At 37.2% G+C, this 72,089-nt stretch overlaps 4 protein-coding genes across 4 annotated transcripts; 1 reads left to right on the forward strand and 3 right to left on the reverse strand.

Annotated features, from left to right (window-relative positions):
- The first annotated feature begins 21,412 nt into the window (after nt 1-21,412).
- Nucleotides 21,413-25,922, forward strand: LOC113296534 (COP9 signalosome complex subunit 4-like). The gene is made up of 14 exons (XM_026544841.1): nt 21,413-21,643; nt 21,749-21,900; nt 22,053-22,156; nt 22,247-22,307; nt 22,704-22,796; nt 22,927-23,027; nt 23,500-23,608; nt 23,700-23,744; nt 23,872-23,940; nt 24,216-24,307; nt 24,429-24,471; nt 24,809-24,868; nt 25,234-25,293; nt 25,496-25,922. Exons 1-14 carry the CDS (start codon nt 21,514-21,516, stop codon nt 25,568-25,570), a joined length of 1,194 nt encoding a protein of 397 aa, XP_026400626.1. The 5' UTR covers nt 21,413-21,513; the 3' UTR covers nt 25,571-25,922.
- Nucleotides 25,923-25,958: 36 nt separating this feature from the next.
- On the reverse strand, nt 25,959-28,393 carry LOC113296549 (pentatricopeptide repeat-containing protein At2g13600-like). Its single transcript, XM_026544854.1, has 2 exons — nt 26,250-28,393; nt 25,959-26,145 (listed from the first exon to the last, which is right to left on the reverse strand). Exons 1-2 carry the CDS (start codon nt 28,364-28,366, stop codon nt 26,019-26,021), a joined length of 2,244 nt encoding a protein of 747 aa, XP_026400639.1. The 5' UTR covers nt 28,367-28,393; the 3' UTR covers nt 25,959-26,018.
- An 80-nt stretch (nt 28,394-28,473) lies between these two features.
- LOC113296542 (eisosome protein SEG2-like) lies at nt 28,474-33,463 on the reverse strand. The gene is made up of 12 exons (XM_026544848.1): nt 32,637-33,463; nt 32,492-32,546; nt 32,201-32,300; nt 31,997-32,117; nt 31,766-31,888; nt 31,278-31,361; nt 31,043-31,182; nt 30,047-30,632; nt 29,771-29,885; nt 29,635-29,684; nt 29,407-29,550; nt 28,474-29,012 (listed from the first exon to the last, which is right to left on the reverse strand). Exons 1-12 carry the CDS (start codon nt 33,363-33,365, stop codon nt 28,740-28,742), a joined length of 2,520 nt encoding a protein of 839 aa, XP_026400633.1. The 5' UTR covers nt 33,366-33,463; the 3' UTR covers nt 28,474-28,739.
- Nucleotides 33,464-50,916: 17,453 nt separating this feature from the next.
- Nucleotides 50,917-52,496, reverse strand: LOC113331943. The gene is made up of 3 exons (XM_026578580.1): nt 52,094-52,496; nt 51,571-51,714; nt 50,917-51,475 (listed from the first exon to the last, which is right to left on the reverse strand). The coding sequence occupies exons 1-3, from the start codon at nt 52,349-52,351 to the stop codon at nt 51,086-51,088; spliced, it is 792 nt and encodes a 263-aa protein (XP_026434365.1). The 5' UTR covers nt 52,352-52,496; the 3' UTR covers nt 50,917-51,085.
- Between the last annotated feature and the right edge of the window lie 19,593 nt (nt 52,497-72,089).

A 72,089-nucleotide genomic window follows, 5' to 3' on the forward strand; every position in this document is an offset into this window, starting at 1 on the left:
CTGGTTGCAAAATCAAAAGGGTTCGTTCGGAAGAAAAACGAGACGAGGTGCTTTTATGGCTGGTGGTTATCCCAGTGGTTTCCCGACGAGTTGGAGCCGAATCAGAAGAACAACACGCTTCATGTCGCGGCATTCTTGGCCATTTGGTTATCCAGAGATGTTTTCGATGACGGCTCGGGTAAGAAGGAGAGAAGACTGGAACTTATCAAGTTTGCTATAAAATTGGCAAAAGGCGTCGTTCTCCCCATCGGCGGCTTGTTTCTTGGTTCTCTGTACACACACTTGGATCAGCTGGTCACGGATATGTGCGCTTCTAATGGCTACATGAAAGTGGATTCGTATATTCACGCTGCCTTCCTTCAAGCGTGGTTGTGGGAGAACTTCGAAAGGTATGCTCCAAAATCGTTGGCTGTACTTCCCGAGTCTTGGGGTGGTTGTAGGATACTGCATTAGTCGAATAGGCGCCCAAGGGTTGTCTCGAACCTGGTCAGATTCCTTGACAACTCATGCATGATCAATTTTCGTCCATGGGTTCCGGTGCACGCGTCCATAACTCAGATCAGTGCTTTTTCTCCTGCTCCGAGCATGTCTTTGTCTTCTGGTAAAGAGGATATGAGTGTTGGGGAGATGGTGTTCATGCGAAGCTGCACGCCCGGTCATGTGTCGTCTTTCTTTTGAGGATCTTGCAAAGCAGTCTCTTACAATATCGATAGGGCGGCCCGGCATATGGGTTTTGACCAAGGGGTCCCAATTGTTCGTCAGCTGGTTGTTCCAGAAGTCTCGCTGCCAACCATTCTCGATGCTACTGTTCTTGTGTCGGATAAAAGTCTCCCTTTCCTGCTTGCGGAACGGAATCCATCAACAACCTCCAAGTATAACATATTTTGGCAGGATGAGTTTCTCGTTATCCATGGATTTGTGAATGATGTGGTAGAAAACCGTCACGGTAAACCTTCTCTTGCGGTTTTAGCGGAGCACCCACTGCTGAGGGATCCTTTTTCGCCCAAGCGAAAATCCGTTAGCCCAAATGCAGATAGTCCCCAAGTGAAGGACCGAAGATCTAAAAGCCGTGCAGATGGTTCCCACCCAGATTCGACAGCCTACCGACTTTCAGTTCATACAATATGCGGGTATGTATGATTTTCCTTTTGACTTTAGGTGGGCCATGTATATCCTTGTTTCTTTTTTTGAGCATCTGTCTTTGTATCTTTCCCAGGGTCTCAGCAGCATGAACGCCTTTGCCAAGCTTGCAAGTGGTCAGAAAACGTCATTTCTCGAGACGGAGGGTAGTGATGCTGAGCCTATCCATGGTGATGGGGAACACAAGAAGGACGATAGTTCAGAATCCATTGATGGCGAGAGTAGTCCTTCCGACAATGATGAATCTTCGTCTAGTCGGTCTGAAAGCGAATCAGTAAGTCTCCTGCATATTGTTTCTTCTTTCTTTTCTTCCTTTTTTCTTTGAAAAATATCTAACCCGTGATATCATAGGGGGAAAATGTTTATGAAGATGACCCTGAGATGGAGATTGGTGAAGATACAGCTTCGTCTCCAACTGTGGCAGCCGCACCGGGCGATCTTGAAATTGATGTTGATGAAAGCTTCATTGCGATTCAGACAGGGGAAGGTACTCCAGTGGCCGCAGGTGCAATTGTCATTAGGAATCCCTTGTCGGTCGCTGATGCAGTCGCGGGCGCCATTTTCGATCCTCCATACCTGGTTCCTCATGGGGATCATGTGCTGATTAGAGGATTTAGCGTTCCAGCCAAAAATGCGGCGTTATACACTAAGATATGGGAAAACTATGGTCACATCGCCACGACCATGCAAATTACTAGTCGGTACGCGTTGGTTAAATGTGTGGAAGAAATTCTGTCTTCGATTGACGACATGTGCAACGTGACTGGTCATACTTTTTCTGGGGATGTAATCACAAGCTGGAGGTTCCATCGTGACATGTGCATGAAGTTCGAGTTCAATGCTCCTTGGTTCGTTGAAGGTTTCTCTGAGGTTGAAAAGTTGTTGGCCGAGACAGTCGAAGGTCCTTCTGCGGATATGGTGAAAAGCAGGAAGTGGAAGTCGAGAAGCTGTCCAGGAAGTTAAAGTTGAAGAGGGCGTCTCTTCAAAGCGCAATTGCGGCTCTCTCCAAGAAGAGCAATCCATTGTTGGAAAACTTTCCTTGAACACATTTCTGTCTTTCGAACTCCTTATTTTAGGTTTTTTTTTTTGAAAGGCGAATGAAACGCTTAATTTATGGTTTTCATTTTTCTGGATTTTGGGTTGATAGACAAATGATACCTTGATGGTTTTTGGATTATTCTTTTGGAATGAATTATTTTGGTTACGATTTCAAGCGACGCAAACATTCCAAGAAAATCATGGAACCATGTGTTGGTAGATGACATGGGATGAAACATAACATGACTATCGGTTTTATTACTCCCGTGAAAACATGAAATAGCAAACCATGTATTTTGTCTAGGTAATACTTACTCGGTTTTCAAGATATTCCCGATGAAAAGGGATCTTTCGGGTGTAAGACCGAGTTTTCGTGGGAAACGTCGCCATGACTGTGGAAAGTCCCCAGTCATTCCTTGTCGTTCCGCCGATCCCTGGGCGGATCGTTCGCTTCTAACCCCTCGAAGTCCCAGTCGTTCTTTGTCGTCTAACGACTGGTATTCGAGCTGCCTGGTAGCTGAGTCGTCGTTTCCTGAGCGGATCGTTTGATTCTACTGTCTTGGCGTCTAGGTCGAGGTATGAAATCGAGGATCGAGAATTGACATCGTGACCGAAAGATCAATCTCTCACTGTGGTCGACAATTGTTTGAGAGGGAAAACGATTTCTGCTGATTTCGGTAATTTCGGGTGTGTGGGTGAGAAACGAGTTTAAACCCTAAACAATGTACTGCAAGGGAGTACTTTAGATTCGAGAGATCAATCTGTACAAATCCGGCCTAAACCAAGAAATGGTTGTTCCAGACTTGCTTCGGTCACAAATGGAAGGAGAATGGGTTGATTTTTGGGGAGGGAAGCGAAGAAAGTGTTGAGACCAGGTTGATTCTGGAATAGAGCTGGCAAACGGGCGGGCCGGGGCTTGCCCGTTGCGGGTTCCACGGGTTCGGGTTAATACGGGTTGAAACCCGCGGGTTGAAATTCTTCACGGGTTGTCATTTCTTCAACCCGTGCCCGTAACGGGTTTAACCCGCGGTTTCACGGGTTTGAGGGGTTACAGGGTTTACAAGATATGGAGGAATAAAAAAGTAATAATATAATCACGCCTTTCGTTCTTTATGTCTCTCTCGGCTCTTCCCTTTCGTCTACTTCTTCCCTGTTTCTTCTATTCCAATGTTTTTTCTCTTCTGCGGGTGATTGAAAGATCAAGTGGAGGTTTTGCGACTGGCAGGAGGTAGAGGGGATCATGGATTAGTCGATGGTGGCTGGTGGTGGTGTTCGATGTTTATTGGTCTGGAGGAAGGAAGAAGAGATGATTTTTGAAGGAATCGGAAGTTAGGGTTTTGAGATTAATTCGAGATAAGAGGTAAATTAATGGGTTAATGAGGTTGTTGATAGATGAGGATTAAGAGGGTCGATGTTAATTAAATCTATGGAGTTGTTCTGATGATTAAATTTAAGAACTAGGGTTCTGCCATGATTGAATTAGTTGTAGTTCTAAAAGAGGGGTTTTGATTTGAAAGATACAGATTGAGTTAGAGGTGGGTTTTGTGTCAATTTATCAGTTGTAGTATTGTTGATGAAGAATTGGTGAATTAGGGTTCCTCTATGGTGAAAATAATGTTGGTGATGCTTCAGAGTTGAATCAAACTCAGAGATTTGTAAATGAGGTAATTATGCTTCTAAATTAATTGGTGAAGTTATTCAGTTTTGTTGAATGGATATATGTGCTTGATAATTGAATTTAGAATTGAGATATATGTAAATGAGGTAATTATGCTTCTAAATTAATTGGTGAAGTTATTCAGTTTTGTTGAATGGATATATGTGCTTGATAATTGAATTTAGAATTGAGATATATGTACGATAGAACTAGTGTTTCAAGTATTTGAATGGACACTAGAATGTGTTTGTGATGGACTGAGTTTAGAAAAATGGAATTAGATGAGTGAATGTGAGGAAGTTGTCGAATTTTTGGTGATGTTATGGATTGCAGGGAAGGTTAGAGCTCATTCTTGAGTTGAGAAATTACAGGAAGGATGACTGTCAATTGAGTTAATGAAAGTTACTTATGAACATCTTGAAGTGATAATGATGTTGTTCTTCACGGGTTTACGGGTTATACCCGCGGATTCACGGGCCGGGACGGGTTAACCCGTTTACTCACAAGTCGACATTTCTCCAACCCGAACCCGGCTTGTTTTGAAACAAGCCGAGCCGGGTTCGGGTTTTCACGGGCCGGGCACGGGTTAATCCGCGGGTTTTGGCTTGTTTGCCAGCTCTATTCTGGAAGAGTAGTTGTTTCACGACTTGTATCAGAAAATGGGAAGCTCACAGATGGAAAGCTAGCGAATGTTTCTAAGTGTTGTATTGCCCTGACTGAACTTGTTGTTCGGTGGAAATAGGTAAGACCTATTTATACAAGTCGAAGTGAAACGTACTCTGGTCTCATTAAGGAATGGAAAAAATGGGTGAGTAAACGGGATGAGGTGGTAACCGTTAGCGCATGTCATTGATGTTCCATAAAAGAGAACGTTTCACCATTACACCCTGTATTTACTAACCGCCTCATCCTTATGACACTTCCTTATGACGGGCGTAGTGTACGCCGCACGCTGTAAACCGCCAAACCAATACCCAAAGAGGATCCCACAGTTTGTGATATGTGTTGACGTCTCGAATGTTTTCGTGGAAAACATGTAGCATATTGTTGTCGCCTGGAAATTCGTTCTTGGGAGACTTGCTGGCTTGGTGACCTTTGACGGTCGAGATTTTGCATCTTAAGAGGAAAGGTAGTCGTTGATTATCGCACGCTTTCGTTTTTGGTAGTCGCATAGGGAAGGCCAGCATGGTGGCGCGGCGAGGTTGGCATGCATGGCATGCCTTGGAGCGGTTTGGCGTGGCCAAACTAGGGTTTTGGGTCAAAGGTTACCATGGTTGTGTAGTAACCTTGGGCGGCTATGATTTTCTCCTGGGATTGAAGGGCGACCGTTGATTGTCGCACGCCTTCATTTTGGTAGACGCGTAGGGAAGGCCAGCATGGTGGCACGGCAAGGTTGGCATGCCATTAGCATGGCATGCCTTGGCGCGGTTTGGCGTGGCCAAACTAGGGTTTTGGGTCAAAGGTTACCATGCGTTGTCTGGTAACCTTGGACGGCTAGGATTTGCTCCTGGAATTGAAGGGCGACCGTTGATTGTCGCACGCCTTCGTTTTGGTAGTCGCATAGGGAAGGCCAGCATGGTGGCGCGGCAAGGTTGGCATGTCATTGGCGTGGCATGCCTTGGCGTGGCCAAACTAGGTTTTTGTGTTACCATGCGTTGTCTGGTAACCTTTGACGGCTAGGATTTTCTCCTGGGATTGAAGGGCGACCGTTGATTGTCGCACGCCTCCGTTTTGGTAGCCACATAGGGAAGGCCAGCATGGTATAGTGGGGTCGCAGATTTGGAATGGCATGAGCGCATGGTGTGGATAGCATGGATAGGGCCAAGGCAAGGTGCGTTTGGCTTGGCATGGTGGGGCCAAGGGCTTGGCATGCCGTTGGCACATGGTGCGGCTAGCATGGCTAGGGCCACGGCAAGGTGCGGTTGGCTTGGCATGGTGGGGCCAAGGGCTTGGCATGTCGTTGGCATATGGTGCGACTAGCATGGCTAGGGCCACGGCAAGGTGCAGTTGGCTTGGCATGGTGGGTCCAAGGGCTTGGCATGCCGCTGGCACATGGTGCGGCTGGCATGGTTGGCATGCCTTGGCGCGGAGATGTGGCTGGCATGGTTTGCCATTGGCACAGTGGTACGGCTGGCATGGTTGGCATGCCTTGGCGCGGAGATGTGGCTGGTATGGTTTTCCATTGGCACAGTGGTACGGCTGGCATGGTTGGCATGCCTTGGCGCGGAGATGTGGCTGGCATGGTTTGCCATTGGCACAGTGGTGCGGCTGGCATGGTTGGCATGCCTTGACGCGGTAGATGTGGCTGGAACGATTTGCCATTGGCACAGTGGTGCGGCTGGCATGCCTTGGCGCGGTAGATGTGGCTGGCACGGTTTGCCATTGGAACAGTGGAGCGGCTGGCATGGTTGGCATGCCTTGGCGCGGTAGATGTGGCTGGCACGGTTTGTCATTGGCACAGTGGTGCGGCTGGCATGGTTGGCATGCCTTGGCGCAGTAGATGTGGGTGGCACGGTTTTCCATTGGCATAGTGGTGCGGCTGGCATGGTCGGCATGCCTTGGCGCGGTAGCATGAGAATTAGGGTTTCGGCATATGCGAAGTCAATGCAAAGGGTGCTGCCGTGGAACATGACCCGTGGAGAAAAAAGGTACCCCAGTAATTCTTACGTAAGCATGCCGATTGATTCAATAAATGTGCTAATGGTCAATAAATGCGCCAGAGGTCATGGTGACGTCATGCCAGATGCACAGTTTTACGATTTTAACCCCAAGTTAAAAACCACCATCAACACTTACCAACACATATTTCGAGAAATAGATAGGCGAGTTAAACTCGGCTCGAAATAGAAAATGTGTATAATGAAAGTCTATACATTAGCACGACTTTTGTCTCAAGAGTAGGAGATAGAATAGATAGACTTTTGGGTGACAGATAAGTTCAAGTCTCCACATACCTTTTAGTCGATGAAGATCCACCAGTTCCTTGAGTAGTCCTTCGTCTTGTATGATGATTGTCATGGAGTCTTGAGCTCAACTACACTTTCTATCCTAGTCCGAGACCTTTAGCTATGTAGGCTAGAAATCAAGACTTATAGTTTTGATCACTAACATTGACAAACATGCTTGAGATAGCAACGCATGCGAGTTCGACCGAGCAATGCTCTAACACCAATACTGAAAAATAACATTGACGAAAATTGATGTGTTAGCACATTCACCACTAGCTAGTTTGACAACTCGGTAATAAATCTAATAAATAGTTCTTACCTCCATTGCGACCCAAAATCCATTTAAGTTATTTGTCTTCTTACTTGAGCAATCACTGAGACACATGTATAGCTCAGCTAAACTTGCAGAACCCCAATCATAATTTGGTGCTTTAGTCAAATCTTCTAATGATTCCAGAAAATCGATTAATGACACAGAGCTATCATTGGGGAAAAAAACTTGACCTAACATCCATAATAGAAAAATACGTTCAAGCTCAGGATAATCTTCATCTCTGTTTATCCCCCTGGCATGGTAGCGGGTCAAAAAAGCCTTCAACCCAGACATTCTTAATCCAAATGAGTGTAACTATCTGGATTCTGGCTTTCCTTCAGTATCATTTGCGTACAAGGGGAGTAATTGTTTCCATCTTCTTTGTGATATCCACTTTAATTGGTTGAATTGTACTGTGCCCCCACTTTTATTCCAGTCAACATATACAAATCTAACGGTGTGAACCCTAAAAACAACATGGTCATAAAATTAAAGTTTGTATGTGGTACTTAAATTTGTATAAAACTAAAAAATTGAATCTCTAAAAATTAAAATTTGACTCTGAACTAAAAATTAAACTATTGAATGGAAAAATAAAACTTACCACACTCGAAATCCTTGAGAAAAAATGTATTTGAAGTGTTCCACCAACGTTCACAAAGAACAATTTTAGTCCGGTGGTTTTTGCCTTTCATGAAATATAAACGCTACCAAGTTTTTTTTATAAGGATTCTTGAACAGGTTGGGGGAGTAACTCAAAAACTTCGGTTAGCTCAGACCACCCACCTCTTACTTTGGGTAAAAGAACTCGCTCGGGATGGTTACATAAATGCGTAGATGTTACACCAGCTCCAACCAGTTGCCTAACATTAGCGAACTCTTGCTCTTTATCCTGAACCCATACAATATCACTATCTGCAACACCTTTTCCTTTTTCTTTCCTGTTTCTTTTTCTTTGTATATTTGTTTTGGTACTACTCATTTTTAAGAAATCGCTATGGTCTGCTCTCTAGGGGAGAAAGAAGAAAAAAAATTGTGAATGGAAAACTGAATGGAACGGTGGTATTTATAGCCGGTGGATCACCGACCGTGAACGGTGGAGACTACACCGCTAACGGTGTAAACAACACCGAGCGGTGGAGACTCGATCACTTAACTTATTTCCCATAGTGGCTCGGCCAGTTTGCCAGGCCAGATGGTATGGAAAATTGAGGGTTTAGCCACCCCCCACAGGAACCGGCCTAATAATGTGGTTTTCATCCATTAGGAAAAAAGGAAAAAGATCTAATCTCCACCTATATGAAGATTTGAGAACCCCCACCCCTCGTGGTAGAATACATTTGGATTTCCGAAACCGTGGTACTAAAAATGCTAAACATGGAGGGGGGATCGTTACAGGAAGTGAACCAATAGAATTTTTGTAATGTAATCCAAGATATGAATCAAGAGGTGATGGAGGAGAATATAATTGATAATGTTATTGAAGAATAGAATGATGATGAAGAAGAGCAAGGAAATGAAGACTAAGGAAATGAAGAGTTTGAAGAACAAAGAGAACATGTTGAAGATGTAGAGGAAGAAGACCAAGTACATGGAAAATAAGGAGAAGGACAAGAGGAAGACGAAGAGGAGGATGAGGAAGAAGAGGAAGAAGAGGAGGAAGAGGAGGAAGAGGAAGAAGAGCAAGAAATTGTTCATGTTAAAGAGAAAATGAAGTCGAAGCCGCCTTGTGCTATATACTCACACATTATCCCTGATAATTTGTGTTTGCCACCAGTGAACCCAACTTATGGTACTCCAAATGATGGAGGGGCAACATTGTTTGCCTACGAACACTCATGAGCTGCGAAGATCTATGCGACAAAGGTATTCTTAACTAACAAAATGAGTTCTTTTTTTTTTGGATATATTTTGTCAAGTATTAATAGTGTGATGTTCTTTTCATAGGATTATAATGATGCAATTTGTCTTATTCGTCGTCAAAAGGCGGCCAGATGGGATCTTTCGAAGGAGTGTGTCGAGTTTCAGGCGAAGGTTAAAGAATGTGTGTTGTGGAGAGCTATTGAGCTCCAACATGTGGATTTTGACGATGTTGCCATAAACGCATTTCTCGAGAGACATTATCCCGAGACATATACAATGCATTTTCCATTTGGCGAGATGGGAATTACTCCCGATGATTGCATGAACATCCCCGGCCTACCCGTGGAAGGTAAATGCCTTCGAGAAGGCTACGACCCCTCGATGCGTTATGAAGCTCTTGAAGCATTGGCTCTAAAATGTCAAGGATGGAATGCAAAAAAGGCCCAATGTGAGTTTAGACATGCTGTGAAGTCTCTTAGACGTGGCGATGAGTATAATCCCAAAGAAGCAAATGGATCCTTGAAGAAGATGGTCAAGAAATTTAAGTTGGTAAAGTTGAAGAAGGAATTTGAAGGGACAACTCAGAAGGTGAAGAAGGGAAAGCTGGTGATGGACAAGGAGACGCTTAGGCACCATGTCACCGCTTATTGGTTATATCAGCTAGGAACTGTCAGTTTCCCCGACACTTCTGGAAATAAGGTAAATGCACATTATCTACAGCTTTTGGAGAATCTCGATGAGATGAACAACTACTCTTGGGCTACTGGGGTGCTTGCATTTGTTTTAGGAGAGATAAGCCAAGGCTCGAGGATTAAAACAACTCAAATTGGAGGTTACCTAACTCTTATTCAGGTGAGCTTCTACATTGTTAATTAGCAAAGTATTCACTAAAATTTTCTGCTTCCAATTCAATTTTCATATATGTGGTAAATATTTTTGTTTTTTCGCATAGGTTTGGATCTACGACCACTTCCCTAAATTGGGATTGGCTATGGAAAATCCAAATTATCCCTATAACGAACCTATAGCCGGAAAATGAGTGTTTTTGGACGCACAAAAGAAGTCTAAAGAAGAGCAGTTGGCTTAGTTGATGGAGAAATTGGATGATCTAACGGTGAACAATGTAATATTTAACTCATACTCCGTACCCGATGATGTCCCTGTAGATGAAGATGATTTGAATGGTTACTCTACCGTCTCGGCTTACTATGGACCAATTTGGCATCCTCACGGCTACGCAATTTATAATCCAAGGAGAATACTAAGACAACTTTCTTGTGTCCAAATGGATCCTGACGTGGAGAATGAAAATTTCACTTTAATGGTTCAAGGAACAAAGAACACCGAGAATTCCTTTGTGCCAAAACATGAACCAACTCCTACGGTAAGACATTGGAATGAAAAAATCAAGTACAACTTACCTTTAGGTGATTTAGTACCTTGTGGAGAAGATATAAATACATATGAAGAAGATTATATGGAGTTTTATCAAGAAATTAGTCATCATATTGTGATAAATAGACAACAACAAGCTATTGCTGATAAGGTGAAGGCAAAGGAGAGGGAGGCTAAGAAAGCTCAAAAGGAGATGCCAATTTGTGGTGAGAAGCCATTAAGTTATGGGATAATTTGGTAAATACATGTCTTCTCTTTATCTTTAAATTTGTTACAAATTATTGAAAATATATTTACTTGTGGTAAAAATTGGAATCAGGTGAAGAAGGGTACGAAATTGTTGAAGAAATGGATGACTAGAATCCATAGTGGAGAGTCGATATCGCTTAAGGAACAAACCTTGTACCACAGCCAGTGGGAGCAGCTTATATCTCAAAGAATGGTGGAGGCAAGTCGGTCGAAGAAAATGAAGAGGGGTCGATAACAAGGAGAAGGTTCAAGTCGCGAAGCTATTACCACGGTGGAAGAAATCGGTGGAGGAGATGAAACCCCAACTGATGAGGAAGTTCCACCTAAGCCTCGTGGTGAAAACGGAAATAAAAGGCCTCGTCGTAGTGGTCGTAAGTGATTTCGTATGGTAGTAGTTTCAAAAAACATCTTAGTTATGGATTTCGTATGGTTTAATTTCGTATGTTTGTATGTTTTAAACAATTAGTTGAGGGATTTCGTAGTTTGGTATGTGTAATACGTTTATATTTGTTTTAATTGGGTTTGTCTTTTTATTTTATATTTGTTTTACAAGTAGAGTGCAACAACTCTCCGATGTTCAGGGAGAAGTTCGGTTAGTCAGAAATTTTATGCAGAAAATCGAACACCTAGTTTGACAACCTGTGAAAGTTTAGTAGGTAACCGATCATAAAGTTCGGTTCCCACATAAATTAACAAGACAACCGAACTCTAAAGTTCGGTTTGCTCGCAACTTTTTAGTCATTGCCGAACTATTATATGTAGACTCAAATTTTGAGTGGTCCACAAGTTTCAAACCTCATTTTCTTGATGCAGAAATCACAAATTTGCACACTGAAGTTTGTTTTAGAGTGGTTTGAGTACCTTTTACATGTTCAGATTGTGTTTGAGCCTTCAAATAAAAGTTCGGTTCCCACACAAATTAACAAGACAACCGAGCTCTAAAGTTCGGTTTGCTCGCAACTTTTTAGTCATTGACGAACTATTATTTGTAGACTCAAATTTTGAGTTGTCCACAAGTTGCAAACGTCATTTTCTTGATGCAGAAATCACAAATTTACACACTGAAGTTTGTTTTAGAGTGGATTGTGTACCATTTATATGTCAGATTGTGTTTGAGCCTTCAAATAAAAGTTCAGTTTCATCTTTATTTTACCTGATAATCGAACTTTGTAGTTCGGTTAGAAAAGTATAATATGTTAGGTTGCCGAACTCTTCTCTGGAGACTCAAAATTTTGCTTTTGCACAAGTTAGAAAAGTCATTCTCTTGATGCGGAAATCACATAACTCCATTCTTATGTTTGTTTTAGAGTGGTTTGTGTATCAAATATATGTTCAGTTTGTGTCTGAGACTTCAAATAAAAGTTCGGTTACCTCATTTTTTACCCAGTAACCGAACTTTGCAGTTCGGTTTGGTCGCAAATTTTTAGCTGCTAACCGAACTGTTAATTTTGAAATTAGAATGTACTTATCTGACACGAATATCAAGTAACGGCTATTTTTATAGCTGTTATACACCTCAAATCTCCATAAATGGCAGCTACTAGTCCTAAATTTACTCTAGATGAAGATCTTTCTCTTTGCAGAAACTACATACTATACTATCCAAATAGGGGTGAAGAACGAAGAATGAATGGTATTATGAGTCAAAGTTATTGGGGGAAAATTCATGAGAAATTCTGCTCTGACATAACAAACCCTCATAACCGTGATCATATAGCTTTTGTTCATTCGATTTGGAAAGATTAGAGAAAGAGTTGTGGAATTTATGGCTTTATTTCGTATTGTAAGGCGGTATCGACTTAGAGGTGAAACCGGTGACGAAATCATTTTAACATCAAAAAATGAATGGCGAAGATGGAAGAGAAAGAATTTCAAATATGAAGATCATTTTCGCATCCTTAAAGACTTTTTCATAACGCGTTTCGGATATTAAATGTTATGTAATTTTATTTCGGAAAGTCCTATAATAGTTCAACAATGTCTTGTAATTTCATTTCCTAACCGAACTTCTATCCAAGAATTTCATTTAAATCCAAAAGAAACAGAGTGTTCGGTTACCTCATAAATTTTTTTAGGTTGCCGAACTGTACTGCCAAAGCAGAAGTTGCCAGAAAATATGTAGTTCGGCAACCTGAAATATTTGCAGGTAGCCGAACTATTATCTGTCAACTCATTAAAATACTAACATTAACTCAATAATTGATAACACACTTCAAAAAACATAGTATTTGATTGATAAGCATACTTAGTTCCATTGCATGTGTCACTTAATCATCCTCAAGTGAAAATTGACCTTCATGTACAATTTCGTCCGAATTCTTCAAAGCTTTCCACATCTCCATGTTATGCTCATACATAATACACCAACCCAACATTATATCGGGGTTAAATGCAGGCCAATAAGAGTTTCCGGAGATCGGAGGCAATGGACAATCGGGTTCTAATCGGAGGCCTATAAAGTGGTTGTTGTCAATCAATGCAACCACACATCTCCTTCGTTCGAGTTGCTCGACACATACCGTTGTTTTTGGGGTGAATGTGAAACTAGAATATTTTGAGAAATAACGAACCACACAATTGAATGCCTCGGCGATTAAGTGTCCACATATCGACATGCTCATCCAATAATCCCTTGTGATCGGATGGCCCCCATGAAGACGACTTTGATACCTAACAAATTACTCGTTGATACTACCTTCCCCGCACAACATTGTCTTGTAAAAGGTCGGATTCTCCTTTAGTTTCCACAACAACCTTTGCCTTACATGAGTGATTTCGCACCCATTAAATCGTTTGGCACCTTCGATGAAAGGCCCTAGTTATTGTACGACAACATGAAAACCACAATTACCATCCGGAGGAACGTCGTCGGTGGATATAACGAACTTTCTAATGTATAGAGGTAGCTCTTCCAAGTAGTATTTATTAATAGGTGGCGATGGACACATCAAGCCTTTTTTCTTCAAATCTCGCTCACTTGTTTCGCCTTTCTCCGCAACACGCCTACCTGACCGGTTGTCGGCCGTGCAAATATAATTCACTTTCTCACTCAACTAGACATAAATATAGTACGTGATAAGAAAGAGTTCGTTCCCACGGAGAGGCTTTTGTTGTTATCAATTTTCAGTTTCTTAGTAACCAAGGGGGGATTTTTGTTTTATCTAAATAAACAAAACAATAAAATTAATCAAAAGCAATAAAATAATTTGAATAATCAATAAGGAGAAGATATTGGTCATGGGATAGTATCATTCACAAACATGTATTTTCATCAAGGACTAGAATTGGAATTTTAATCTCTCATCTATTAGAAGTCCTAGGATATCTTGATCGCAAGAGTATCCCGTTTATTTCCCGATTTTATCACAAACAACATTAAAAGATGTTATTCTGAAATCTACCTAGAAAGCAACCTAAAGTGTAAAAGCACAATTAAGTTTAACTCCCTAAGAGCAATAAGTTCTATGAAATAAGACTAATCAATGCAAACAAACGTGTAAAAGCACTAATTCGTTTTGACAAAGGTTATGATTCATATGCTATTATAAAGATGTATCACTACAAGTAATAATGGCACTATGCTACTTAGAATCAGGGATAAACAACTATTTCGTATTGAAAACCCTAATCTAGCAATAGAGATGAAGACTAATCTAATTGATTCCGGACTCAACCAAACTAGCATTCAAATCATAAAACAATATCAACCATGAATCATAAACAATAAAGTTTTGAGACAAAAGTAATTCATTGATTTAAATAACATGCTTGAGAAATCAACTTTTATCCCATAACCAATAATTGAGTTTAGTTACTCATAATAATGGAGTTCATCATAATCATAATCATAAAATAATTGAAGAAGATGAAAAATAAAACGAAAGCAAACCCTAGTTGTAGCTATCTCCAAAGCTCCAAGAATAATACGTGATCCCTAAAAGTTTTAGAAAACTTTTCTTTTTGTAGCTTTTCTCTCTTCCAAAATTAGGTCAAGTCTTCAAAAGCCCAAAGTCCAATAGCAAGATGTCCACCAAGCCCATATGTGAGAAAAACCCATGTAGAAAATATGTCCAAAATCGTCGTCGGAAATTGGCCGGAAAGTCACCGGAAAACAGTTCAGTGACCGGCAAAGTCAGTGCGGTCAACGGGTCAAATCGGTCGGGTCAACTGAGTCGGACTGGGGTCAACTCGGTCAAAGTCAGACCGAGTCAGCATCTTACTCAGCTGGATGGGCTGAGTGGCTTTGTCTAGGCCATTGCACTGGCCTGAACTGCTGATGCACAATGATTGTGCATCACTGCCAGCTTCAGTTTTCTTCTCAGTTCAACCACCACTTCTTTGCTGCTCAAACACCCATTGTAGTCCTTTCATTATCAGCACCACCTGAAACACCATGTTTTCTACCAACTTCAAATACAACTTCAGCTAAGCAGCATATACATTCTTACACAACCCATCCATCCTAAATTCCATGTTCATCCTTGCAATCTTCCTTGGATTCCCTGTAATAATAACACAACTACCACCTGCAGTCTTGCATACATAACCAGCATCACCCCAAAGCCATTTCAGCTGCTCATCTGCCCAGCTCATACCCATTCTGCACTTACCAGAACAGCAATGCTCAGCTGCAACCTGAACTGACTGCCACAGCTGCAACCACCACCAGTTCATACCCACTTGCAACTGCATCACCTGCAATGCTGCTTCTTTGTTGTTAACATCACCACTGCAGCTGCAACTCCACCAGAGCACACCCACCTTAGCTTCAGATTCATCAACAACACCAACTCCTCCCTGTAATTCAACCAACAAATACCCATTTCAGTTCATGCCTGCAATTCAGTATCAACTCAATCTTCTAGCCATTACAACTTGAACTGCAGCTGCAATTGTTTCATATTCGTCACTCAACATCAGTACCACCAGTAGCATATAGCCATGACAAGCATCACCTGCAATTCATCACCAACTACAATAACAGCTACCACTACATAGCACCACAATCCACGTCCTGCGGCAACTCCAGTTCAGCCACCCCACTGAGACAGTAGCAAACTGAACTCCACCTGCACTTTCTCCAATCCAAGACAACCTGCAATGCCTCAACTAAAGAATGAGCTATAACCCCTCTAAATAGCATCACTGCCTTCTTCTGAATTTCGTCTCTTCCTCCCTGTAATCTCTGGCAGAACCATGACCTGCAATGTCTCAACTGCAACAACTCCATAGTTAAAACTGCAACTGCATCCAACCAATTAATGGCTTGAATTCTTGTTTCAACTCAAAACCCTGTAATCCTTCAATAACTGTACCTCCTAGCTGCTTCAGAATCAAATTCCACCTCATTCCCATCTGCAGAAACATTAATCAAATCGTCTCATCTTCTCATGAGCTCAAACACTAACTCGAATCTCCATTCCTGAATCCATCAAAATGCTTGAACATCAACAGACTCAAAACCCTAGTTCATCTCTTCTGTGCTCAACAACAACACACAAGTCCTCCTTCAATCGTCATCAATTTCCCATCAGAATCAAACCCCCACAGTTCAGAACCCTAACTCCATTTATTCCTTACTGAATCTGTTCCTTCAACCATTAACTCAACCCATATCTTGTCTGTTCTTGTAGATTTCAGAAACCCACATATGGATTCAACCTAAACCCAAATCATTTCAATTCCTGCCATCTTGAATGAGCAAACCCATCTCCAATTCGAGCATCAATTTCTTCCTCAATCGGATCTGGTTTCTTCAACAGCAACATCACCTCAATTGTTTACCCATATCAGCATCTGAATCTCTACCTTTACCAACAGACCCAAAAGCATCAACAACTTCTTCTTCTTGTTAATGAATCAATTTCATCAGTAACACAATCGAATAAAATCTCCCATCAATCTCTTAGTTCATCACTCAATTTGAGACGGGAATCAGTTTAAGCTCTCAGACACCAGCGCCTCTATTTCACATTTCTATGAATTCGAGAAAATGATTGAGAAATCTGAGATTTAGGGCTAGGTAGTAACCACAATTGATATAGGCGCCCAGCGACTTAGATAAGGCTATCCAATCACTATTTGGCATGTCACTTTCAGAAAACTGACAGTTCATTCCTCACTCCTTCTTGCGACCTTAGCCGGTTCAAATATAGCTCGCCTGTGAATTGACCTCTTTGCCTTTTACGCTCCAAATTGACATTTTTCTCCTTCTTTTGCTCCCAAGGACTCCATTGCACCTAATAACTCAAAACTAAACATAAGAGATGCAATTCACAAGGATAATCGCAAAGAAAGCATAAATACTAGATATAAAATTAGGTGTTTTATAACACCTATCACTACCCCGTTTCTTAGAGTTCTCCAAGTACTTTGCATTGGTCCACTCATGTGCACAAGGATCTCTAGTATTTGTATTTTGCTCACTCTTCTTCTTAGCCAACACATTCACATATTCTCTAAGTTGCTTTTTTGTTTCTTTGGAGCGTGGCCTACCTTTCCCTTTGCCTTTTTGCGGTTCATGAACATTCTCCTAAGTTTGTGGATATATGATTGTCCTCATGTCATCCCAAAACATTTATTTTTTGGAGCTTTTTCATTCCTCGATACATCTCTATAACGGTTCTTCCCATTTCGTTGTCACCAAACTCTTCTCCGACTTCTTCTCCCTTTGGAGGGGGAATAAAACTTAGATGCTTCCAAAATGGATCAATGTCGCTTAAAGGGATTATGCCATGCTCTTAGTTGATTATCATATGGCGACAAGGGAGTCCCATAGACTTCTTCATGTTACAAACACACACCTCATCCCGCTTGGTTTCCCACTTTTCAATCAACTCGACTTCTATAATCAACAACTTCATACATTGCCGAGATACGTTGTAATGGATTCCCTTGAACAATTGGTGATTAGCATACTTTCCCGTCATTTTGAATATACTGCTTTTTTGGAACTTATCTTTAATTCTATCAAAGTCGCGCTTGAAGTAATTTTCCATAGCATTCTACACGGTCAAAAAATTATCAACACATCCAAAGAGATTATTCTTCAACCGGTGGTGAGACGACTCTACCAAACTTGTCGCTTGATTTACCAAGTGTTTATATTTGTTGGTATAGGCATAAACAAACCTCTCTTTGTGTGGTTCCAACCATTGGCGAAGAACATACGATACAACATCGAGGTAATCGGGAGTATCCCAATGGGCGATAAACACCGCAAGATTTAGATAATACTCTTCCTCGGTAAGAGACCAACACAATGACTCCCATTCACCGTTGAAAGCAACCCATTTAGCGTAATTTAGTTCGTATTGTTTTTCAACCTTCTCTTTTGCATCCTTTTGTTTATCTCCCGGTAGCTTCTTAACCTCCTCATATCCTTTTTTCTTGGGTGGACATATTATTGGCTTGCACCTATTGACCAAATTACACCATATATGGAACGTACAAAGCATATTATGGGCTAGTGGGAACACTAACTCTATTGCATTCATCAATGCGACTTCATTGTCAGTGACTATAACCCCGGGAATATCATCACCTTGGAAGATTGCCTTAACTTGTTGTAGTGCCCAAATGTAACTAGGTTCTTGCTCGTCCCTTAAGAAACAAAACCCAACGGTAAACGGTGACTTCGTCGAAGTACGCCCAACAATATTCAATAATGGCATCTCGTACTTGTTTGTCTTATAAGTGCAATCCATTATTAGAACTTAATGAAAGCATTGAGCCAATTGAACACTCGTCGGATGCGCAATGAAGAGTTGTGTTATCTCTCCGTCTGAATCCAAATCCTTTTGAACCGCGTAGTCTTTCTCTTTGGCCAAGAAAAACAATTGTTTCATCACTTGTCTATCTCTCAATTCCTTCCTTTTAATCGTCTCAATTGCATTGTAAATGGTGGACAAAGATGAGTGGTTATCCTTATTATCTTCCTTTAGTATTTGGAGCATTTGAAGTGGTGAAATATTCATTTTCCTTATTTTAGCTACCTTGTCCATCTTTTTAGGAGTTAGCTTTGCCGCCATAAAATGTCCTTCAAGATGCTCCGGACGAGGGTGGTTATGACGACCTTCCATAAACCGGTAGAAAACCCATCCATCCAAATATTTGTTATGATTAAATGATAGCTTGAATGGGCAATTAATCTTCTTTGAGAAAGTTTTGTTCTTCTTATTTGTCTTTCCCTTATAAACGTAACCCTTCATCTTGTGGCTTTTGTCAGGATCACCGCTTCTCTCACAAACTATTTCAAAGCGAGTTTTTGTTTCATTCTCATTCAAAACTAATACGCACATGTCTTTTTGTGCATGTTGTCTAGCCCAACTCTTTGCCTCTGTCGGATCTTTAAATACCAAGTCATTCATGTAGTGATGGGATGTGTCCTCGTACAAATTATCAACTGGGGAAGGTTGATTTTCCATTGGTATTGGATCACACTCAACCTACGAGAAATAACACAACGTCAATGACAACCACAAATAAGAAACACTTAGAAGTTCGGCAATGTAAAAAGTTTATCGGCCTTACCGAACTCATAGTTCGGTTACCTAGTCACTAGAAATTTTTCACGAGCTTGCCGAGATTTGATGACAAATTTTCTCCTTAGAAGTCGGCAACAAAGTTAGTTCACACGACTAAACCAAACTCTAAGTTCGACAACCCCGATAGTATACTAGACCAAACCGAACTATTATCTGTCTACTCTATGCTATTAGTTCGGAAACTTTATTTGGAAAAATATAATCGAACTCTGAAAACCTCCATTAAAATGGAGTTCGGTTACCTGCGTCTGCTACATCAAGTAACCGAACTGCACATATAAAAGAGTTCGGTTACATTGCAATGCATATTAGGTAACCGAACCACCTTGACCTAGCCGAAATTTTTTACTGAAATTTTCAGATTGGCCAGCTTTTTGCACAATTCAAACTACATTAACTAAATTTGAGCCATACCTGAGTACCCATATCTTCATCTTCTGGTTGTGGCTGATAAAATTCATCATTTGGGGAAAAAAACATTCATCATCTAACAAATAACTCATACCCGGATCGTTAGAAGTGTTGACAAATACTTTAAGAGATGAATGAGGTTCTGATTCCGATTAGGAGTTATCATCACAAGAATCACTCATATCATATATAAAAAACTCAAATAAGATTTTTTGGGTTCAACCCTATTTTTCTTCTTCTTCTTCTTCTTCTTCTTCTTATTATTATTATTCTTCTTCTTCTTCTCTCTCAATAATTCTGATTATAACAAAACTATCCTATTAATAACTCACTAATCACTAATTAATCATTACACTAACATTGATTTAATTACGAAGAGCTTTTTTGGTATTAACAAAATACAAAGATAAGGGGTGACTCAATTTTACTTCAAATATCTATCCCCAAAATAAATGGGCAGTCCCCCAACAAAATGGGCTAGTGCCCAAAAAATCGTTCTTATGTATAGCCTTCTTAAACAGACCTAAGATTAGAATAACAGGCCCAAAGTAAACTGATAATATGTAGAATCGTTTTTTGGGGACTACTCAAAAATGGTGGGGGACCACTCTTCAATTTTTGGGGTGGATATTAGAAGTAATATTGAGTCACCCCTTATCTAAGTTTTTTTTAATACCAAACTTAGCCTTGGTAATTAAATTAGTTAGTGTAATGATTAATTAGTGATTAGTGAGGTTAGATTAATTAGTTGGGTGTTTTTAAAAGAATAATTTTTGAGAAGAAGGTTTTTTTTTTTTTTTTTTTAAGATGGTTGATTTGGAAATGAGGGTTTTGGGTACTTAGGTATACTTCAAATTTACTTAATCTTGCTTGAATTGGCATAAACTTTCGAAAAAAATGAAAATTTTATAAACTGATTTCGGCTATGACAGTAGAGTTCGGCTACGAAATCTGAAGAACAAATAGCCGAACTCTTCTGCTAGTGTATTTCGGCTAATGCTTCTGAAGACACAGGTACCCGAACTCATCTTTAATGGGGTTTTTGTTTTCAGAGAAAAGTTCGGTTAGGAAAAAAAATTGCGAGGTAACCGAACTAAAAGTTCGGGTAGGAATTTTTTTTGCGACGTAACCGAACTTAAAGTTCGGCTAGGAACTTTTTTTGCGACGTAACCGAACCAAAATTTCGGTTAGGAAAAAAAACCGCGACGTAACCGAACTTTTTTCTGAAAGCAAAAACTCCATTAAAACTAAGTTCGGCAACCTGCGCCTAGAAACTTTTTTTTTTATAAATAGCCGAACTTTCCTTCATGTTCTTCGTTTCCATCAGGTTCGTCTAGTTCGACAAAAAATTTCCCAAAATTCCTAGCCGAAGTTCTCTCCGCGACTTCCATTTTCAACTCAATTGGACGATTATTTCTCAGTTTTCAACCAAAAACGAATGAGAAATAATGGGTTTGTTATAATTTTGATTTTGATTTTGTTAATGATTTAAATTAAGCTATATATAAAGATGGCGTCGGTGGTAGTTTGAGGTGGTCGGTGGTGGTGAGCGGCGGTGGTGATGGGAGGAGATGGTTATATATATAGGTGGTTATTAGGTTGGTTTTAAATTGAATTAGGTTAAGGATAGGTTAGTCATTTTTACACTTTAGGATACCACTTATAACTATAGGGTAGATATTCCTATCACAAAGTAGTCCCCACTATTTTTGAGTAGTCGTCAAAAAACGGTTCAATATTTATAGCCTTGAACTTTAAACAGGCCTAAGGTTAGAATAACAGGCCCAAAGTAAACTGAGAAAGCCCAAAAGGATCGTTCAGTATTATACTTCCAGCAAGAGACCATCTTTTCTGATTTAACAAAGAGTTTTTTTCCTTTCTTTTTCTTCCTCCTCGGACAGAAAACAAAAGCTAGGGTTTACGGAAGGGCTTGATTTTGGAGAATTATCAGTCATGGATGGTGTTCTAGCTAGTGCTTCAGAGATAACTGATCAGAGACAAAAGATTGAACAGTATAAGCAAATTCTATCAACAGTTCTATCATCTAATGACGTTGTACAAGCTAATAAGTTCATAGATCACAGTTTAGTATTCACAATCTGTTATCTTTTAATAACTCACATCGGTATTTTTCTTGTTTTTGTGTTTCTTAACTTATTAATTTTTTTTACTTGTTGTTTGTTTACAGTGGTGTCGGATGCTGTTCCATTAGTGGTATCGAGACAGTTATTACAAACGTTCGCTCAAGATTTGGGGCGGTTTGAACCTGAAGCTCAAAAAGAGATTGCTCTTAATTTTCTTACTCAGATTCAATCTCGTTCTGTCTCTTTTGAAGAACAGGTATTCTGGTTCTACACCTTGTTCTTATTATCCCCAAATTAGGTTTTGTTGATTTCGCTAGCACTTACAAGGTTCTTATTATTAAGGAGGTGAACTCTGTGGCATTGCTACACAACTTTTTGTCTTAAAAAGTGTGTCATGTGTGTTTGTAGGTTTTGATTATTAGAGAGAAACTTGCTGAGTTGTATGAAGCTGAGCAGGAATGGTCAAAGGCAGCACGTATGCTCAGTGGAATTGACTTGGACTCGAGTATCAGGTTTGTGTATTAGATTTAGGTGTTGGTTGTTTACTATGATCGATTTTTTTTTAGTGGAACTCATTGATCTAACCTCAAGTAACTTTTCAGATTGCTTGATGAATCTTACAAGCTGTCCAAGTGTGTCAAAATTGCTAGCCTATACCTTGAGGTACTTCCACAACTTGTTTATATGATAATACTACTTTTTTTATGGAGAATATGACCCAAGTTTAGGTGCAGAGATTTAGCCTGTGAATATGTTATTTCTGCTTCCACCTTTACATGTGTTTCACCTAAAGGGACCTTATAGGCAGCGTGTTCTTGATCTTTGGCAATGTAGTTAGTTGCAAGAAGCCGGCTAGTTTCGGGTTGATTTTGGTGTAGGTTTATATGAGACGGTCATTTGATTAAATGTGCATCTGAGGTTTTTTGCTGTTTAATAGACAGTATCACGGCGAAGATACAGATTTGTTGAACTCTGAAAATACATTATACCTATATGTTCCTTATTGACAGGAATCACTTTTCAGTTATGTGACACCTTTGTCTTGGCTTCGTTTGGCAGGATGATGATGCCGTAAATGCAGAAACGTTTACTAATAAAGCTTCTTTCCTGGTTAACAATAGTAAACAAGAAGTTCTTGTCTTACAGTATAAGGTAATAATAAACATTTTCTTTACTGTTTCAAAAAAAGATAGTCCATAGTTTTGTGAAACTGCTGATCGCGATAGCAGTTGGAGAAGTGACTTGTATATACTTTATTGATTCATAATTTTTTTGGTGTTAGGTTTGTGCTGCAAGAATATTGGATTTGAAAAGGAAGTTCTTGGATGCTGCGTTAAAATATTACGAAATTTCCCAAATAGAGAAGCGACAAATCGGAGATGAGTATGTAGTCAAATACCCTTTTTTTTCTTAGTTGGAAAGAAAACAAGCTATACTTTCAATGTTGAAGAATAAGATTAGGAAACTCTCATAACTACAATGAAGTCTCCAATCAAAATCATGAAGTCTCCAATCAAAATCACAGTAGTTCAGTAATTATGACTTAACAGATAACTTGAAGTCTTGAACTCTCGAACTAAGTTATTTACAGGGTTTCATGTTAGAAATGTTCATGTTAGAAATGTTAGAAATGTGCATGTCATGATTTTAAGATTTTCCAGTAATCTATTTTGACTTTCAGTCATGACCAACCAATGTCTGGAAAGACTTGTAATGAATAGTCTTGTGGACCACTAGCATGACGAATACAGTTTGCTAGACTTTGGTGTTATCATGCAAATATGCAATTCTTCTTTTGAGAACAAGTATTAGTTTTTAGAGAAGTAGAAAATAACTTGGCAACTTCGATAATTAGGTGGATTGATGAGGAAGCTCTAGAGCAAGCCCTAACAGCTGCTGTGACATGTACAATTCTGGCTCCTGCTGGCCCCCAACGCTCTCGAGTTCTTGCCAATTTTTATAAGGTAACCGGACTCATCTAGATCTAAATCTCTGATTTTGTTGATAGTGCCGATTTTGCCAACTTATGCTGATTATTTGGGTTCTCCTTACCAGGATGAACGCTGCTCAAAGTTGAAGATTTATCCAATATTGGAAAAGGTACATCATTAAAACTTTTGACTTGTGATCTCCTTTCAAAGTGTAAATACTATTATTTTGTTCTCTCTGTAACACTACATTACAACTACTACTGTACTAATACCCTTATTCTTCTTTCCCATGCCAGGTTTATCTGGAGAGAATCTTGAGAAAACCTGAAATTGATTCATTTGCTGAAGACCTAAAAGAGCATCAGGTTAATTTGTTTTTTCTCAAGCTGTTTACTCCTTTTCTTACTTCGCTTCATTACTTGCTGTTCGCCTGAACAGATCAATGTATCAAACATCATTGTCAACCTTCACATTGGGTGCCCTGGGTGGTTGGCGCCCTTGGTAATGTTCTCAGGCTATGGTCTTGGCCTTGCTGAGGGTATGGGCAGTGATGACGTGCCCCATCTTCTAACACAGTTAATATACCAAAAGAACTTTGGTTTAAATTATTTAACAGTTCTTGCTTTATGTGTTTTAACAGAAAGCTCTTTTGCCCGATAACTTTACTGTTCTGGATCGAGCAATGATTGAGCATAATCTTCTGAGTGCAAGCAAGCTTTACACAAACATAAGGTTAGACTTTTAGGCTATGGAATTTATTCCTTTGTTCTTTCTTCCTCTCATACTGACTATGAGAAGTGAATAGACTGTTGTTTACTGATCAATTGTGAATTTTCTCTCTTTTCTGATGTAGCTTTGAGGAATTAGGGGCTTTGCTGGGAATTGCTCCTCCAAAGGTATGGAGTTTGTTGCCATTACCATTATGGATTTCAGTTTTATATTTTTAGATCAGTAGATAAATATCATGTTCTTTATAAGAAGGGTAGTACATCTTTCTCCTCGTTATATGGTCAATTGTCAATTTGAGTCCTTGTCCTCACCGATTTGTTGTGTGATATTACCAGCCAATTACATGACCAAAGCCAGTTTGGACTTTCTCTTTCGTTTCGGCCAACGTTTTATGCTTCCCTTTCTTTTCTTTTTTCTTATTTACTCTAGTTGTTTGTTTATACCGAAAAAGCAATTCAGTTATTTAAAGGTTAACTAAGCCTTTCATCCATTGTTTTTTTGCAGGCTGAGAAGATCGCTTCGAAAATGATTTACGAAGATAGGATGAAGGGATCCATTGATCAGGTATGAACCTCTTTTAATGATGCCAGATTGATTCAGAAAAATATCTAGTAATAGGTTACTTGATTCAGAAAAATATCTATTTAATCGACATTCAAGGAAAAGGTTACCGAAAAAGTCAGATTTATGCAGTCGCTATTTCGCTGTGTGATGCAGCTGAGTCAGTAACATCAAGAAGAAACTCAGTGACTGAATATGTGAATGCTTGTCTAGTTAAGAATGGCAAGCACAGTAGATCACACATATATCCAGAAGGCTTAAGATTGAAGTGCCAAGATTATATGGTGTAGTCATAACTATGAGATATTCTACTGTGTGGCTAGAACTATGAGATATTCTACGTTTTGCTAACGCATTTTATATTTCAGGTTGAGGCCTTCATACATTTTGATGACGACAAAGAGGAACTTCAACAGTGGGATCAGCATGTAAGTTTCTTTTCGGTTGTTCCAGTAGGGATAGTTATATACCATAATTTGAGATCTGGAAAATTAGTGTTAATCTTTTTAAAAAAACTTCAAAATAAAGGAACAAAGGACTACTAAAATCGAGACCCTAATTTGGAAAATTCTTGTTAGCTTGTAACAGTATCTTAGTTTTGTTCTCTTACACAAGATTTAATATTTGCAGATTGTGGGCCTTTGTCAATCACTTAATGATGTTCTAGACACCATGTCAAAGAAAGGCTTGGCGATTCCCGTCTAAACTACTGCAATTTACTGCACTGTTAGGAATAGACGGTGGATACAGTTAAACATAGACGGTGGATACAGTTAAACATGTTTCAAGTTCAGATCGTCAGATGGATATATCGTGTAGTTAAAAAGAGAAAATAGCAAATTACTTTTTCTTGTAGAAATGCTGGGTTTTGCCTTGACTCATCTTTTGGGCTGAACAAGACTTCTTTTTTCACAAAGTTCATTTTCAGATTCCTGTACGTAACAAGATGTTTAATTTTAGCCAGAAGCTGAGTTGCCTGAATGTGTGTTTTTTTCTTTTTTGTTGTTGTATTCTTAAGTAAGATTTTCTTCTGTTATATGCATGAAGAGTTTTTTTACTTTGATGGCTTTATGGACAAAAAAAAAACCGTAAGTAGAAGGCCAGTGAGATTCCAACAACTCCCCTGAAGAATTCATCATACCTCTAGGGCGCTCTAATTGAATTGCTTCAAAAGATACAACTGCCACATTTGCACGCCTCTAGATGAACTTATAACTGGATATGTGCAAGTAAGCAGGCATGTAGGTACCAGTGATATGTACCCAACCTTCCAAGAAAATCTGTTTATAGCCATACCACAAAAAGGCAACCTGAGCTGCAATACCAAGATACACAGACCGACCTAAAAAATGTTAAATTGGTTTCAGAATAATATTCTGATTACCCGAAAGCGGCAATCTCCAGTTCACCTTTCAGATTGCACGATTCATCACCAATCTCGTTTACCTCTGAAGAACTAGAGCATATCCCTTCATCCAGATTAGAGTACCCAGCTTGCCTCATCTGTGCAGTAAGTATTTTCAATAGCGTATAAATCTCTTTCTTAAGAGGATGCCTTTTATCTTTAACCATGAAAACATGAGGTTGGTTATTTATGTCGATCCAACTTTCCCCAGGCTGCTTAACAACTCCCCTTCGTTTCATCAATTTTCTGAGTCTCCCAACTTCTGCCCATCTTCCAACCTCAGCATTCATATTCGAGAGGAGAACGTAAGGACCAGAGTTATTTGGATCGAGCTGTAATAATTTGTCTGCCACCCACTCACCGATCTCAATATTACGATGAACTTTACAAGCACATAACAACGAACCCCAAATAACAGCATCAGCCTCAAGTGGCATAGATTCTATCAGTTCCCTTGCTTCATCGAGGAAACCAGCTCGACCCAGTAGATCAACCATACAAGTATAATGATCCTTCGATGGTACCAAATCATGCTCTTTTGACATAGAATGAAAATACTTGCGTCCTTCTTCAACTAACCCAGTATGACTGCATGCGCATAGTACTCCAATCATTGTGACATGATCTGGTTTTTCTCCAGACAATAACATTCTCTTGAAAAGCACTAAAGCTTCATTTCCATCCCCGTTTTGTGCGTAACCAACAATCATTGCATTCCATGAAACCCTATCCCTATCCACCATGTTTTCAAATACTCGACGCCCTTCCTCAACTGATCCACATTTTGTATACATATCCACAAGCGAATTCCCCACAAAGATATCTGATTCTGGTCCTGATTCAAACCTGAAGCCATGTTTCAGAACATGAGTGTGAGCCTGCATGCCTAGCTTCAGATTAGCTAAGTTGGCGCACGCGTTGAGAACGTTTCCAAATGTGTAGTGGGTTGGTCGTAAGGACTCTTTCTTCAAAAGACAAAATAGTTTCAGTGCTTCTTCGTTCTCTTCATTCTGCGTGTAACCTGCAATTAATGCGTTCCATGAAACTATATTCTTCTCTGTCATCTTCATAAACATCAACCTTGCAGCTTTAACGCTAACAGTTTTCGCATATCCACTAACCATGGATGTCTCAGAAACAACATTTCGAGTAGGCATGTTATCAAAAACCCATCTAGCTTCTCCAATTCTACCACACTTAGCATACATATCAACCAGCGCGTTGTTTAATACAAGATCATCCCTAAACATGTCACATTTAAAGACGCGAGCATGAATTTGCTGACCCTCTTTTATGGCCGTCAACGTTGCGCATGCACTAACTACACTAGCGACTGTAACTTCATCCGGCACAAATCCAAATTCCATCATCTTCACAAAAAGCACTAGAGCTTCATCAGCAGGACCATTCTGCTCATAACATGTTATCAGACTGTTCCAAGAAACTATATTTCTCATAACCATTCCATCAAATGCTTTTTGAGCCCCAAAAACATTTCCACATTTAGAGTACATATCAATCAGAGCTGAACCCATGTAAACATCTGATGAATACGGTGATTTGACAATCGAACCATGCACTTGGGTTCCTGTATTTAAGTTGGTTAATCCTGCACAGGCACTTAAAGCACTAGAGTAAGAGTACTCATTCAATACAAAATCCTCTCTGTGCATCTGAACAAAACATTCAATAGCTTCTTCAAAACGATCATGCTGAGCAAAACCAGACACCATCGAATTCCAAGAACACTGGTCTGGTTCAGGCATCAAACCAAAGAGACGAGCCGCTTCATTGATGAAACCTGACTTAGTCAAACCACATATTATTGAATTCCATGAAAAGGTGTTCTTGTGCGGCATCCTATCAAACAGTTTCTGGGCGTCATTTAAACATCCACATTTTGCATAAACATCAATCAGCCTGTTTTGAATGAATATTTCGGAAGCGAATGGGGATTTTATAAGACGTGCATGGACCCTAGAAGTATCTCGTAAGGATTTGGATTTGAGACAAGACTGTAAAAGATTTGCAAAGATAGTTGAATCTGGAAGTGAAAGATCACCGACAATCCGTCGGGCTGATCCATAGAATGCCATCCCATAGTTCTCTTAGAAGATTCAGATTTGATGTATAATTTTACGAAATGAAAACTTAAAAAATTTCATCACTTCGAAAGAACCTTATGTTAGCTAGGTTCAAAATATTGGTGCAAGTCGGGGACAGTTTTTCATTGAAGGGACGTTCTGTTTTTCAATATAGACTGGCTAGGCCCGCTAGGGTCAAACAGTATGAGCCAACAAGCAAGTGTAAACAAGGTGGAATAATAAGTAAATAAATAAATAATTTACAAGAGCAATATTTTCAGCAGTCTGAAGCTGAAATGAGCTCGCAGAGGAAAGCCGTTATTCTAACAATACTCAAATGAATGCCGTTTTGAAGTATAGAGGATCACGTATCACGCATTTCTAGTCAAGTTCTTCCTTTTAGTGATTTCTTTCCGGGTTTAAATGCTGCAAACTGGAAACGAGCTTGAGTTTGGCCAACCATGTTAACATCCCTAGTGTGAGTATGGTGGTCAGATTGAAAAGAAGAGCTTCGTCTCAAAACTTCTAGGAGAGAAGAAGAAGATGAAGAACCAGTTCTACTTGTTTCAGTAACTACTGTGCTTTGAGTACTGCATTTGGCTTGGGAACCACTGAACTTAGCCGATGCATTCCTTGGTGCTCGCTTTTCAAGCTCGCCCTGCAGGTCACAATTTAAGGTAGTAAGTTAGTATATTATCAGAAGCAACATCACAAACCGCGAATATAACAACCTGGTAATATCTCAACTCTCAAGCCCTTGCAAAATAAGTTAAAAGTCATTACTCACGAACTCAAGTGAGCAGAAGTGCAAAATAAAAGTGCTAAAAGTCAAGTGCTATTCAGACCAAGGCCAATTAAAGACTTCAACAATGAATAATGCTTGAAAATCAATTCCCCTTTTGTATATTTAATAACTTATGTTAACAGAATTAATCTTTTCAGGAAATATTTTATAGAGCCAACAAGGTATTAACAAGAATTTAGATGAGTTGAGACAGAACTGACAAAATTATTAAATTGGTTTCTTTACTTAATGCTGATATCATAGTTACCGTGTCTAGAGAAACCTCCGAAGTTGAGATTCCACTCCGGCTATTGCTATCATCTCGTCCGAAGATGAAGGAGCGAACATTGCTCGAGACATGCTTACTGGATGCTGGTAGAGAGTTGCTTGATGCCCGACCCAAGAAAGAAAACTGCAACACATGCCATTTAAGCTCTTTTTGAAATTATCAAACTATCCAACTCTAACAAATACTGAGTGGTATATGTTGGCTTACCCTCGACGAACTGTTGCTGTTTCCTCCTGTAATAAACGCATCAAGGATAGCTGCACAGATTTGATACACAATATATAAGAAACAGTAAGAAGTGAAAAGATCCTCATTAAAACACAAATAGAATGGTTGACCGTACATGATGGTTTTGCTTTCTTTTTGGTATCAGGTACAGTATTCAGCTTCTTTATAAGATCAAATACTTCTCTGGAGTCTTCATCCACTGCTGGTGGTAAAAGTGAAGAATCTTCTTCCTGTCCAAGATATTATTGATAATCAAAGTAAGTAAAAAATGTGGGGGTGGGGGAATAAACCTCAGCAGCTGTTTATAATTGGTACCCGTAAAGCAAATAAATATCTGAGACATGGTTATGCTTTTGGGAAACCTATACTTCTACAAGCACAAAGAACTTACAGCTTTCTCGAGAAGACGTTGCCGGACTATTTTCTGGTCTGTTTCCTCATCATCTGAAGATAAGAAAGCATCATCCTTATCTGTAAACATCTGTGGGATCATTTGCTTTGCTTTCTTTGAAATCATCCGCACCATATTTTTGGAAGATTCATGATCCCCCAAATCATTGGAAGAATCATCACCAAGCTCACCATCCTCATCTTCTTCGTCTTCTTCTTCTTCAAGCATTGACGGCCCCTTCTGTTTCGCACCACATTTCAATCTTTGTAAAACATTGTCTGTTTCAGCTGCATCCTGTTGTTGAAGCCACATCTGATGAAGTTGATCGCGTTTTTCATTATCTACAGGCTTCTCCTCATACCCATATGCTATAAGATCCTTGAGTTCCTCATTCAATTCATTATCTTCCTCATCTTCATCGTCTTTGGATCGTGAATCGTCGTCACTATCATCTTCTTCTTCAGCCTCCTCGTCAAGAAAAGCTTTTACAGGGTCACATTTTGTGTCCAAGTTCAAATCCGGGTCATCCAATTTACGTGAATCTGGCTCAACATTCTCCTTGTCGCTTTCCTCTTCATCTGAAGAGCTGCAAATAAATCGGCACAAATCAACCCCGTTTGGACTTAAGACCAGGATAGCTGAAGTTTCAGAATGTATAAAAAAGTGTAGATTATACCATGAAAGATGCATAAATCATTTTTTTTTCATTTGAATGCCAAATATTATGTTCCTAGATATCATGTTTCTCTAAAACAGCTCATCTTAAAATAATCTATATGTTATCCATGACAAGACTCCATAAAAATCACAAAGATAACAGCAGTACATAACATCCAGACAATTAATTCAGTCATGGATTTCCTAGACTTGAATGCAAACTGTAGATGTGATAATTAAAAACAAATTCTCCAGAGCTCTTGAGAAAGGTAACCACAAATATGTATAGTTGTTACAGCTAGGAGAAATGGGAAAAAGAAAAACAATCTGAACACGTACGTATCATTGGGTTGAGCAGCATCAAACTGCAACTCCATAGTTTGTAATGAAGGTGCAATAACTTCCTCAACAGGACTGTCGAGCTGACTGTCTGCGGGCGTATCTTCCTCATCTCTTGGTTGAGAACCTAATGAAATGTTCTACAAAAAAAAAATGCAAATGAAATTAATATAATTCTGGATTATATATGTAAAGACCAAAATCAGTTCAGCCACGGTTAACATGGAAAAAATACCTGTTGTGTAGTCGGGCATGTACTTTTAGATTCCTCATCTTTTCCATCTTCCACATCTCTTGGTTGTAGACCTAACAAAGTGTCCTGCAACAGAAAAAAAAAATGTAAAGGAAATTAATATAATTCTTGGATTTATATATGCATAAACAAAAATCAACTGAGGCACATATAACATGGAAAACACATGCACTTTTAGATCCCTTGTCCAGAACCTGCAGTTTGTATAAATTTAATGAGTGCTTCAACATTGATCTACAGATTCGATAATCAGCTATTAGATCTTCGCCTAGCATTATTAATATGCATGGCAAAATCTTGATTAACTCATAGCATCCTCAAATAATACATATGTGCAAACTGGTACCGTACAGTTGCACTAAATAGTTTTTAGCCGATAAACATATTCCTTCCATTCACTAGTATGTGCCACTTAATAACTACTAGACTGTACTTTACAACACATCCAAATTAAGAAAGAGCAAACTCACCATGTTGGCAACACTATTTTCATGTTGGAATGAAGAAGATGCAGGGTCACTAAATGTATCTACATTAACAGCATCTAGATGATTACTCTTTTCATATGCCAAAGGCACATCTTTGTCCTGGAACTGAAAACACAAGCTCATCTATGTTAAATGAAATAGCATTATGAGCAGTAAGCACAGACGAACAGAATAGGGTAAACCTCAAACTACTAATTCATTTCAGAGGCTTACCTCTTCTAGGTGTTTCTCTTCACCTATATCTGCACTTTGAGCATGCTTATCAGAATAATCCAGCTTATTTACCTCCAACGAATCATTGGAATCGGCGAAGTAAATGTTCAAACTACTAGCTCTGCCACAATAAAACAAATTTTAGAATGATATATAAAATAGAGAACATCAATCCATTAAGGATGCACAAGATATATGGCATACTTTTTTGAAACTTCGAGCTTTCTTTGTCGGATCTTCGCCAAAATTGAAGATATGGGCTTCTGCACAATGGGCACAGGCTTGAATTCTGCATCTCTACTCTCTGGAAATAAATTTGTGTCAGATAGCACCTCAATAGTTAGGATTTGTTTAATTATACTAACAAATTAACATTAAAGGGAGTCTTTTCTATGTCTATTTCAAGTTTTCAATGTGGGCACTTAGACTGAAATTGATTTGCATATTATCCTAATTCTAGAACTGACTATTGATTACATTACAGAAACTGTGTACCTCGTAACAATCTCTGAGTTTCAGCATGTAACTGTTCAAGATGAATCTTCCTTTCCTGTAACAAAAAGAAACAACTAAATTTCAGAACCAATTTCTACAGAATTCCAAATTGATTAAGCAAAACAGAAGTAGAATTCTGGAATACCTTTTCGAGTCGTTTCTTGGTGGGAGCAGGTGCTTTAGGTAACTCCTTAACAGCAACATCCTTTTCATTTTTCTTCTTCTTCTTAGTTTTCTCTTTAGTCTCTTCAACTCCTGCCGATGGACTACGCCGTTTCTTTTCAGACCTCTTATCTGTCTTAACAATCCCCATTTCTGCTCTTAATTCATTTATCAAGTCACTTTCTTTAACCACAAACTTCTCAGTACCAGCATCTAAACTATCTCCAAACCCATCTTCCACATCAATTGAATCGCCTCCTTGTTCAAAACCCTCAGATCCCAAAACGGGCTGAACAGGATCCACTGACTCCATTGCATCTGGATTTTTAATTGAAACTCCCTCCTGAGTAAAACCCTCGGGATCTACAGAATCCGTAATGCCTAGGGTTTTAATTAAATCTCCTTCTTGATCGAAACCCTCGGATCCCAGAGCAGATGGAAATGAATCTACTGAATCCATTGTGTCTGGGGTTTTCATTGAATCCCTTTCTTGGTCAAACCCCTCAGATCCCAAAAGAGATGGAGATGGATCTACAGGCTGAACGAAATCTAGGTTTTTTTCAGGTGAAGAGATATGAAATTGACTTTTATTAATAGGTTGAGATGTAATTGATGCTGATTTCTTGAGACGTTTTAGCTTTGTCTGGCGAACTGGAGATGAATATTCTTCTTCAGCGGGTAAAAATGATTGATAATCGTCATCGCTATCCATTTCTGGCTTCAGGAGAAAATGAAATTGAAGAATTAGGGTTTCGTTTTGATTTTTTGCTTGTGGGAGGGATAGAGATAGAAATAGAAGGAAAATAAAGGAATCTAGTGAGATCTAAATGAAAAAGAAAAGTGGCGCTAAGTGTTTTCGAATTTCGCCCAAAAATGTTCCCGCCAGGATTACTATTTCGACAATTTGGATTTTGGACACCCGCCAAAAAAAAATCGTCTGATTTTACTAAATCAGCCTAATAACGCCGGTTCCGACGGGGTGGCTAACTGTGTTCGTAACACCCAAATGCAAAACCAACTTGACAATGGCAATTATGCTCCACACCACAATCTCAGCCAACTCGCACTTAGCCAGTACTTCAACTTCTTGACTAATTTTTTATTCAGCTCATACTAAATAGAGATTATGTTCACAGATCTTACAAGCCTTCAAACAAATACACACTCCACTTGATGCATAAACATAAGCCAAAACAAAGGGACAAATGCACCAACAGAACTTAGCTTTAAAACTAGGTTGTAGCCTTTTATTTATTACAAATTTAGGGTTACACACTCTTCTTGTTCCGGATTACTCAATCCCTTCATAAGATCAGGCTTATATAGCCTTACAAAAGCTATTTACAAGTAACTGTCAGGCAGTTACAGATTTACTTTATGCCAGGCAGTTAGCCAGCCGTGCCAACTGACGCCACTACAATCTAAAGCTAAACAAACAAGTCCTAGCCTTCAGTTACGCATAAAGCAACTCAACTTCCGTGTAACCAACTCGAAACCTTCACGACCATGTGCCCGACACATGTCATCCCGCCTTGTTGCATAATGATTGCGTCTGCCAGTCAAAGTAACGCAATCACTGCTTAGCATCATTCTCCCAACGATGCAAGTGTGTTAATGCAAGTCTTGCTCGCATGCATGCACGCCTCATGCATACAGTTTTGTTGATGGTGGATTTTCAACAAAGGGAAAAACCGTAAAATTATGATACATGTTTCTGACACGGCTTTCAGGCATGCAACCATTCATATTTTACGAAGCCACGACGAGTATGTCTTTCGAGAAGCCTCCACTAGCTGAGCATTCGATCCCTGACATTTCATCGTGACCTCTATGCAGAATAACATAATTGGGTGGTTCTCCATAGATTGAGAGCTTAACGCCTTCAGGACGTCGGTGACACTCACTGTTCCCTGACTGCAGGAGAGAGACACACCTCCACATAGAAGAATAGTTGGGCGGCGGACGCCTTCAAGACGTCGGTGACACTCACCGTTCCCTGACTATGTGGAGAGACCGTGTATGGATTCAAGCGGTTCTCCGTAGATTGAGAGCACTAACGCCTTCAGGTCGTAAGCAACACTTGTGACTCCCTGACTATGCACCCTTTGGATGGATATGACGCCTTAACTGGCTAATATCTTTCCTACGATAGATTAATTCTGCAGTGACATTTACCACTGAATTCCCAGAATAATCTATTATTGCTCCTATTCCATGGTCGAATCCACAGCCTGATCCCATGGAATGGCAATAACCATTGCTCTGATTCCATGGTCAAATCCACGGCCTGATCCCATGGAATGGCAATAACAACTGTTCTTATCCACAGTTTGATCTCATAGAATGACAATAAACAACTGTATTATATCATTACTCCGATTCCACGAATCTCATGGAATGGTAATAGGTAATTTTATTACTCCGATTATATGGTCGAATCCACGATCCCATGGAATGATAATGCATGTTTTATTATTCCGAGTTCATGGTCGAATCAATAGCTGATCCTATGAATTGATAATAAATAACTACTTATTTTATTACTCCATTTCATGAATTATTCTCCACTGAATTTTATGAATTAGTAAGAAATACTCAACAATCGTGCATCTGGACCATCACTGAGTAAGTCCCACAGAAATGGTGCAAGTGTACTCGAAAATGATGCACGACTGAGCACCCGGATGCACAAACGAGCATCCAAAAATGTGAACAGATGAGGAATCCTACGCAAAACTGGAGAAAAACAACAAATAATAGTAAAATAATAAGAGGCGCCTAGGGGTCGGGGCCACCGGACGGCCATGTCCTAGCCGTGGTCGGTCCCATGCCTCTTCTATTATTTTGTCATATTTTGTTATTTTCATGAACTCACGAAAAACTCCTTCAATTTAGCAACTTTCCTTATTTGTGCAAAACTCATGAGTTCTCCATAACTTCATAGGAAAAGGTGTGCGGGACCGGGAAACCTAGTCGGTCGGCCATGTCCGTGCCGTGGCCGGTCCCACACCTCACAATCCCTAGATTTTTATAATTATTATTCCCTAAACTCGTGAAACTTCTCCGTTTCAACGAAAACTCATGGATTCTCCATAATATCACGGTTTCATGAAAAATAATAATATAAAATTAGAGAAAGGTGTGCGCACCGGGCAACATAGCCGGCCGGCCATGCCCTAGCCGGGGCCGGTCCCACACCTTGCAATCCCTAGTATTTTATAATTATTATTTACCTCAATTCATGAAACTCCTTGGTTTGAGCAAAATTCATGATTCCTTCATATTTTCACAAATTTTGCTCGAATCATGAAAAACCAAAAGCCAACATGGTCACATGACCGGCTAGCCTCTCACGGCAATTTTAAATGTTAAAATACTCTTATTTTAATATTTACAAAATATTGATCAATTGAGCATACATGCTCATTCCAACAAAACTCAAGAATTTCAGCCAAGATGAAACTCTTCTGAAAATTCACAATGTTGCTCAAATGCACGTCAGGAAATACTGAAACTCTCCTGCATGCCTTAGTGACCGACCAGAGTCATCCCCATGGCTTGCACAAAGCCGGTCCCACAAGATTTTATAATTATGACCTAATTTGCTCAATTGATGGGCCCAAATTCTCTCCAACTAACCAGGGAATTTGCTCAATCGAGCACCAGCTGGTCCCACACCCCTAAGGGACGGTTTCATGCCTTCTTGGCCGGTCCCTCACTTCTCCATGAATTAGGTTTTATCACCTAACGCTCAATTGAGCAACTATTTTCAATAAATGATGAAACCGGCATTTTGTCATCATTCTTTCACCAACAGTCCAACTGAGGACCCTGGTGCGTGCTTACTCGAGCACTTGGGCATCACATGGATGTCCATAATCTCATGTGGCCGGTACCTCCCTTACTCATGACCAATTTTCAGCAATTCGTCAATTGATGAAGGATTGATCAAAAATTAGGGTTTCGAACAAACGCTCCACGAATTACCATTCCGAGCAAGTTCAAACACTAAATTATATTGATCCAGCGATCAATATCTGAATTAATTATACATAATCTACCAATATTTTAATTAATATTTTATTGGGTCACTTCACCAGTAAATAATTCGTCGAATTGAGCAATAGTTGCTCAGTTGCTCGAATATTGATCCCACTATCAATATTCAGTAATTCGTCGAATTGAGCAATACTTGCTCAGTTGCTCGAATATTGATCCCATTACCAATATTCAGTAATTTATCAGTCGAATTGAGCAATACTTGCTCAGTTTCACGAATATTGATCCCATTATCAATATTCAGTAATTTATCAGTAATTCGTCGAATTGAGCAGTACTTGCTCAGTTGCTCGAATAACCCACATATATTCAGTAACTCATCAATATTCAACAACTCGTCGAATTTACAATATTTGCCCAGACGAGCAACATTAACATATATTCATGAATCGCTGAGCATTTGTCAAAAGTGTTCGATTCAACAAAACCTAGACTCATTGTCTAATCAGTCAACAATTGACTAACTAAGACACGTTTGTCATACAGACTCCACGATTCGTGAGACATCAATCACGTCACAAATGGGGGGATATCACTTAGACGTGTGGGGATTAGTTTTGCACAGTGCTAGATGTCTCCTTTATATAGCCTTCAAATCAGGGTTTTGCCTTAGGTGCAAAGTAATCCCTATTCACCGTTAGATGAAAACCTGATTTAAATTCAAACTAATATTTCTCAACCGTTAGATCGAAAACTTAGCTTGTCACACACATTTGGGTAAACGTTTACTGGGTTTGTGAAAACCATTCCCAAACGTGTGCGTGTATGTTGGTTCAACATAATAACCCAAAAAGGTTAACCATATGAGAATTTCATATCAACCTTGTTCTTCTTCACCATAACTAGTTCAATTGACTCAAATGAACTAGTTAAAGAGTTGTTCAATTTCTATGAGATCTTATGTAACTACACAAGACACAATTGAAACAAAGATGATACGATTCGATTGAATCAGATCATGAACATTATAGCCACGGTTTGCATACAGCATTCCTTAGTAATTTAATGTTTCATGTCCAGAGCACATCTTTAGATCATAACCAATTAAGTTCACAAACAAGTTCGCGGACTTAAGTTAATCGGTTGAGTTTTCCAAACTCAGCAGAAATTCTCGGAAAGAGAACTTCGCCAGTTCGCGGACTGAGTTCACGAACTTAGCACACAAACGAGTTTTGGAAAATCCAGCAGAAATTCTCGGTCGAGAACTTCCGACAGTTCGCGGACTTGGCAAGCCAATTCCACAATCCTCCCAATTTCTCTTGATCAACAAAGTTCGAAAACTTCGGTTCAAGGAATACATGGTCATGTAATCTAAACTCTCATTTCAATCATTGAGACATTCTCAGAGGATGCTATGTAGCCGTTATTCACAGACCGATTCACGTCAGACCAATTCTCAAAGTGATTGAAACTTTTCATGACTTTCGTCACTAGGTGAGGATAAACTTGATCAAAGCGAAACGCTTTACCAACACACGATTTCGAGATAAAAGATAAGCAATGAATGCTCAGCTCGAAATGTCAAATATGTATGATCTAGTCTATATAGCATACGACTTTTGTCTCATAAAAAGTAGAAGATAGAATAGATAGACTTTTGAGTGATAGATAAGTTCAACTCTCCACATACCTTTTTGTTGATGAAGTTCCACGGTTCCTTGTATAAATCTTCATCGTTGTATGATGAATCGCCATGAAGTCCTTGAGCTCAACTACACTTTTTTATCCTAGTCCGAGAATAGCTATGTAGGCTAGAAATCAAGACTTATAGTTTTGATCACTAACATTGACAAACATGCTTGAGATAGCAACACATGCGAGGTCGACCGAGCTATGCTCTAACAATCTCCCCCTTCGTCAATTTTAGTGACAAAACTATTAATACATATGGAATACAAAAAAGATAAACTTTAGTGGCTCCTATTCCATAGTCTAATCTTCAACGTTCCATGAAATCTTCGTCCTTCCAAGTACTCCAATGATCCCAAAGGTTGTAAGTTTAGCATCACCGTTGTTGAAGATCCGTAGTTATAACAATGAGAGAAATCGATATTCTCGATCATTATTATACAGTGTCATAGTATTATTATGTAATATCAAAGTCCAATTGTATCACGACTTTAACAATAATACTACGGTGATATGTATCACTCCCCCTTAGTCAATACTCCATCTCGATCATGGAAACCACTCCCTCTTACACAATGATCCGAAAACCATATGTATTTGTAGTGTGAAGTACATTATTTCTCCCCCTTTTTGTCAATAAAATTGGCAAAGGTACAAGAACGGGATCATAATGAAATTTCCACAAGAGACATTTCATAGACTAAAAGAAAAATACATACCAACTTAATTTAGATGCAATCATAAAGCCGAAGCTAAATGCATTCATCAAGGAGTTTTAAGATACAAGATAACCCCTATAAAATTCCACAGCCGCACACCCCGCAAGATATTACCATTAAGCACAAGTTCAAAAGAACTCTCCCCCATTTGATGTCACTCCAGAGAGAACAACAAGAGCGACCTTAATTTCGAAAGAAAAGAAGGATTTTTTAATTGGACACCAAAAACCATAGGAATGATTTTCTATATCCAAAGCTCAACCAAATTAATCACAAGTAAACCCATGATTAATTCAATTGAAAACGCAAATAAATCAAACCACAAAAGTGATCAAATTAATTGAAAGTGGTCAACATAAGTAAGCTTACGGAGCTACGACTAAGGTAATCATACGGAGATGACTAACTTAATCGTTCACATAATCAACATAAGGAAAACCTTACGGAATATACGACTACATTAACCAATAGAACACGATTAGTATAGCCGTTCATATACTCAACACAAGAATTTGTGGAATATATGAAAACTCAACTAGATTAATTACAAGAGAACCTATAATTAATATAATTGGAATACAAATAACCAAACTAATCTCCTAAGTAATCAATTTAATTATTTTGGGGTCAACATAAGAGAACTTATGGAACCCCGACTAAGTTCATCATAGAATATGACAACCTTAACCGTACATGTACTCGACATAAGAAAGAAAACTTATGGAGTACAAACTAAATAACCAAACTGGTTGATTAATTTAGTTCCTAATGCTCGACATATAGCATCTTATGGAACAACCAACAAAGCCAAAGTAAATCGACTTAGTTGTAAGGTGCTTCAACATAAGACACACGATGGAGCCTTCACGGTAAAACATAGTAAAATGGATCAATGAAGATCAATACCGTGGATAACATACAAAGATCTATTCTATTTTCTATCATAACGACATAATAGACTTTATTGTTGTAGTAATTCGATTGCGGTAAATAAGGATTCGATGCTCGGACTTGAAAAGATTTTTAAAGCAAAAATATATACAAAATTGTCACAGGATCAAGAGACACTAGGACTCAGGATTCCACCATAATCATTCATATAATTAATATATTTATTTCCAAAACAATTATAGCTCACATAAAAATAGGGACTCTAATTCTTGCCAAGGTAGATTTTTAGAAGATTAACTGTAAATCGAAAGCATGGCATATCAAAAGTACTAAGACCAAGCATAAACCATCAAAAGAAATGACAATCAATTAAGAAAAAATCATAAAACATTTAATAAAAATGCAAGAAGTCATAAAAGAATTAAATATAATTTTTATATGTGTAAAATATGGCTTCCTCCATCATCCCAGTATTGGGGTTTAGCTATTCATATCAATCACACACTCAAAATATTAATTCAAAGTTCAAAGTGTGATTAAAAGAGTCAAAAGTTATAAAATAGTGGTTCTGAGACTCACAAAACGCGTCCAACAGGAACGATAGAATATAACTGCAGCTAACTGCGACACTTCGCTGATGCTGTTGACGCTGCTGAAAATAAGTCTGCCCTGGAGAGTCTGTTCTTCGTGTTCTTGAAGCTTTTTAATGGCAGCAGCAACAGCAGGTGAACATTGTTGTTTTTCCTTCTTCTTCGCTCCTCCTGGCTCTGGCTCGACCCCAAACTCTTCATCCCCCTTCTATGACATAAAACCAACTATTTATAGGCTTTAAATCCCCTTGAAAATCGATCAAACCCCTTGGAAATCTCCATTATTCTTTACGGGTTGTTTGAAGAATAATCTTCTTCTTGTTGCGTTACAGGCTGTTTCTAGCTATTCTCTCGTCTCAAATATCTTCTAGGACTTTTACCCAACTGTTTTGATGTATATCCCACGCAAGATATCCCATAAATCTCTCAAACTAATCTCAAACCCTAAACAGAAACCGTGTGCACTGTCTTGACTTTGTGTGGATTTTCTGACTTATCCAGCCCAATTAGATGGGTCTAATCGCTTCTAACAGGTCCCTTATGTCTTGTAGAGTCCGTGGGTACCAAATTTTCCCATTGAATCGCCTCCTAGGTCGTTCAAATCCTTGATCCAAAACTGTTGACGCTGCTGCCTTTTTTTCCGCCAAAATCCAGTTTTGAAACTTTGAAGATGACCTCCCCCTATCCAGTTCCGGTGTCCCTTTGTAATTAGGTTACCCCTTATCCAAAGTGAGAGTCCGTATAGTAATTTTCTCCCACGAGCGCAAAAACCACTTTTTAGCCAATTTCGCCGCAAAAGCTTATTTCTCCAAAAACACCTACAAAGACATAAAATAACCAAATAAGTACAAAATCGAGCACTAACAATATAAACAATTGGGACAAATTAGACACATAAATGCGTCTATCATTTATCCTTGTTGAACAAAAGATATCATCCTATTTTCCATCAAATACATGACTGCATAGGCATAACTTTTGTATATGTCAAAAGTCCATTCGTCCTTTCATCAATACGAATATTGATTCATAAACGACTTTACTTTTGACCGCAATATGGGATCTTCAAGTTCACGGACGCAAACAATACATATCCCATAAAAATATTGCAATATCACAAACCATTAAAAATACTGCAATAAACATCATCCTCCAAATATTTTTAGAATTTAATACCAATAAACCTAAAAAATAAACATAAGAAGATGAAAACAAAAATAACTATGTGTAGTCACAATCATCGCTATTCAAAGCACTAGTTATTCTTCCAACTAATCCAAAAAGAAGACATCCTAGGCAAATAAGAAGATGCATTACTCGTCACCTTCATCATCGGACAATTTCCAAGTAGCTTGAATTGAATCCAACTCTTCCTTGAGCTCGGGACACTTGGTTCCAATTAACGACGCTTGATCTTTTAAGCACTTCACTCTTACATTTACCTTGCATACACCCTTGTAAACTTTTTGAATAAGCCTCAAGGTGGTAGGGTCTTCAACATCAAGAGGAGTACCTCTTTGTCGCTTGCGAACATTTTCCCTTATATGCCGAAAAGTACATGGACGAACAAGTTTGGGAACCCCAAGAGAATTTATAATAAAATCAAGTCCACGATCACAAAAAAATTGGCTAATCAAACAAGGATAGCCTAACATCTTGATTTGAGAAGTCATCATCATCATTTGAAAGATGATAAAGTTACAAATATCAAGATCTGTATTGCCGGATGCAAGGAAGAAGACCAATTCCGCAAACTCATAACTCCACCAAGAATTCTCAATTGTGGAGGGACAAAGGTTAGAGATACCGAGTTTTCCAAACGCCATTAAAGCAATACTAAGATCATTAGTAGGAAACTTTCCTTGACTCCAAACAACCTTCTTTCCACAAAGTCCAATAAATATATCATCATATGAAGGACGTTCATCACTTGGCCTAGGTAACCGTACGTTGCCCAACGATATTTTGGTGACCCTTGAAATTAACTCTCTATTAACAAGAAACCTTTCTCTATTTATCATAGATTTTAATTTCATCTTTTTAACATCAACATCATGAATGTTGGCATAGAAAATCCTTGTTAGAGAATCAAAACCTTCACCAAGGCCATTAAAGATATTCCCAAGATTGAAATTTTTGAATCAAGCTAAATCCTCTTCATAACTACTAAAGGTTTCCAATTTCTTTTCTAGAATAAAACTTTTGGAAGCAATCCTATCAAAAGTTCTAGCACAAGAATCATTCACAAACCTAATTCTAAGAGAATTTTGATCACAAGGAGGATTCAAGCTAGAGGATTTTGAAATTTTAGAACTCCTTTTCATGCTTCTAGAAATCATCATAAAGAGATACACAAGATAAGATTACTTACTTGAAGATAACCTCAAACACCCTTCCTTTTGATTTCTTCAAATAAGCTTTAATGGTGGAGAAGCACAAACCCTAGTTCAGGTACGCGGACGGAAGATGAGAAAGGAGAAGGTTTGCGGACCACCAACATATATATATATATATCCCTCATTCATGGGCTTGGGCTATACACGAAATGTGATCCACAAGACTTAAGGAAAAATCTTAGCCCTTTCCACATAAGTGGTAAACAACCAACAAAAAGGTGGAAGAAAACAGAGGTAATAGAAAGTTAACCAAACAACAACACAACTGTACACAACTCAATCCATTTCTTGCCCCACATCAAGATATGTACAAATGGGGAAAAGCCAGTCTTGTTACCAAGAGGCATAATGCGCAGAGGAATTCTCATGCGACACATCTGGTTGATAGGTGTGAACAGTCCCTGTAGTATAATCAAAATAATAATGATAGTCAGGGCAGCTGGAGCTTTCTATCCTTCGTTGGTTCGGGCTAGAAGAAGGATATTTCCGATATATGGGTTGTTAAGTATTAACAGTTTTAACACGACCAACACCCTTTCCGGAAAGATTCTTAGACTTAACAGAATTAAATTTTCCTAAGAATTTAAAAACGCCTTCGAACGCTTTAAACAGATCTTTATCAATTGATCCATCACGATAGTATTCCTCAAGAGTTAATCTAGTGAGGTTCCATATCCTTGAGCGTATTGAACGTTTTCCCAATTTTTCTTCAAATTGCTTCTTAACATCTAAATCTCCCCTTCTATATGAAGTAAGATTATCATGAGAACCCAGAGGTTTTAACCATAACAATCTTTAAGGAATTCTGGCGTGCGTTACAGATGCCAGGAGCAAGTTTCCAAAAAAATTTCCCATAGGGCAATATATATGGAATGAACAAACACAAACTTATTAGGTTTACCGTGTTTGCCTGCTATGATACCAATTGATTCTATGATAAAATGGAAAAAATGATCGCTCAATATAATAAAGACAAACCGAAGCATTTGCAGATATTATAACAATTGGATGATAAGTCAGATGAGAATAAACAATAAAGAAACACCATATTGACATTACAATTGCAGGGCTCATACCTAGCTCTCCATAGCCAAGATAAGTATTCACATGGAGATTGATGTTTTATGCCCGAGAACGGGTGTGACAGGGATGCCCTACCTCTTTGGTCGGTATGCATACTTGCTACTTACGATTGTTGGGATATTACATGCTTTTTATGAACTTTTAGGTTCACAAGATGGCATATATGTTTTTCAAAAATCACTTATGTATGAAGACCTAAAGTATGTAATTTGTCTGAAAGTAAGTTTTATAACCAATGACAATAACTACACATGGGTGTTATCTGGAGGATTGAATCTATTCACAATAGTCAAGCTTAGTTCAATCCTTCAGTCACCTCGGCCAGTCAAGTAAGTTCAAATATTTTAACACGAAACAGATGGATGTAGAATTGTTGGATATTGGCTTGATTTTTAGGAAACATCAGTGTGATTTCCTAAATCAGTTTTTACTGATTTTTGGAATGTGTTTAGACTTCTATCTAAACAAGGGTTTCCTATCTTAGCTAGTTTGGATTTCCTAAATTAGAGTAAAGCTTGGTTTCCTATTTGAAGTATTGTAAGCCTATAAATAAAGGCATAACCTTTAGGTTATAGGTATCTACATCATCTACATCAACATTTTCTAAGCCCTTAGGTTGTAGACATCTCCTCACAAAGAAAAGAAGTAATCTCTTCATTAGAGAGATGTAGATCCTCTCATAGCTCTAGGGCTGAGAGAGTTGAAGGTGAGTTGAGAATGTGAAGAAGAAGAAGAAGGGGTGTTGAGTGTCATGTGCATTGTGTATTCTCTGATATATGAAGTAAGTGAATTTCTTCCCGTAGACGTAGGCACATTGCCGAACCACGTAAATCTCTGTGTCTTGTGTGTTCTATGTGCATTAGCTTCCGTTGAATGTTTACTTTTTCGATTCTGATGCCCGATCCTATGAAGCCTTAAGGAACAATATGAACCTCTCGGCACAACATTGAGAAAATATGGATCCTAAAGCAAAAGTTCATTATCATTTGTGGAGCATATCGTTCTTATTATCATGCTGAATTTTAAAAGTTATGATTCATGATCATTGAGGAAACCCGCGTGATACTTCTTGGTCTAGTTATTCGAATGAACATTTGAAGCCTAATGTTGAACCATCACATAGGGGAACCTGTAAGAAATTATAGAGCTACGAGTAATAAAATTCAAGATCGAAATTTGTACACAAGGTCAATGAATGATCTTCCTGAGTATCTTTGGGATAATTATAAAACCGGGGGTTGGACCATGTGAAACTTAGTTTGATTTTTAATATTTAAATTGTTATTTTGTTTTAACTAGTTTCGTTTACGTAATACATGGATTTCATTTAGTAAATAAACTTTGAATTATTTTGAAACCAACAATTATATTTAACTTAAATTAATAATTTCAGAATAAAATTAAAGTTTACATATAACTTAAAATAAATATTGAAGCTATTACATTTAACTTAAAGTCGCTTTTAAAATAGTCGAAACTAACCATGACACACACTTACTAATCAGTTAGACCTTTAACTCCGTCGACTTCATCAATTCACAACGTTAACAAATTGTTAGTTTTTTTATTTTGTCCACGACTTTCTATAACTTGTTAAACCCATTGTAACAGACTATATTGTTTCCCATTTATTTTGAAGTGTTCGCAAGAATAATCATATGTTTGTTACAATTAGAGTTATGTTTCTCTTGCGAAAATCTTTTTTCCAATTCTTTATCCACAAAAGTACGATGAATTGCTCTTTGTTTTCTGGTCGCTCGTTGGTCAACATGAACTTCTCAATATTAAAAATAATATTTTTTTATGCTTGTTGGGCGTTTTTTATATGTCTTTTGGCATCTTTTTTTTTATCATAGACCTTTATCTTTTGCTATTGAATCAGATGAGCACAATGTGTTTGGTCTAGTATTGGGATTTGAATTTAAATTTTGAGAGGTATTTTACCAATAGGTATATGCTAATATGCTTTTGTTGACCTGAATTTGAATATGATAGAGAAAATAGTGAACCAGCTAGTGATCCTTGAGGATTTTTTGCAGTATGAGAGTATGGGGATCTAGATGACACTTGTTGCAGATAATCCAATAGAGGTGAATTATGTTAGATCATTGCTCAGTCGAACTCAAAAGTGTTGTTATCTCAAGCTTGTTGTCAAATGTAGTTAATCAGAGCTATATCTTGATTTCTAGTCTACATTTAGTCAAGTCTCGGATTAGGATATAAGTGTGTAGTTGAGAACAGGATATCACTGTGTTATACCGTTTGAAGGCTAATATCAACCGAAGCTTCGGGGAACTTCTTCAACAAAAGATAAGTGAAGACTGGACCACCTATTTCTCAAGTTTTCACCTTTCTATGTATGAGACATTGTTGCATGATTAAATTAGACAATTTATGCGTAATATAAATTTCGAGTCAATTTTATCTTGAATATCGTTCTCGAAATATGACTAACTAAGCTTAAGAATATTTGTTCATGCTTGATGAATTTGGTTAATAACAATTTATTGTTTATGACCTAAATTATGATTCAAGATTTAATCATTTGAAAAAAAATCCAGGAACAGTAATATGTGTCATTGATGTTATTCGGGAATGTTTGAAATTGATTACTAAAGAGAGATATAACTACTGTCAATCTGGATACATGGCAGTATGCATAGCAGTTCACATATTGGGACAACTGTTATAAGTCTAGAGCCACGATACATGTACCCAATACACGTACCGGTGTAGCTATAATTCGGCAACGACATTTTTGGTACGCATACCCGATATCCATACCACAAAAAGTCTATTGACTCGTGAACCATGAAAGGTACGCACACCTAGTATGCAAATCGAAAAAGATCTGTTGTTATAAATGATAATAACAACATCGAGAGAAACTGGAACTCAGAATTCCACCATTAATCATATTCAAGTAATACATATAATAATTCTTAACAATTCTAGCTCTTTTGTTGGGTTTGTTTCTTCGTCAAATTTAGATTTCTAAAACATTAATTGTAAATCATAAGCATGACGGCGTATCAAAAGCTCTAAGTTTAAGCATACACCATGAAATTACTAACAAATTAACGAAATCATAAACCAATTAAAATCAATGCCAAAAGTCATAAAGAATCAAATATGGTTACCATTCAATTGTGATATATGACTTCCTCCATTGTCCCAATGATGGGGTTTGGCTCATCATTTTCAAAACACTCTCAAAAGATTGAAACATAACTCAAAAGTGTTTAAATACAAGAAAAGAAACAGAAAAGAACAAAACAAAGAAACAGTAGCGTACTTTTTTTATAAGCGTTACAAATTTCACTATTACAAAAATATAAGACTGTACAGAAACAACAGCCTTCTGCTGCTGCACAATAAACCACAATTTATGTGACTGTATTTTTGTATCGTCTGTTCTTCGTCTTCTTCTTCTCTGCAGCCGCAAAAAAAACTCTGCAACTCTGGTTTTCTTCTTCTTAACCTCTTTTGTGACTCCAGGCATTCTATATATACACACCAGGTCGATATCTTTCGCTAACATCTTCTAAAATATCTTGTTTTCCTTCCTTGCAAGTTAGGAAATTTATTCTGTCCAAATCTTCTTTACGCATCCTTGGGTTCACTCAAAACTTTCGAAATCCTATATGATCAAATCCTAGTAGAATATATTCTCCTAATCCAGATATAACACAAAACCTCGATATACTCTCACTCGTTTTTTTTTTTTTTTAGAAAATATGTAAACTTCCTCTCTTTTTTTCCGACTCGAAAACACCTAGCACCCTTGTTTTGATGTAACAAGCCCATATAAATCCAATTCCAAGAAAATCTCGTCAAATTTTATCTCATAAAAGTTTCAGGTGAGGAGAAAGTTTTCAGCTAAAATTTTCGGTCGAAAAAGAATAAGAAGGGGGGCCTCCATTCAAAGCGCAAGTGCCTTTAACAATGGGGTGTCCTTATCTAAAGTGAGAGTGTCTTTAATAATTTTTTGGGGGCTTCAATACTATTTTATAAAATTTTCCACGCACATTTATTTCTCGAATGCGCCTACAAATACACAAAATTAAACAATAAGTACAAAATAGTGGCCAACATATAAAAATTAGAAAACAAATTAGACATAAAAATTTCTATCAAGAACCTTAACTTTTTTCTATAAGTTGATTTGTATCGAGAAGTATAGGTTAGTGATATGAACCAAAAGGAATGACGTTGTACATAATTGCATTGTGGATCATAAAACTAGTTGTAATGTTCCGAAGTTCTATCCAGAATGAGTTGCACCTGTTTCCCATCCTTTTTACGATTACTCCAAATATAAGAATGTCCAGAGAAGGTAACATCTTTTAGATCAGTCTGATTGAGAAGGTATGGTACAAACTTGGTGGAGGCTGAAGGCCTTTTATAGAAGGAAATTTTGTCTTCAGTGGAGAGAGTAACATTGAGATCTTTAATTATAACCCTATGAGCATCAATAATTTCACTTGTTTTTTTTTTCTTTGCTTTTTGATAAACAAGGAACCTTTTCATCATTGGGATTTCAAAGTTACAATGAGTTTAACATTGAAAATAAGAGAATGAAAAGTAATAAGAACATACCGTAAGAGTACAATACCCAGAAATCCGACAAGAGAAAGAGAAGGATTACCGGAATAAGACAAATACAAGTATGAATAAGATTCGATTAAATCGGAAAAAGAAGGATGGTTTTTCTCGGAATAAGATCCGATATATTTGGAGTAATCGTAAAAAGGATGGGAAACTCTCTGTCTTATAACACCCAAGATCCAAGGCTAACTCATCCATAATATGACCAACGCCCATGCTTTTATAAAACTTTTTTCTAAGTTAAATTTTATAATGATCATCATCTCAAAGATAACCAAGAGAACATGCTACCATCTCACATCTTTTCTCTCTTCCATAGTAAAAATAATTGTATCATCAGTAACTCTAGACGTGCCGTTGAAAAAAAAAGTCGATTAATTTTGTAAAGATCTACACTAAACACGAATATGTCTCTGATTGACTAATTAGTTCTTATTTATTTGTGTAAGGGGCTTTAATCGGTGCATCATTTTTTATTTTATTTTTTTACCAATAAAATATTTGGTGTTGACGAATTTCAAATTCAGATCATTGGTACCATCATCCTACAATTTCACTACCGTATCACAATGACATCGGCATCCGGTGCATAATTTATATCCACAAAATGTCGTATCATGGAAGCATTAAATCCAAGCTAATAGCATTACGATGGAACATTCCTAGATTTGTTTAAAAGCATGCGACTCTAAAGCCAAAACTAGTGGGATATAAAAGAACAACAAATATAGAAAAGGGAAAAGTTACGAATCCTTGTGTCTTTTTCCTCACGGGATGCTTTATATTGATCATATAATTGGTAGCCAGCCTTTGACCAACCAAAGTTTTGTGCAACAGAGCTCATACGTCCCGACGTTCTGTAGCATTGATGTGCACTTTTTTCTTTTGTTTTTCTGCTCCTGAAAATGATTTACGCGCACTTTCCGGTGCTTTTAACATGAGGTAGAAAATACATAAGCAATCCCCTGGCAATTGCATGAAGTTAAAGACAACAAAGAAATCGTCCTGTAAATACCATAAATTCAATTCTCCGGTCTTCCCAAACAGTCACGCAAGCAATTGCGATAAACATGTGCATTACTCGGTTCTAATTTTGATTTTGTACATATACAAACATGGAAGACCACGGAAATCCCTTGCATATGGTGCCGAAAAAGTGAGAATTATGCAAGAAATGGAAGATTTAGATTGGCCCACATGTAACCTAAAGGGGCCAACAAAAGGCAGGAGCCAAAATGGCACAGTATGAGCAGTCATTCATTCCTTATAGTGGTTGCCAGCCCTTATATAGAAGCTTTTAGGTGCTAATCTTTGTCTTCCGTTGAACAACACACTCACTTGTGACCCCAGACACGACTCCATCAACTCTGCAAATATTATTTCCGAAACGACCACTCTTTTATATATATTCTTCATTCGTACACTGCACAAATATATATCTGTAAAGATGAAAAGAAGTAACATAAACACACTATTGTTATCAAGAACATGACAATATTAGCATTATTGTATTTATAGATAACAAATAAGAAAAATCACATAAACACATAATTAAATCAGAATACCAACCCTGTTGACCATTTGCCATCTTCTTATATATAAAAAGCATCAGGACGTCGACTACCACCCAGTTAAATTGCTCCACTAGTTTACATTCATGACCCCCTCAGTCTCACTTTTTGCTGTAAGAATTAACATAGTATATGCCAAATATGGTAATTTTCCAACTTTACCAACTGCTGTGATTTTTTTTATTTAGCCAAGTTGGAACATATTTTTGTCACATGTAATAGCAGTTGCTCTTGGGCATGCAATATACTGTTTTGGCGCTAAACATCATTCGTGGAATAGGAATATATGATCTAATAGGAAACCAAAGAAGCAAAGGTTAGCATGACATTCTTTGAAAACTTGCTACATGGATCCAATTGTCATCAATCTGTAAAGCGAAAATATGTCCATGGTCCCACTGCGCTTCGATTAGATGCATCTTCTACTGATTAGCAGAACCCCATAGATAGGCCATAATTTCTTAATTCACTGCAAAACTTTTGCATTTCCTGTTTTGGCCTCAACAACTTTATAGATGTGTGTCATTAAGAAAAATGATTAGTGGACTAAGAAAAACATCATGGTCCCTAATCCCTATTTAGGCTTTCTTTAGTTTAGTCAGTTGCTGTATTTAGTAGTCAGTAGTCACCATCTTATGAATATTTTGTGAGATTTCACTATAATAAGAAGAAATATTGGCATATTCTATCCTTCCAAGTTCCATCTCTTATTTCGTACACTTCCAATATTTTGGAGAGGAAATTAGCAAAATATTACAGCCGATAATGGTTTACAAAATTATTAAACATAAAATCCAAGAGTAAAGATAAAGAAAAAAATAGCTACACAGCTTTCTTTTATTTGTTTTTTTCCTCTGTTTTCCTTCCCGTGCTATATGACTTTTGATCAGAAGAAAGGACTACGAAAAGGAACACCCTTTCGTTTATTACAGACAGAACGAGGGGCATTTCGGTAACATACATTTCCCGCCACAAACATAGCGATTCTCTTTTTTCTCGTAACGTTATCTGGCGTAACACTATACCGAACTGTTGAAAACCCCCCGAAATTCCCGTTACTACTTGAACTCGACGACGTCATCATGTTTATCATCAGCATCCCACCGTCCAAAACCGACGTAGGAGTCATCTGACCACTCTTTTGATCATCATCATCGTCGTCATCATAATCTATCTCTTTTGCAGAATCGGCGTTGGAATCAGATAATGTTAAGTAATCACAGTCGTAGAAATATCTCGAGATGCAACCTTCTTCGCTTGATACTAGATATTGTACCTGATCATCATCATCAGCAAAAATAAATTAAAAACCAAGAAAATCACAAAATTAAGAAATAAAATTAATAATTATGTTTGGAATTGGGATTTTACCTTGCAATCTAGAGAGCAGAAACGGTTAACATCTTGAAGACTTCTATTGCAACTGAAGCAGACTGAACCAGAGCTAGTTCTGAAAGGGCGCGTTTGTGGTCTTTGATTTAGAAAAATCACTTTCGCATTGTTTGTGCTGTAAGACTTCATCATCGTAATACACAGCAAAAGCAAACAGAGCACAAATTCAATTCATTGTGTTGGGAAGAGGAAAACTAGATGAGGAGCTTATCAACAAGACAGAATCGAATTATGTAAAAGATCATATATTTTCAATTCTCCGAGATCATGGAAGAATCAATTAGTGACTAGAATAGAGAATTGAATAATATTTTCACAAATTTGAGACCTTTTTTATGCGAAAAAATACAAATTTGAAAAAACAGAGCAATTGGAAAGAACAGAGGCTGGCCCAGCTAAGAAAATATAGAGGAAAAAAATAACATGATCATCGTAATTTTTTCAAATTATACAAAATCAAGCTAAATTCGTAAGTTTTGATTTCTTATGAATATGAATTTACCTGAACAAAACTGCAGTCGAACAATTTTTCCATGTCATCGAGTCTGATGACATCCTGGTAAACATACCGGCGGACCTGAAGCAATCGATGAGAGGTGTGGAAGCAAAGACAATGAGTACAGATAGTGGTACAGCAGTCTATACAAAAGATATTCTTCTCATTTTTCTTATAATACTCGTGGAGAAGACATGGGTTGAAGAATTTTTCTGATAAAAGTGAGAATATCCATGAATAAGGTTCTGGTTGTAGTTGCTCCATCTCTGTGCAGAAGTGAGACACTACTACAACTTAGCAAGTAAAAAGAAGAGAGTAAAGCAAAGAGAAGTTATCGATTTCGATTTGAGGACAATGAGGAGCGGAAGAATTATTAAATATTTCAAGAGTGTGGGACTCTGAATACTGAACTGCTGATGAGACGAGGAGAAAATTCAAAAGAGAAGAATAAAAGATACGACTAATTATAAGGAATTATTTGCTTTTTTGATAATTTCGTGGAGGAATTAATATTGTCATTTGTTATCATATTATTAAATAAATTCTTTTCTTGCCTCAAATGAAAATGTGATTTTGTAGGTTGCCTATCCTTTGCTAAAATTTCTTTTCAAAAAAAACAAAAAAATCCTTTGCTAAATTTAGAGGTTAGCGGTTTATTTTTTCTATTTGAGGTGTGCGTACTCGAATTTCACTTCTAAGTCAGTGACTTGGTTTTAAGGAATGGTCTAAAGATCCCCAAAGAATTGCATAAATTAACTTATTAAAATAAAACGTGATTAAAAAGAAACACCATTAGGCCTATTTCTTATACAAGGTTAAGAAGACCCGTTTGACATATCAGGTGGTATGGCAAATGAGTTGCGCCGCTATGGAAAAATCACTGAGCGATAGAGTTTTTAGTTACCGAAATAGTTAATATCGTTAGTGATGGAGTCTTTATCGCTAGTGCTACCTAGAATATCGCTCGATATTAACTATATCGCCAACGTCTAGTTCTTGGTCCCCTATAAATAGGTAATTTTGAAACTAAAAATTTACACCAAATTTCTCTATTTCTCTTTCTCAATCTATTTTTTTCTTCAAAATTTCTCAAATGGCATAATTTCAAACCCACCTTGATTCGGCGACGCGACTTTATTTTTCTAGAGTAATGCTTGAAGGTGCCGTTAAGAAGATATGTGATAGTTATAAAGAAATAGGTAAAAAGCAAAGAAGACTTCAAGTTTTAGATATTAACCAAGTCAAACCTGCAGTTAGGAAAAGACAAAAGGGAGTGATTGGAAGTTTTGTGAAATGAAGAAGGAAACTCTGTTCATGAAAACATTGATTGGAAGTTTTGTGAAATGAAGAAGATGGCAAGCGGGTCGAAACATGAGGGATGGTGAAACCATGATGGACCTTGAGCAAAGGTGTCGTGCGGAGTATCGTCTCATCAACGGAAAAGACTTTATTAAGCAAAAATAAATAAATGAAGAAGATAAATAAAATGAAGAATATTGTCCCAGTTTTTTTAGTTTTTTTAAAGTCTATATCTCAAATAATTATTGTCTAGTTTTATGTCTTGTAAAATGAATATTAATGATTAATTTGAAGTTCAACAAATTTAAAAATTTGACACGTATTGTTGAAAATTAAGCTTATATTCCATTCTTAACTCAGTCTTACATTTTAATTAGAGTTATATTACATTTTTATTTAAACTAATAAAGTAAGACGAATAATTAGAGTTATATTACATTTTTATTTAAACTAATAAAGTAAGACGAATATTAAAATTTAATACTTAGACTTAAGTTGACAATTAAGAAACTAAAACATTAATATTGGATTATATTTGGGCAACCCTCTTAAAATCTCAAAACAACTTCCAAATTGGAAGTCTTTTCCGTTGATGTAACGATATTCCGCACGACACCTTTGCTCAAGGTCCATCATGGTTTCACCATCCCTCATGTTTCGACCCGCTTGCTGAAGTAAAACAACATACTTAATAATTTTCTTAATTGATTACAATGAAGCGATGGCACAACCCTGAAACATCACGATTGTTGGGGTTCATTGTTTGTTCTTGAAATTCTCCAAATATCCTTTCCCGAAATGTTTGGGGACTGAATGCATCTTCGAAGATAGTCTCAATAAAACAAACATAATTCCTGCAAATACATTCATTTTCCACAGTAGTACATTTTGCTAATCGCCTCCTAATTCAACTTTGCAAATCGGCAAGATTAGCAACTCTTTGATTTTCGGCAGCATGTTGGTTTGCTATGAACTCAGCCATATTCACATTATCAGCCATGCTCTTTGAATAATTGGAAGAGTGATGAAAAGAATTGGAGATTGAGAAATTCTAGAGAGATTTAGAAATTCTGGTGTGAGTTGAAATGAGTTTGAACTTCGATACTTATAGAGACGGAAATTGTAACCATCGGATGAGAAACTGCTGAGCGATGATCTAATCATATAGCGACAGCTTGACGAACGCCAGCGCTGTGATGACCAGTGAGCGTTGGTATGACAATTGAGAGATGGACATTCTATCACTCGTCAAAGACTCTGACGTATATGCCTAAGTGGTATATTTGCCACTTAGCCACTTATGTTTACCACTTTGCAATATCCATAATGGGTGCAAAAGTGTCAAACCAATTGAAATATCATGTGCATGGGAACAACCCTTACTAGTAGCATTGTCATTGTGTGCTTCATAGGTACTTGCAAAGCTGTAAACTACAAATGAACCATAAACTACTATATTTTGGCTAATTCAGAATAAGTATAGATGTTTTATTAAGGATTTAACACTTTTCCCCCCCTTTAACTTAATGGCTGAGATGGTGGTAGTGGTGGAAGCACAGTCGAAGCTTCGCTAAACACCATACGGGAAATGATGACCCTTTTGGGTGAATCCCGTGTAACGATCTTGAACAGGGATAAATTCGTTAGACACTGGAGGGGAACAGTGAACCACAGAGTGTATGTCATGTAACGACCTTGGATGCAATGTTTTCGGATAATTAGGTAATTGCAGCGTCAAAATTATCTGCGAGTAGTGACATAACTCTCCAGTTAATGGAAAAACGACCATTTCGCAATGAGTTTGTAACAATGTGACTCTTTTGTAAACCACAATAAGAAACTGTCACTGTTTTGGATGATAACTTTTTTTGATCTTCTCTTATCATTAGAAAATGATTTTCTCTTATCTTTTTCGGAAGAACTATATAAGAACGATATGATATCAAGGAACTGAACATTGAAAGTCAGATAGTTCTGTCGCGATTCCATTCGGTTGAAGTTTCTACAGGAGAACTCATTTACTTAATACCGAGCTGCTAATGGGAGTATTGGTTTACTGGGAATGGTCCTAAAATCCATATAAGAAAACCAGGAAGTTTCTCCATGTTATATGAATTATGGTACCCTTCTCGATGATCTGGCACCTCCAGTAGCAATATTGAATCATGAATAGCGATATTTTGGATTTGCACTAACAATTAATATACTCTGTACTTTATATTAGATTTCGGAAAATGGGTCATTTGTCCAAATATTTTTAAAACATGGTTCAAATGGACGAGTAAAAATTAATATGGGTGAAATGGACACCAAAAAAATAGCAAGGATGAAACCGGATTCATCTCGACTTAAACTTAAAAAATAGCAAAGATGAAACTGGATGCATCCTGATGTAAATTAAAAATAAAAAAAATATATTTGAAAATGGGTAGGATGAAACTGTTTACATCCTTGTTATTTTTACATTTTTGTCCATTTAAACAGTATCAAAATCTAAATATCCTTTTCACCCAGGAATTATTGATTTTGGTCTTTTTAACCAATTTTGTGATTAGATTTTTCTTTAATTTTTTGTCTTGTCTCCAAACAAAGAGGTCAAGCCTGGCAGATTAATTAATCAATCCCCCCATGAAAATAAGAGTTAGGATAACCCCTATGGTCTTCTAATCTAGCAGCTAGATTGGCCATCCACGTTAGCTAGGGCAACCTCCTAAGTCCTATGGTATTGCTAATCTAGCAGCTAGATTAGCAGTCCACGTCATCTGGGACCACTGTCCAGCGCTGTTTGGTTAAGCGTTTTAAATTTCAGCCGTCAGATCAAATTTTGTGATTTTTGTGAGCGCTGAACCATTCAGCGTTGAGACCACTTTTTGAGCGCTGAATTTAAATTTCATCCATCAGATCAAATTTTATGATTTTTGTGAGCGCTGAACCGTTCAACGTTAAAAACACTTTTTGAACGCTGAACCATTCAGCGTTTCAATCTCGCTGCTAGTCGAACTGCGAGCAATTGTTAGGAGAGAGAAGTAGACAAAAATAGTATTAATTTTTTTCCAACACTTTTTTCTTGATTTGCAACACTTTTTGGCCAATCTAACAGCTCAATCTAACCCATAGGGGTTAGCCTTAGGCATAGAAAAACCGTACAATGTGCCTCATGCTTGAGGGAGTAAGGTAATCAAATAGATATAAGTTTTGATCGGCCAAAGTTTTTTTCACATAGCTTGTTACACACCATCTCGGTCATTATAAAAATAATATGACATTACTATTTTTAATATTTTGTCTTAAAAAATGTAATAATTTAGCAATTATAGGTAGTAGTCTAAATTAATCTATGTATTGTTATTTCTTAAAAATGAGAAAATGATAAAAGTGACCTTAACCACAACAAGTCTCATGTGTTATGATGCTACGGTACACCAAGTCATTGTACCGGACTTTGTAAGCGGAGGGGTACTAGTAGAACATTTTGGTTTCGAAGTTTCTTTTTTTTTTTTTTTTTGCGAGGCACTTTTACCCATAGCTATAGCAACCTATCATCCGGATATTTTCTATCCCAGCTATACTTGGGGCAACACAAGAAGTGCTAGACAACTAGTATATTCTCTTCCGAAATTCTCCCCACGCTGTGTCTTAAAGGTACCAACTCATGATTGTTAGCCAGGATCACCCCGAGCCCAACAAATTCACCATTTCCGGATGAAAATGGATGAAAATTTTAGATGGATGACACGCCGTGGGAAAGAAGGTGGGAGATGCCAAGCACTTCCGGGTCGGTTTGCATATGGATTGAAGGATAAACAAACAGCAGCGGTATGCTAGTACGCCTAACCAGAGATATACGGCTGATTTGAAACATCTTGTCACCTCACATGTGAACACTGAGACCAGAAACAAAAAGACCATCAAAATACGCGACAACACTATTGATGAAGTGCCTAGTTAGGTACGGGGGTTATGAAAAAGCAAGTGGAAACTGGTCATACGTTTCAGCGGCGCTCTATAGCATGTATACAACATACATTTTCTATTGTTCTCACTTAAAGAGAAAGAGGAGTTGGTATAGGAAATAAGTCCACAAAACATGGCCGAGATATGCATAAAATAGCGGCACTAGCCCATGTCTATGTCAGATTTCTGATTGTGGGAGTGGTCTTTGACTCTTCACTAGGATCTTGTCGGGGATCCTTTTCTAGTCACATGTACCTGACCGAATGGCATTTTGCTGCAGCTGCAATAACCCCCGCTGAATGGGTTAATAACTGATCGTCAGATCATGCTACACACCCCCAGTCATATCCCCACCATTTGCCCCTGTAATGTAGCATCTTCTCTAGGGACGGACCCAGGGTCATGTACGAGGTAGGGCTAGCACATGGTGTAAGGCGATTACTAAACGGCCGTAGGCCGCGACGAATTTTCTGAGCACTTTAGATCATATACGTTGTATAAATTATGTGTAGAAAATGTAGTATAAGAGTAATTTAAAGGAAGAAAGAATGAGTTTTGAATGATATTGAAAGTAATAAAGTGAAAATACGTAAAACTACGATTAAAGTTCATTAAGTTCTTGTAATTTCTTAACTAATTTGTACATTTCTTACTAATTTCTTAAATAAACTCTCTAAACATCCAGATTACTCATAGGTAAAATATAATTTGCATAAATCACACCTAGACTATAACCCCCTTTAGCCCCTTGACAGGTTCATCAGTGATCTTCTCCATGCTTCCAGAACAAACAGGGGTCCATTATTGTTCAATTGGGCTAATAAGGTGACGACGAAACGAAAAATTATGGGAATATAAAGCATTTTGGGTAAATGCTCGCCCTTCTAAGTAAAGAAAGTTGTTAATTACCATTACATTATCATTTTTATTATTTTTATTTTTATAAATCTTGTAAAACTTCATTATTGACATTACATGTATACGGAGAAAATCAAAATTAAAGTTCAAAATATAACTTAAAGGTACTAATTGGGCCGGCCGACCAAGCGAAGCGAAAGAGGGAGGACCTTCTATATGGTTACCTTTTTGTAAAATGTAAGTGATCAATTGTCATAAAAGATTGGAAATGGTCTGGGCCGAAAAACAAAAAATGCCATTCTGAATCAATTTTTTATCCTTTAGACATTTTCGTAAATAAACCGAAGAAGATGGGTAAATAGGTATTAGACATTTTAGTAAATGAACCCAGGGCGGAGGTAAATAGGTATTAGACATTTTCGTAAATAAACCAAAGAGGAAGGGTAAATAGGTATAAGAGTCAAATTGTATTATAATTCCTTATGTATCATATTTTTTTTCAGGGGTATAATTGGCAAGCAAACTAGAATATAACATATCTAAAAATTCGTGCCTTGGATTTTACAAATTTTATCTCGTTGGAAAAATTTGAAAGAGACCTACACAATTAGTACAAACAACAATATCAAATATAAAGTTTTTACGAAAAATTCAGAGGTGTTTATCATTTTAGGCACAATTTTCAAAAATTGATTTCATAGCCATTATGCAAACCACCGCAAAGGATGCATAACACATTATGTAGCCATGATTTTGTTAGAGCATAGCTCGGTTGAACCCACCAAGCATTGGTATGTCAAGTTTGGTTGTCATATTTTAGTGAATCAAAACTCATGTAAAGAGTTGCTTGATTATATACTAGAGTCAGCTTCGTATAGGGTAGCTTGAAAGTATTAGGATATGAGACATTACAAGTATTACGTGAAGACTTGAGGAATGTGAAGAAGTAAGGAGCTACAACGACGACATCATCCTTCCACTTGAGGTTAGTAATATTTGACTTGAACTGTTTCATTCCCTAACGTATCTTTCAAGTCGTGCATATTGAAAACATAACTGCGAAGCTATGAATGATTATACTCTAATTAGATGTGGTATTAAGGAATACAATACGAAATATAACCGAAAACTATTCTCAAGATATGCAATATATTTCCAAATTCGTTTTCCATAATTCATGGAAATATTTTGTCCAATTATTGACCGAAAATCTCTTAGAAAATCTCCAACTAGTAAATGCACATTACTAATTTTTGTTTTCTAAAGATATGCAAAACTAAAAACCTTAATCAAAAGATTCTTAATTTATTTCGATCCGGGATTCTCCTTTAGCTATTAAGGAATATCTTTGATCAATAAAAGATAAGCGTTACTGCACATGTTCAAAGTATGTCGACATCTTTACTTTGTAAGTCCTTTTTCATACTTACAATCTTGGAACCGATTTGCCACACTTCCAAACAAGTTTAGAATTGGTTCATCTGACTTCCAAGAACTATGTGATTGATTATCCTATGAAATCACCAAACATGGGTTTCACGGTTTTACCAAAACAAGTTTCGGTTCAACCTCTACGTGGGTACTAGAATTAGTCACGCTAGTTACCAAAATTTGGTTGACTAGGTACTAGGATCGGTTCCCACATATATATGGTATCTAACTTGTATTTGGTGCACGTGTCCATAGGATCGGTTCTCAATAACTAAAAACATGTTGCACATGTTCATAGGATCGGTTCCCAATAACTAGAAACTTGTTGCACCTCTTACAAGGATCGATTCCCCTTCTGTGATCGGTTGCACCTCTTACTAGGATCGGCTTCCCAATGACTAGAGTCGGTCATACCAATTACAATAAATCGACCATACCATCTCAGGTGATTACTTAAAATCGGTTTCACTAATAAAAGTCATACCAATACAAAAGTCGGGCCCCGTGAATAGTTTTACCAAGAACATAAGCAAGTCATGAGCGGTTATACTAAACACACATATTGGTAATTCAAAAGATTTGAAATGAATAACAATACCAATAAGCCTAGCGATTTCCCTTTCGATTTACAAAACAAGTTCATGAATGTACTTCCTTTAAACGAATGGAATACATTTTTTCCTAGGACGAAATATTCACCTCATACCCATACATAATCACAATAGCATTCAAACGATTATGTCGATGTCTTATATACGAAGTTCAAAAGATAAGCTGGTTTTGGAAATTCCTTGGTCAATAAATATTGAAGTTTGCATTTCGAGCAAACTAATCCTCAGAGCCAGCAAAACTACCTAGTTGTGTTGTTACTGGTGGAGAGCCGCCTATTCGGAGAGGAAAGTAACCTAATTAGGAGAAATCTCTTACAACCGTTCGGTTTAAAGACTTCTTTGGGATTGAGAAGCTCCATTAGTACCGTTGTTGGGAAACTAGATAATTGCGGTTTATTATTAGTTTTCGATTGATTTGATTGACTAACGGTTGTTGAACTTTTGTTTATGCTTGAGAATCTTCTCTTCTGATATAAGATTCACTCAAACTAGATCGAAGTCTCGACGGGGATAGTTAGACTGTTTGTAGATTTAAAGACGTCCTGTAATAATCCATTGTTAACAGACTCCCTTCTGTGTGTGATTGATCACAAGAAATTCAAGTTGATTGTGTGCAGGTGTTTATTGAAGATCTAAGAAGATTTGAAGACGAAGAAGATTTCTGATTTGGGTTCATAATATTTGGTGTGCACAATACTTGTTTCGGCTGGAAAAGGATCCAACTATAATTGGTTTATCTTTGTGATATATTTGATTGATTAGTTGAGTAGATCGGCATCAATACAATTCTTTGTGATCCAAAGTATTGATTGCAAAATCTTGACAATTAATTTGGTAGTTGTTATTAGATAGATCTAAGGACCCGACAAAGGAGTTTATTGAGATAAACGGAAGAGACTTTCGTCAAACTCATATCACTTGGTTGAAAAAGTTGTTACCAAACAGATTTGTTGTTCCTTTACTGTTTGGAATATGAACCAAAGGAATTGTTCCAAGTGAGTGACTTATTGCAAGTTGGAGGCGCAGGGATACAGATGGAACTAGGTAAACTATAGATTTAGTTGCTTGGTCTCAACTATACGAAGTTGGTTTAGATTTTGTATAGCGGCTTAATCCTGAGAGTATTCAATTTTGGACAAGGTCACGGGGTTTTTCTGCATTTGCGGTTTCCTCGTTAACAAAATCTTGATGTGTCTTTTACTTTTCTATTTCCGCAATTATAATTGTTTTATTATAATTAGAAGTAAAATACACAAACGTTAATTCCTATTTACTTGATAGTAATCCTATTGTGTTTGGTTAAGTCCGAACCTTTTATCAAGTAAACATACTTCGTTGTTGTATTGTCTCGATCTTGTATCCATAGTCAATCACGCAAGTTATCTTGTCGTCGTACTGTCTCGATCTCGTATCCGTAGACGATCACACGAAGTGTGAACCGATTAGTTGTATTGTATTGACTCAGTCCATAGACAATCACTTTTGGAGAAATGACTTATAGGTGGAAAAACTTTAGATTGAGGTATATTTGGGTACCCTCGTCTTTTCAATTTTGGTTTATGCATCAACTAATTTTCCATTGCAACTAATAAAACGTTATACTCCCTTCGTTTCAGGAAAAGTGATACTTTCACTTTAGGCACAAATTTTCTTTTACAGTCCAATTGCAGCAGTGTTTCCTTTTTTCTTCTGTCGACCCTCCCCACCGTGGTAGCGGTGTTTTAGTAAAGAGTGGGAATTACCGACAAGAGTATCAATCAATCCGAAGATTAAAAGAATAATTTTGTGATTATAATCTAATCATTTTGATAGAGTTTTCCCTTCTAGAAGAAGAGAGTAATATGCCTAAAATATTGAATCTTAATGACTACACTTGAACTTTCGCCCATTATCTTCATGAAAATCACAAAGAAACGCCATGAATGCGCATAGAGAAGACACAAACAAAACTGACAAATAAAAACAAACACAAAAACACAATAAAAATCTCCTAAAAGCAATGAAGATTGAAGCAAAATCCTAAACCATAAATTCTTTCCTGATCGCAATCCCCTGCATTATGAGAGTAAACATGGTTTTTGGGTTTTGAGGGTGTTTGTATGGGATTTGACTTGATTGGGTAAAATTATTCTTGGGAGGTGGGGAACGAAAAGAATATATTTATTTGGTAGGCAAGTGGATACTGTTAGAGCACTGCCCGGTCGAACTCGCAAGAGTCGCCATCGCAAGTTTGTTTGTCAAGTTTAATAGATCAAAACTGTATCTTGATTTCTAGTCTACTTATAGCTATGTCTCGGATTAGGATAGAAGTGTGTAGTTTAGGATTAGACTTCATGACGTTCACCAATTGAAGAAGAAGATCTACTGAAGAGCTTAGAGGAACTTCGACGACAAAAGGTATGTGGAGACTAAAACTTATCTATCACTCAGAAGTTTATTCAATTCTATCTTCCAAAGAGATTAAATTCATATAACTATATAGACTTTGTGTTATACACATTTGGAATTTTGAGTCGAGTTTATATCGTTTATATAATTCTCGAAATACGAGTTTAAAGCTTAGAATGCTTCATCATGTACTTGACAACTTTAGTTGTAAACAATTCATTTGTTGGAAACTAAATATTAAGTCAAGATGATCATGTGAAAATTACCTTGAACATCTTACATGATCTATGTGAGACAATCATTTGTTGTTAACTCGGGATGTTTCGTATTGATCAAATAATTATTTAAAAATTACTTGAAGCTATGGGTATGTGTAAGACTACCATTGTTGTCTTCTAAGGATTTTTCAAATCGATTAACGAGAGTTTTAGAACTACTACCAATGTCTGGATATATCACAGTATGCGTACCCAGTACGCGAACTGTGAAGTGCTAGTTCAGGTCCGGAACTCTTGTTTGCGAACTGTTTTTGCAAACGAGTTTACTGTGATAGGTCCATAAATATGGTTTGTGAACGGCGAGACTAGGCAAGGTCCGAAATGGTAGTTCGCCAACTCGGTTTGCGAGCTCAGTGGTTAGGTTCTAAAGTCGGTAAGTATGACAACTCGTTCACATACTCTGTATGCTAACTATTGTCTGTACTCATGAACTCATCAGGTTTGTTTGCGAACTAAAGTTCCTGGATTATTAATGTGTTAAGGGTATGCGAACTTATTTTGCAAACCATGGCATTATGTTCATGAATTGGTTCTTGTATAAGTACTTTGTACACTTATAAACCAAACCGAATATGTTTCAAATGCTTCATGGATATTTTTATGAGATAATGAACATTTGAACAACTCTCTTAAAAAAATTTAGATTCATTTGATTTTCTATCATGATTGATTGATTATCATATTTGGTCTAGAAGTGTTATATGAATATAACTAAGCTAAAAGTGTTTATATGACTAACTTCGGTTAACTGTTTTTGTGCCAACTTGTTATACAGTTTAGGTACGGTTCACCCATAACTAAATACAGGTATATTTCATTTGTGTGTATCAAGATAAATCATCTAATGGTGGAGATTGATTGCTTATTTTCTAAGCAAACTTAGCTTGAATCTTAAATCAAGTGTTCATCTTACAGTGGATATTAATTGCTTTGTTACTAAGCTATCTTAGCTTTGATTATAAGCAACCCTGATTTGAAAGACTGTATAAGGAGGAACTCTAGCATCTGGGAAACCTAATCCCGACACTCTCGTATTTCTTAGTTGCAAACTAGAGTCGATTCTCCATTAACCTTGGTTTTCAGTTCTTCTGAAAATCATTACTAGGTTTAACGACTTAAAGACTTCACTTGGGGTTCGTGAAGCCAGGTCCAACTATTTTCTCTATAGTTACATATCCTGATCTTAGTTTTTCTATCGTATCGATTTTAATATTCTCTAATATTTTATCGAGATTTATCTCCTATACGTAAGGTATAAAACGTAATCACAACAGTTTCTTCGTCCCAGACTCTTGTGATTCCGCAATAACTTTTTTTGTTAATCAGTTAGGTTGTTATGAGGTGACTAATATTTCTAGGCTGCTCTTTGGTAGTATAAGGCCGGATTATTAATTGAGTTTCCTGTTCACCTTGATCTTTATTTTAATACGGAAACAACAAATAAAATAGACTTATAGGTGGGAGACATATTTGTTTATAAGTCTTCGACTTTGGGTCGTAGAAACTTCTAGGCTGTAAAGGACGTAATCTAGGGGAATCAAGTGTGCATTGTCTTGCGAGATTCAAGAGGCGTAAGGAACACGATTGTACCTTAATCGGTGTGAAACTTGGTTAGGGCTCAACTACATTCTAGTCTGAAGTTAACTTGTAGTAGGCTAAAGTCTGTAGCGGATTAATACAGTGTGGTGTTCAAGTCTGGACTAGGTCCCGGGATTTTTCTGCATTTGCGGTTTCCTCGTTAATAAAATTTCTGGTGTATGTGTTATTTATTTTCTGTATTATTTTTTCTTTATATAATTGAAATATCACATGTTGTGCGTTGTTCAATCACAATTGATAAATCTGACCTTTTTTGTTGGATATGACTTGATTGACACTCGAACATTGGTCTTTGGTACCATCCGAGTTATTCTCATAACAATCAGGTTCACGGATTTCAATATGTTTGATTTACTGATTGTGTTGAGAAAGAGATAAAGCTCTTTGATATATTTCTTGATTGAGACTCATTAACTTGGTGCTCTCGGAATTATATTGGAGTTTAGTCCATACAAATTTCCGAACGAAATAGTTGGGTATGGTTGTTGTACCCCCACGTTTTCAGGTACCGTCTATAAATCAGAATTTCTCCTTTAGGTGTAGCTCTTTTGCATGCAAACTGTTGACCAACTCATGTATACTAATAACAATTCTTGAAATCTGGGAGTCTAATTTACAAATCTGATTTACTACCTAAAAGTACGCATTTGCACCGGAAGTATGTGCATTGTCAAGGATAGGATTGCTAGTATCCTGATATAAATCTCCAATGTATTTTAAATCATGATATTATTGAGTGTTTGGACCATTTGTTTTTTGAATAAGTTTCTAAGCAAATTTGGATTTCTCCGAACTCTAACCTTGTAGAGATGTTCACTGACATGAGCAACCTTTATGTAACTACAAGAGGAGGATTTTCCAGGGATATTACCAAGTTTACTCACCAGTTACGAACAAAGTAAGGAAGGAAAGGCGATAACTAAAAATATCTTACATAACCCCGCAATATATTCAGAAAGTGTAATCATAGGATCCAATTCTCAAAAAGTTCACTCCTCTTTTACTGATAAACACAAAGAGTTAAGAGCTTAATCCATGAGAAATATTCGTTCTAATCACCAGAAATATGATAGGAAAAAAAAAACCCTTATGTTAGAGCATTGCTCAGTTGAACCCACAAGTTTTGCTATCTCAAGCTCGTTGTCAATGTTAGACGATCAAAACTATATCTTGATTTCTAGTCTACTAAGTCAAGTCTCGAACTAGGTTAGAATTTGGTAGTTGAGTATCAGACATCACCCTTGAAGACTGAAGATCAACGAAGGCATTTGAAGAACTTTTGTATCAGGTATGTGAAGACTGAATCATTATATTTTACTCACTATCTTACCATTTTATCTTGTTGAGACGATATTGTACGACTTATAGTAAATTTACAAAGAAGAAATTTCGAGTCAAGCTTGTCTTGTTAAAAATCTCGAAATATGATTCTGTTAGAGCATTGCTCGGTCGAACTCACAAGTATTTCAAGCTTGTTGTCAAATTTAGTTGATTAAAACAATATATATCTTGATTTGTAGTCTACAATTAGTCAAGTTTTGGATTATGATAGATGTGTAGTTGAGAATCCGATATCACTGTGTTCTACCGTTTGAAGGCGAAGATCAACCGAAGATTTTGGAGAACTTCTTCAACAAAATTTAAGTGAAGACTGAACCACCTATTTCTCAAGTTATATTATCTTTTTATCTATGAGACGTTGTCGCATGACTAATTAGACTATTGCAAGCATAACAAGAACTTCGAGTCAAGTTTATCTTGGTAATTAGTTCTCGAAATATATATAACTAAGCTTAAATCTTGGTAATTAGTTCTCGAAATATATATAACTAAGCATAATGAATATTTGTTCATACTTGATGAATTTCAGTTAAGGACAATTTATTTCATAATCTAAATCATGATTCAAGATTATCATTCGAATATAGCCTGGAACGGCGATATGTGTCATTGATGTTATTTGGGGAATGTTTCGAATTGATTTAGAGAGAAATATAGAACTATTGTAAATCTGGATACATGACAAGCATACCAGTTCACATACTGGAGAAATCTGTTATAGGTCCGGAACCGTAGTACATGTACTCCGGTACACGTACTGGAGTAGCTATATGTCGACAACAACTTTTTGGTACGCATACCCGGTATCCATACCATAAAAAGTTTGTTGCTTGTGTATCAGGAATGGTACGCATACCCAGTATGCATACCGTAAAAGAATAATTGGTTTTGAAACCAGAGCGATATCCATAGCCGGTATGCAAACCGGAAAAGTTCTATATGTTCATGAACTCGTTTTTTTCTTAAGGGTACTCATACCCGGTACATGTACCATGACATAAACAATCACGAACAAGGTAGAGTACACGTACTTGCCCAGTCGAATATTTTCAGATGCACAAAAATTATTTCTGTGAGATAATTGACATTTGAATAAATCTCTAAAAGCACTATAGAGACATGATTAATCACATTATAACCGATGGTTGTGACTCAAAATCAAAGTCTTAAGTGTTATATGAAAATGATTAAACTTATGGTTCAGTCGGCTAGCCTCGGCTAACCGTCCATGAACAATGTCTTTGTACACGGTTCAGTTACGTTTCATCCTAACTAGAGTGCATATCTTGGTATGTTAATCTAATTTCAAAGATTCATCTAACGGTGGATATTGTTTGCTTGGTTCCAAAGCTATCTTAGCTTAAACCTAAGGCAACCTATATTTTGAAAGTCTATATAAGGGAGAACCTCAAGCAACTAGGATTTTTGAATCAATGACATTATTCTTCGTGTGTTCTAGTTTTAAACTAGAGTCTTCCTCTCCCTAAAACCCTTATAGGTTTTAGTGACTAAAAAGTCTTCACCTGGGGATTCGTGAAGCCAGGTCCAACTATATTTTATCTTGATAGTTCGTGTATCTTGATCTTGTTTGATTGTTAAGTTGCTCACTTGAACAAGATAGATAAAAAATGCAAAGTTCTCTTCGTGTCAGACTTTGTGATTCCACGGGTTTAATACTTGTGAGGTGAATAATAATCTAGGCTGATCTTCGGGAAGTATAAGTCCGAATTTTGAGGTTAGCTTGACTTTGTCTATTGCTATCAATTTTCAGTCTCACCATGATCCATTGATCAAAAAGCAAACAACACATATAGGCTTATCCATGGGAGGTAGATTGGTTTAAACTCTTCAATTAAGTTAAAACAACTCTTAGGCTGTAAAGGACGTCATCTAAGGGAATCATTTGCGCAGAGTCTTGCTGGGATTCAAGAGGCATAAGGAGCGCGACTATAACTGAATTTATGTGAGGTTTTAATCAATGTTTTAAAAACGGACCGATCATCAAACCAGTAAAATTAATGGATCAGGGTCAAATGGTTCAACCAGCGGTTCAATCGGTGGTTCATTGGGTCACATATACTATAGTCTTCTTCATTTTTATAGTGACAAATATTTATATTGTGATATTTAAATAACAATAATCGTGAAAAGTGAGTAGATTAATAACAAATGGGATTGTAACAGTTAGTAAATAATATCAATATAATGCAAGGGTGTGAAAATAAAATATTAATGTTTTCAATTCCCCCGTAAACTGAATCTACTAGTCCTTTCCCATTTCACTTTCGTTTCACATTCTCCCTCTCTCAAACGTATTGTCTGAAGCGAAGAAAGCATGAAACTAAGCCTTCTTTATCTCCTCCTTCGTTCACCCAACATCTGTTGATCTTCTTTAAGGTTGAACTTTATTGCACTTAAAATTTTTTTATAAGAAATTGAGAATTTATTTTATATCTCCAAATTTGACGAATAATGAATGGAATCTGATGCACAATTTGATTCCAAAATTGATTATTTAAAGCATATGTATACTATTAAACTTTTCCAGATACACATAAATCAAATCTATGAATAATGAAAATTCCATATCTGGATTGTGATGAAAAACGACCCTGAATCGGCAGAGAAACCCAGCTGAGTCGGGTGGGTCACCGGTTGGACCGTCAAGTTTGTCCGGTCCACTGGTTTTTTGGTGAAATTGCTGGATCACTATTGACCTAACCCAGTTTTTCTTTTGGTTCACTGGTTTACCGGTCGGACCGGCCGGCCCGGTCCGGGTTTTAAAACACTGGTTTTAATTCGGTTTCAACTACATTCCAATATGAAGTTAATTGGTTGTAGGCTAGTGTCTGTAGCAGTTTAATACAATTTGGTATTCAAATATGGACTAGGTACCGTGATTTTTCTGCACTTGTGGTTTCCTCGTTAACAAATTTTTTGGTGTCTATGTTTTTTTTTGCCGCATTATTTTGTTTCTTTATAATTGAAATATCGCATGTTTTAAGTAAATCGTAGATACATCCATCCTTGTTTGTTGGATACGACTTGATTAATTCATGGATATTGATTTTTGAGATCATCCAAGAACTCTCACACGTAAATCAGGTTCACGGATTTGGTTCATTCAACTTTATGATTGTGAAAGAAAGAGATATAACTCTGAATAATATTCCTCGATTGAGATTCATTAAGTTAAATTCTCGGAATTGTATTTAGGTTTTGTCCATACAGTTTGCCTAAGAAAAAGTTGGTGGTATATTTTGGTACCCCCACGTTTTCAATTGGTATCATAGCAGTCAAACACGGAAAACCTAATAAGTTTGTGTTTGTTTGATCCTGAAAGTACATTCTTATGAGAAACTTTTTCAGTTCACCTGTAATGTACACCAGAATTCCTTAAAGATTTTTCAGAGTTTATTCTCTTCAAGAATGTTTGTCCTTCAGAGTGCACTCGATTCAACCAATGTCTTGGTTGAGGGTAAAAATCTACATGATAAAATAATGAAGGGAAAACAAGAAACGTCATGTTAAAAGTAATAAGCTAAGATGTCTTAAAAGATTGTTAAACAATCTCTTTAAGGAATGAAACAAACGAGGGTTTGTAGACGAAGATCTCTTTCTAGATTTTCGAAAAACTTTGAAGTTCTTGGATCACATTGCATTGATCATGAGTAAGGAGAAGTCCTCACAGTTTTCAGACACTAAAACTTGTTTTCAGCGTGGAAAATTTGGGCATGTCAAGAAAACTTGAACTTTGTCTGCAACAATATTGACTACTCCTGATGATTACGGAATACCATCTCTTGATCACCTTGAGAATGAAGAAACAACTCCTGAAGTATGTTATCCCAGAATTGGTTATGAGCATTTTGCTCATCCGACCTCTTATTAACAAGATCTTGGCATCACCCCATCATGTAATTATTTCTTGAGATGGGGCAAGCAGCTGTAAAGGTTTGTTTATGTTTGTACTATTTTTGAGTTCCGTGATATATCTATCAAGTTTCTGAGATCGTGATTATTTGGTAATTAACTATGGATAAAAGAAGGTTCTTTGTAATCAATCTTGATCAAATTAAAACATCACATATTGTTGAGATGGCTTCAATTTCACGGTGTTATAAGATCATAAAAAATTACATCACTTCTAATCCTGTGAATATCAATATCTCTTGTGCTCAGAAACTCTTTCACTGAGCTAAGAATAAGATTAATTATCTTATTATATTGATATTATTAAATGTAAATTATTAGATTTTGTATGGAAATCATAATTTGGTATGATTATGTACATCAAACGAAATATGTATATTTCTCTTCAGTTCATGGGTTTCCTCACCCGAACCGGTAAAAGCCTATTAGGGTGTATTTAAAGGAGTACGTGTACTCCCATTCCTCTTCTTCTTCCTCACAGTCACGAACGGTAATTGAGTTTGAGTTACGATTTCCAAACCGGATATGAAGTCATCTTGAATTGAAGATTGTTTCTTCATAATTTTTGTCTTCTTTTCTTAATAGCAAAAAGGTTTATCAAAGAGAGAGTTTTATTTGAGCAATCATCTACAAATGAGTCCTCCAAGTAAGATCCACCTTTATCTTCTACTTTGAATTTACTATAATCGACAAGTATGGGAAGAACTAAAGGTGTTAGTAAAAAACCTAAGGAGGTCTATGAACTCGATCTCAAAGGAAAAGACGAACCTAGAATCATCTTTTTTTAATAAAGATGGTTATGAAACCTATGAGAAAATTTCTACTAGAGAATTTATTCTAGAAAATAAATTGGAATAAGGGTGTGTTCCTTGTAGTGATTTATCTCGTTTTGATAAGTACAATCTTGGTAACATTTTTAATGGTTTTGGTGAAGGATTTGACACACTTACAAGGGTATTTTATGCTAACATATTTGATGTTGATCTTGAGAAGTTGTGTTTTAAGACCATGATTGGAAGAGACGAGATTGAAGTCAATCGAGAATTAATTTCGATAATCACCAATCTTCCTATGAGTGATTTTAATTTTCTTAGACCAAAGGGAGAAAAACCTTCTTGTGAAATCATTTCTCTTCTCCTTTGTGGAAAAAGTTTTGGTTGGAAAGATGGAAAGTTTCCTACCGAAGAGCTAGGTATGGATTTTAAGGTCTTTGTAAAGTTTGGAATTTCAAACATTTGTCCCTCCACGGTAGAAGATGCTCACTGAAGTCGTGACTTTGCGGAGTTGGTTTATTTTCTTTAAATGGGTACTCAAGGTCTTGACATATGTGGATGGCTTATTCAACAAATGGTGACAATGACCTTATCCAACAAGAAATTGGGTTTTCCTTGTCTTATCGAACAAATATGTGGAGATTTCTCCATTTTTCCAATTGGAAACTCTATTGGTACTCCTATTTTGGTTTGTGGAAGTACATTCAAAAGTATGGGAACAAACGTGAACAAAAGAAAAAGGGCATCTATTTCACCTCTTGACGGTTCTTGTGATCTAACAACCTTGTGCCTTCTTCAACAAATGCACAAGGATGTTTGCAAGATCAACTCCAAGGTAAAAGGTGTGCAAAAACAATTATGTGTGATTGCTACAAAATTTACCGACATCAAGGACGAAATAAGATTCAAGTTTCCTTGGGTAATTCCGATGATGAAGAAAATTAATAACCCTTGCATCTTATGCTACTACTTACTAGGAAACTTCTTGTTAGGATTTATCCTTGTGTTCGAGAAGGATAACTAGGGTTTGGTATAACAAATATTGTGATTACACAAGCTATTTCCAATGATTTTTCAGTTGCATGTTTTTATTTATTTATTTATTTAAATCTATAGTTTTTGTAAGATGAACTTCCAGTATGTATTCATTATTGGTTTAAATATTGCAAATTCTTATGAGATATATGTGTCTTTTACTTTATGTGAATTGAACTGATATCTCATATATGCTCAAAAGTTAAATTTATTATGTTTTCTGAACTAAAAATAGAATAAACTTTCTGAGAAATTTTTCGCAGTATCGATCTACTTGTGATCACACTTGAAAAAGCGGGGGTCTAACAACCACACCCAATATTTCGTTTGGAAATATGAATGGACTAACTCCAATATACTTTCAAGAGAATCAACTAGACAGTCAGACTCAATCAAAGAAAAGTATATCCAAGAGTTATATATCTCTCTCAACACAATCAGAGTTAAACAGAAACAAGTCCGTAAACCTGATTATAGTGCGTGAGTTCTTGGACGGTATCAA

This window comes from Papaver somniferum, chromosome 1 (assembly GCF_003573695.1).
Source record: "Papaver somniferum cultivar HN1 chromosome 1, ASM357369v1, whole genome shotgun sequence".
Taxonomy (NCBI): domain Eukaryota; kingdom Viridiplantae; phylum Streptophyta; class Magnoliopsida; order Ranunculales; family Papaveraceae; genus Papaver; species Papaver somniferum.

Excerpts from the sequence above, each read along its gene's own strand:
- LOC113331943 (XM_026578580.1), bottom strand. The coding sequence starts at position 52,351 with ATGGAGCAACTACAACCAGAACCTTATTCATGGATATTCTCACTTTTA. Across the intron at positions 51,715-52,093 it reads TCGACTGCAGTTTTGTTCAG|TCTTACAGCACAAACAATGC; the intron begins GTAAATTCATAT and ends ACGATGATGAAG. Across the intron at positions 51,476-51,570 it reads TCTGCTCTCTAGATTGCAAG|GTACAATATCTAGTATCAAG; the intron begins GTAAAATCCCAA and ends GATGATGATCAG.
- LOC113296549 (XM_026544854.1), bottom strand. The coding sequence starts at position 28,366 with ATGGCATTCTATGGATCAGCCCGACGGATTGTCGGTGATCTTTCACTT. Across the intron at positions 26,146-26,249 it reads CTGGAGATTGCCGCTTTCGG|ATTTTCTTGGAAGGTTGGGT; the intron begins GTAATCAGAATA and ends GGCTATAAACAG.
- LOC113296542 (XM_026544848.1), bottom strand. The coding sequence starts at position 33,365 with ATGGATAGCGATGACGATTATCAATCATTTTTACCCGCTGAAGAAGAA. Across the intron at positions 32,301-32,491 it reads AACTCAGAGATTGTTACGAG|AGAGTAGAGATGCAGAATTC; the intron begins GTACACAGTTTC and ends ATTTATTTCCAG. Across the intron at positions 29,886-30,046 it reads AACGTCTTCTCGAGAAAGCT|GAAGAAGATTCTTCACTTTT; the intron begins GTAAGTTCTTTG and ends TATCTTGGACAG.
- LOC113296534 (XM_026544841.1), top strand. The coding sequence starts at position 21,514 with ATGGATGGTGTTCTAGCTAGTGCTTCAGAGATAACTGATCAGAGACAA. Across the intron at positions 23,941-24,215 it reads AAGACCTAAAAGAGCATCAG|AAAGCTCTTTTGCCCGATAA; the intron begins GTTAATTTGTTT and ends GTGTTTTAACAG. Across the intron at positions 24,472-24,808 it reads TGGGAATTGCTCCTCCAAAG|GCTGAGAAGATCGCTTCGAA; the intron begins GTATGGAGTTTG and ends GTTTTTTTGCAG.